The sequence below is a fragment of the Trichosurus vulpecula genome, chromosome 2 (assembly GCF_011100635.1).
Source record: "Trichosurus vulpecula isolate mTriVul1 chromosome 2, mTriVul1.pri, whole genome shotgun sequence".
Taxonomy (NCBI): domain Eukaryota; kingdom Metazoa; phylum Chordata; class Mammalia; order Diprotodontia; family Phalangeridae; genus Trichosurus; species Trichosurus vulpecula.
The window spans coordinates 456,637,046-456,709,134 of record NC_050574.1 but is presented as its reverse complement, the minus strand read 5'-3'; the positions used below and the strand labels follow the sequence as shown (position 1 = coordinate 456,709,134).

General features: G+C 40.8%; 1 protein-coding gene across 1 annotated transcript; it reads right to left on the bottom strand.

Annotated features, from left to right (window-relative positions):
* Positions 1-33,602: 33,602 nt before the first annotated feature.
* EIF1AX (eukaryotic translation initiation factor 1A X-linked) lies at positions 33,603-69,516 on the bottom strand. Its single transcript, XM_036744585.1, has 7 exons — positions 69,074-69,516; positions 47,337-47,420; positions 45,260-45,363; positions 39,636-39,686; positions 38,324-38,405; positions 37,591-37,682; positions 33,603-34,786 (listed from the first exon to the last, which is right to left on the bottom strand). Exons 1-7 carry the CDS (start codon positions 69,087-69,089, stop codon positions 34,781-34,783), a joined length of 435 nt encoding a protein of 144 aa, XP_036600480.1. The 5' UTR covers positions 69,090-69,516; the 3' UTR covers positions 33,603-34,780.
* Positions 69,517-72,089: the final 2,573 nt, after the last annotated feature.

Here is a 72,089-nt window from a genome sequence, read left to right as displayed (position 1 = left end):
TTAAGCTCTTACTGTGTATCAGGCACCTTACTGGCAATACAAATCTCAAAAGACAGCCCCTGACCTTGCTGAGCTTATATTCCAATAGGGGAAAAGAACCCCTATGGGAGGGTGGTGGCCAGGGAAGTAACCAGGATGGTGATCTTATTGACTCCTATTTTCCGAGATTGGTAGGGAAAGGGGGGAGGGACAGAAAGAGCCCTGGCAGAAGAGCTACTACAAAATGGACCTGCTCCAAAGGATGGATGAGAAAGGAAAACAAAGAGAAAAACAGCTTTGTCCAAAGAATAAAAGTAGTAGAAAGAGGGGGCATCAAATTAAATGAATAAAAAAATCCTTTTCCTTTCCCCTTTCCTACTTCAAAAGCCTCATCTCTCACGCTGAAATGCCCAGAATGCTTCAATTCAGCAGTCATAGTGTTTAGCAGAAGGAGAGGGAAAGTAAGACAACCCTCTAGATCTGGTATGCATTACAACCACTTTAACCTTCAGATAGTCAGCCAATTATTTTTAAGTGCCAATTTGGTGCCTAACTATTGTCCAGTTGTGTGTCCAACTCTTCTTGGCCCCCACTTGGGATTTTTGGCAAAGTGACAGGAGTGGTTTGCCACAAACAAGATTAAGTGACTTGCCCTGGGTCACACAGCTAGTGTCTGAGATGAGCTTTGAATTCAGGAAGATGAGTATTCCTGACACCTGGCCCAGCACTTTATCCACTTTGCCACCTAGCTGCTCCCCCAGGCGCCCAAGCACAATGCTAAACGCTAGGGCTACAAAGAAAGGCAAAAGACAGTTCCTACCCTTGAAGAGCTTACAATCTAATGAGGAAACAACATGCAAACAATATTGGCATATATTATATATTATTTATATAGAATATTATATGAGAAAATTAGAGCATATACACGAACATATATATACACATGCATGTGTGTGTTTAAGGTGTATGCATACATACATATATGCGCACGCATACGCAGCACACACACATACATGTATACGTGTAAGTATGGCACAGAGGAACTCCTGCCTCAGACACTTAATTAGCTACATGACCCAGGGTACGTCACTTGACTTGCTCTTAGGCTCAATTTCTTCAGCTGTGAAATGGGGCCATTAATAACACATGCCTCACAAGATTATTGTGATTATAAGAGAATATTTGTAAAGGGTCATATAAATGCCAGCTACTATCATTATCCCGTATGCCCGACTAGCTCTTGGGGGAAAGTCCTGTGTCTTACACTTCTTTGTCAGTGTTCACAATTCAGTAGGAAGACTTCAAGAAGTAATGAAGGAATGAATGACTTGGGAAGGAGATCACAGATCACAAGCTTTAGGACTTTAAAGGAAGGAAACAAGCATTTATTACAAATATTATCTCATTTGATCCTCATGACCAACCTGGAAGGTAGGTGCTGTTATTATCCCTGTTTTACACATGAGGAAACTGAGGCAGACAGTGGTTAAGTGACTTAATTCTCAAGGTTAAATGTCTGACACTAGATTGGAACTCTTCCTGAATCCAGGCCAGGGGAAGTGGTGAACAGAGGGAGCGGCCTTTTTCTGACGTGCCTCTTAGTTGCATTAAAGGTTCACACCTCATCCAAGCCTTCATTTGATACCCTGCCTGGCTAAGATCATTTCACCAACTCTTACCACCATGTTAAGGACCAAGTGAAACAAAACCTCAGATGTCACTGATTTAGAACTGGAAGAAACATTAGAAAAATCAGTGTAAGTTCCCCCATTTGACAGATGAGGGCACTTAAGTCCAGACAGAAGTTATTGGCTTGAGGTCACACCAAATTAACAAACATTTATTAAGCACCTACTGAATGCAGAGCACTGAATCAGAAGTTAAGCTCCAGTCTTCTGAATCAAATCCAGTGTTCTTTTCCCCAAAATCCTCCACAAATTAATTAGACTGCATTTCCATAAAGGCTGATTTTTTTATAAGACTCCAATAAAAAAAAAAGAAAGGATTACTACGCTTGTTACTAGACACTCTGAGGTGAAGCTTCCCACATTATTTCTTGCTTTTCCTACAAGCATCCTGCTCCTGGAATTTAGATTTCTACTTGTCCCTTTGAAAATTCATGACACATCTTCTTTGGAGCTTTATACTTCAAAAGAAGGAAAATAGCTTTGAGCTAATCCCTACGTTACCACAAAACATATTACAATATTTGGCAATAAAATTGACAGTTACACAATTATGGTGAAAGATTAAGATATTCTGTCTCTGACAGGTTATGTTAACAAAACATATCCTGGAAAACTCCATCTTAGCTCCTCAGGAAAAATTTGGAGGTAACTAACTAAATGTCCCAGTGGAAGGAGGAGCCAGGAAGACTTGAGTTCAAACAAAGCCTTGGACACTTACTGACTGTGTGACTCAGTTTCCTCATCTGCAAAGTGATGGTACCTACCTCCTGGGGTGGTTCAAATGCTTGTAAAACACCTGGACTTGTTTGTCCTTCCCTCTCGAAGAGGACTGTGGCCTCAGGGAGGTGATGCCGTGACTCGCCAGCGGACTGGATTTAAGCGAGGGAGCGCCGTGCAAAGTCACCAGCCTCACTCTCTCCTCCGGAGACATCTGGGTCCAGCGACCTATAAGGGCGACTGGAAACGGCCGGCACCTGCACTTAGTAGGTGCTTCACAAAGGATAGGAATGGACATGTGCAGTACAAGGAATTTTTTCGTACTTCATGGTACTGTGATTGTTTTTAATTGCCGCACTTGAAAAATACAGAATTATAAAACAACGAGGAGATGAGGGGATGGGTCCTGGGGCCGGAAAGGGACCTTCGGGCCCATTTAATGACCTCAGTCCACAGAGGAGGAAGACAAGGCGTCAGCAGCGCACATTGTTCCCGAATGGAGCCCCACAGCTGCCTAACGAACATCCCCCTGAGTTGAGTTGCTTTCCTCCCTGCACTTCTATGGCATCGGCCACATAAAAATGCTTAGCTACGTAAACGATCGGTTTTTATACAATTATAACCACCCCAAACAGTATGAAAAGGTTCCCTACCGCTCATCCTCCCGGAAATCGCGCAGCCACTTCGGAGGGCTGCTGGGCCAGCGTCCTTAACCAAAATTCCGCATATTTTCAAGCCGATTCTCTTTCTCCGCCGGCGGCGGGCGGGTGAAGGGCGGAACAAGCGCCCTCCAACTGCGCCTGGGCTGCCAAAGTCTGTGGGTACAGCTTGTGCACAGGAACAGCTGGGGCAGGTCTAAACACCTGGATGCTGCCTCCTGGCCAATGGCCTTGGTCTCATAAACCAGCAGCCTCGCCGATGAGTAACCGAACCCGCAGCACGCAAGTCTAGGCACATTCGCTCGTGTTCGGCTGTCTGCTCCGCAGCCCTCGGTGGGTAACAGAACTGCGCTTTGCGCCCCGGGGAGCTGCGAGGCATTGACGTGTGACCGCCTCTGCCCCGAGGGAGCCCTGATTTCACACATGCAGGGCCACAGAGCGAACACTCCCACCATTCGGGCACGCTGGACTTGTAAACGTGTGTGTGGCAGTGAGCCACGTCTGTGGCCTAGGTGACACACATCGCGCCCAGCCCTGAGCTTGCTTCGGGCCCTCCCGGGGAGCAGAGGCTTCCAATCGGAGGAGGGGGTTCGCTTCCCTTCCCCCCACCACTGTGGACAACCCAGACCTTCTCCCTCCCCCTCCGCCCCCCCCCATAGCTTCCGACCCCTCTTCTATCACCAAGCGCTTATCTGCGCTCCAGGTAAGGCACTGCCCACTCTCCACCCCAAACACACACACAAGGTTGGCTACACCCTACCCTGCCCCGGGATTTTACAGCCGCTTCGGGCGCACACGCACACACACACAGACACACGGGCACCTACACTGGCCCTTCTGCAGCAGGAGGGCGCCTGAGCAGCCGCCCCCTCCACCTGCTCACCCCTGGGGCTGGGAGGAGCGGCGGCGAGGGGGCGGTGGTCTGTGGGTACGCGGAAAGGTGTTCTCGGAGACGAGTGGCAATCCACCATCAGAAATACCCCCGATCCTTCCTCCCCAGCAGCCGTCCCTCTGTTCACGTGCACGATTTGGTACCAGGCCGAGGAGAAAGGGAAAGGGCATCTCGAGGCTCCCCGAGAGAGGTTCTAGGCTCTCTCCATCACCCTCCAGCACGGGCCCAGGAGCTCCCTGACACCTCCCCCCCCATTTACACTGTACGTGGAGAATTGAGGGTGCGGAGGAGATGCATGAAGCGTGCCCGCTAGGAGAGTGAGAGAGAGTGAGTGTGAGTGTGATGTGTGTGTGTGTGTGTGTGTGTGTGTGTGCTCACGCGTGCTCGCGTGTGGGCACACCTCCGGGCCCAGGCGGGCACAACCGAACACAGATGGACCAGGGAGCCCCCTCCCCGCTTCCTTCCCTTTCCTCTATTTCACCCCCTCCTCCAAGCGGCAATCCCGCCGGGCAGCCGGTCACTGCCCGTCCCCCTGAGCCCCCGCTCCAGTTTTGCACGGAGGTGGGCCGGGCCGGCAGGTGGCCGGAGCCGGCAGATGGCCCGCGGCGGGGACCGCGACGCGAGAGCGCGAGCGCACACTGGGCACTAACACGAGCAAGGAACAAGGACGCGTCTTAACCTCCGAGGGCGCGCAGAGGAAGGAGAGAGGGGGGCAGATCCCTAGGATGGCAGCAGCCCCTGCAGACCACCCTTCCCTGCCCCCTCTCCCACCTGGGCGGGGGGCGACTGTGAGAGCGCGCACACGCGCACACACACACACACGCACACACACACACACGCACAAGCACACACACGCGCACACACACTCACGCACACACAAGCACACAGCCTCTCCCTCTCGCTGTCCCCCACTGTAGTGCCCCACCGTAGTGCCCAGCCGCTGGCGGGGCAGAACGTGCGTAGCGCGGGCAGGAGAGAGGGGGCAAACGCCGGCCACGGCCGCCCAGATCTCGGCCGCGCGCCCTTTACCTGCTGCCCGGTGGTGTGACGGAGAGGCCCGCGCCACCCCGGACTCGGCCATCTTCCAGAAGGAGCCAGCGATCCGCGATCACTCCCTTCCGCCCGGAGCTGCGGTCCGGGCTTCGCGCACGCCGCCGTCTTTGCAGCCCGAGCCGTCTCGGCCGCTCCGGCTCCGCTGGGCCCTGCGGGGCCACCGCACAGGCGCATTCACCAGCAACCTCGGCACCTGATCCACATCCACACACCACGCAAACACACAAGGCAAACACATTGTAAACACACGCCGCTGCCGGGGGCGGGGGTGATGGAGGGAGGGTGGCGTGCCCGGGGGAAACAATACGCGGGCTGATGCCACCGGCTACATCAGTGAAAACGGTGACGGGACAATCCGGGGCGGGCGTGTCTGCCAGCTGGGCCGGTGTGGAGGGGGCAGGAATCTGGATAGAGGGCTCTTCTCGAAAGGTGGGAGGAAGGCGGCATCCTTTAGAGAGCATGGCATTTAGGGTTGGAGCACCCGGCTTGGAATCTCAGCTCCGCTACATCCTCCCTGAGGGACATTAAGCTGGAAAATGGGTGGCTTGGATTTAATAACTTCCCCCTTCTTCCCTCCCTCTCCCCCAGTTAAGTTTTGTTAGGTTGCTTCTCTCTGGCTCCATAAATTAGACTTGGGCCAGAAGCATCTCCGGGAGGAAGGCACAACAGCCACTGAGGGTACCGGAGGCTGCGGGAATCCCAGAGGCTTCTTACTACCCGCAGTACGCCCGAGGGAGAGGAACGAGATCCTGCCCAATTTATCACCTATCCCCTGCCACCCGAGAGGGCAAGCGTCTCGTGGGATCTCCTCTGCGCCGAAGTAGCCAAAGTACCAAGGGCTATCGGAGTGGGGAGCTGTGAGCTGGTTTGCAGGCCATCCCATAGCAGGATGAAGGGAAAGAGCATTCGGTTCGGAATCGGTACAATTCGTGCTACTTATTGCTTGCTCCTTACATGCTACTTGCTACTGCTATCTATTTCCTAATTGTGTGACCTTGGGCGAGTCATTTAACCTCTCTGGGCCTCAAGTTTCCTCTGGTGTAAAATGAGACACGAACCGTAATCTCTACGGTCCCTTCCAGCTGGAAATCCTATGATCCCAATGAATTTGCTTTTCCAGCTGACAGGCAGTTCAAGGAAAGCTCGCTTCCCTCTGGGTTGTTTCCAGCAGAAGCCTGGGGGCGGCTCGTGTTTATCCTTGGGCTGGTAAATTTAAAGCTCTTATCCCCACCTCCAGATGTAGAAGATTAAAAAGGTATGTAGAAATCTATAGACATCCACCCAGAGGCCACCATCTAGACTCTTGGCTATAAGCTTGGAAACATCATTTTGAGTTCCAGAAATATCTGATGAGTGAGTTCCTGGCACACCCAGAAAGGTATGGAGGGACAAACTAGGGGTGTGGTGAAAAAAGCTAGAAGGTGGGATTAAGAGAGACACAGATACAGGTACTTTTAAAAGTAGGCAGGTTAGGGCAAGAGTTAGGAATCTGATCCAAAGGAAGCTACCACGAGGCCTATGTTAAAGTTAATAAACAGCTAGCGAGCTGTTTTCTAAAAGGCACAATAACTAACGCCACTTAATAACCTCCTCTGGTCACAGGTCCCTGCCTATTCAGTGTCTGACACTATGAAAATCCAGAAGCTTTCCTTAAAGGATCCCTGCAAGGAATGTTCATTGTGATTCAGTCTTTTCTGAAAACAAAGACAAACTTGGAAGTGGAATCACTGATTATAAATCAGTCCAATTAATGAAAGGACACAGGGCTATAAGCGCATGCAGTTGTGTTGAAATGAGACTACATTAGCTTGCTAAAGTAGTGAAAAGTGAAAAGTCTGTTAGCGAAAAGAACCTTGAAATCAAGGGCTTCTGATCTGGATTTAGGCTTAACCTTTAACCTTAACACATAACCTTTCTAAGTCTCTAAATTTCAGCACCTCTAAAATAGGGGTTTTATCGTGCTCTGGGCCGCCTGTACCTCCACACTGGTTTCCTTTCCCCCATTCCATCTCAAAGAATACTTCACTCCCTTCTCTAACTATGGACAGTAACCTAACACCCTAGGACAACTCTACCCTTGCTCCAAACCGCTTGGGATTATTCATGATGACTATCTGAACAATCCTCAATGATTAACACAGTCCTTTCCCACGCCCCCACACTCCTTGTCCTAGTGATCCTGAACCTTCACCTGTCATTGTCCAAACACAGTTCCCAACTGACTGCTCCTTTATTCTCAGTCTCTTCGAATACCACCTCTCCCTCCTCAGACTCCCACTCTAAAGTCACCTACCCCTTCTTCCACTGTGTTCCCTGAATGTCTGCTCCTTAGATAACTAATTTGCTTTCATCTTGAACCTTTTTCTTTCTCCTTCCTGCCATCTTCTTGAGCAAGTTCCTTCCTGATAACACAACTGCCCTGGGTACTCTTTCCAAGCCTGGATGCATTTTTTTGCTCATGTACCCCCAACTCACCGGTTGTGACTAGGGAGCCGAATTACCCCTTATTCCCCATTGCCACTTCCAGGTTTTCTTTCTGTCACCATCTCTCAGTAATCTCTCTTCCTTTGAGGTTCAATCCATATTTATCACCCAAACAAAATCCTGGTAGCTGTTATCTACTCACCTCTAGGCCACTTCTTCCTTCCTTAATGTATTCAGTAACTCACTCCTAGTCTTCCTATTCCCCCCAATTCTTGTCCTCATACTAGAGGACCTCAACATACGTATTGATACTCCTAGCTCCTCAGTTGACTCATTTCCCATGACCACCTCCTCCAGCCCGTTTCAGCTAAGCCCAGGAGAGGCCTTACCCTTCCAGCTTCACAAACTTTGAAATTTCTTCATCTGATCTAATGTCGTGTTGTCTGTTCCTCAGGGGTGGGAAACCTGCCCTGGGTCTAACCCCTAACTCTGTTCTTTGTTCTCAGTTACTCAGATGTTCAGTTTTTTGACCAGGCTATCACCCCTGCTCTAGCTACACTGTTCTCCCTTTCCCATCTTGACCCCTTGGTAAACCAGTTGGACTTTACGTGCCCTTTTCCCCTTATCTCCCCACCCCATCTTATAATCAGTCTTACCCTGCTAACCCTCAGTTTTAGATTCTGGTACTCCCCATCTGCCGCCTTTGTTCCCACTCACCTGCTACTGAGCAAAGCTGGAGAAAATCACAAAACCCTGCTGACTACTAGTTTATATAACACAATGTCAAGTGGACCCTTCCTGCAGTAAGATAAACCTCCCTAATGGATTCCCTGTCCCCCATACCACAGGAAGTTCTCCAAATCTTTTCATCTCTCTTCAAACTTTCTATCGTTCCCTCTCCCTAGACCTTATCAGCTGAGAATTTCGCCTTGCTTAGACAAGCAATTTTTTCCCTGAAAAAATTTAGGCTATTCTCCAGGAGCTCTCTTTTATTCCCTCTTAATCTCACATCATTCAGATGCCTTCCACCATCATCACCGCCTTCATTCTTATCCCAAGTGAGGAGGTGGCCCTTATCTTTACCAAGGCAAGCCCCTCTACATACACAAATTATTCCCATTCCTCCATCATATCTAGCAAATGGTCCCCTCCATCATGCCTCCTTTCTCATTCATCTTTAATCTTTCCCAATCTACTGGCTGATCCTCTGCTGTTTACCAACACAGCCATCCATCTGTCCCCCATCCCCCCAAATAAAGTGCTAACTTGGTCCATCCATTAATGCTAGCTTGCATCCTTTATCTCTCCTGTCTTTAGTAGCTAAACCTAAGAATGCCATCAGTCGGTGCTTCCATTCTTTTCTTCACTCTCCTTAATTCCCTGCAGTCTGCTTTCCAATCTCTCTGCACTAAAACAACCATCTCCAGCGTTACCAATGATCTCTTAGTTGCCAAATCGACGGCCTTTTCCCAAGCATCCTTCTTGACCTCTCTGTGGTCTTTGATGCTACATCTTCATCTTGATAGTCTTTTCTCTTGTAGGTTTTCATAACACTGTCATCATATTTTACAAGTGGTCGTAGATGACTTTGGAACTACAGCAAGTGGAAAATATAGTCTGGTTAAACACTTTACTGATGGCAGTTAAACCATCATCATCTGGAAAGCCAATGAGAATCGAAAATTATGAAGGATATGACTTCCATTTATCAGAAAGAGAATGTTAAAGTAAAGGATAAAGCCAAGAGAAGAAATCACCTAGATGTTTCTTAGTCACAGTTCTGTGAATAGAATATTTGTTTCTTTTTATTTTTTATTTTATTCAATATTTTTAGTTTTCAATATTGATCTCCACAAGATTTTCTACCCTTCTCCCCACTCCAAGATGGCATAAATTCTGATTGCCCCATTCCCCAGTCTGCCTTGCCTTCTATCACCCCACTCCCCACCCCATCCCCTTTCCCCTTACTTTCTTAAAGTAGGGCAAGATAGATTTCTATACCCCATTGCCTATATATCTTATTTCCCAGTTGCATATAAAAACAACTTTTTTTTGAACATTTGTTCTTAGAACTTTGAGTCCCAAATTCTCTCCCTTCTTCCCTCCCCACCCACCCTCCTGGAGAAGGCAAGCAATCCAACATAGGCCACACATGTGTAGTCATGCAAAACACTTTCATAATAGTCATGTTCTGAAAGACTAACTATATTTCCTACCATCCTATCCTGTCCCCCTTTATTCACTTTTCTCCCTTGACACTGTCCCTTTTCAAAAGTGTTTGATTTTGACTACCTCCTCTCCCAATCTGTCTTCCCTTCTATCATCCCCCCTTCTTATCCCCTTCTCCCCTACTTTCCTGTAGGGTAAGATTCCCAATTGAGTGTGTATATTATTCCCTCCTTAAGCCAAATCTGATGACAGCAAGATTCACTCATTCCCTTTCACCTACCCCCTCTTCCCTTTCATTACAAGAGCTTTCACCACTTTTATGTGAGATAATTTACCCCATTCTCTCTCTCCCTTTCTCCTCCTCCCAATATATTCCTTTCTCACCCCTTAATTTTATTTTTTAGATATCATCCTTTCATATTCAATTCGCCCTGTGCCCTCTGTCTATATACATATACATATATATGGGAATATACATATATATGGGAATATACATACATATATATATATATATATATATATATATATATATATATATATATATATATATATATATGTATATTCCCTTTAACCACCCAAGTTCTCATGAGTTACAAATATCATCTCTCCATGTAGGAATGTAAACAAAACAGTTCAACTTTAGTAAGTCCCTTATGATTTCTCTTTCCTGTTTACCTTTTCATGCTTCTCTTCATTCTTGTATCTGAAAGTCAAATTTTCTATTCAGCTCTGGTCTTATCAAGAATGCTTGAAGGTCTTCTATTTTATTGAAAGCCCATATTTTTTCCTGGAGTATTATACTCAGTTTTGCTGGGTAGGTGATTCTTGGTTTTAATCCTAGATCCTTTGACCTCTGGAATATCATATTCCAATCTCTTAAGGTAGAAGCTACTAGATCTTGTGCAATATTTTGGATTGCAATATTTTCTCCTTGACCTGGGAACTCTGGAATTTGGCCATAACATTCTTAGGAGTTTTCTTTTTGGGATCTTTTTCAAGAGGTGATTGGTGGATTCTTTCAATTTCTATTTTACCCACTGGTTCTAGAATATCAGGGCAGTTTTCCTTGATCATTTCTTGAAAGATGATGTCTAGGGTCTTTTTTTGATCATGGTTTTCAGGTAGTCCAATAATTTTTAAATTATCTCTCCTGGATCTGTTCTCCAGGTCAATGGTTTTTCCAATGAGATATTTCACATTGTCTTCCATTTTTTCATATTTTTGGTTCTGTTTTATAATTTCTTGATTTCTCATAAAGTCACTAGCTTCCACTAGCTCCATTCTAATTTTTAAGGCGGTATTTTCTTCAGTGGTCTTTTGGACCTCCTTTTCCATTTGGCTAATTCTGTCTTTTAAGGCATTCTCCTCCTCATTGGCTTTTTGGAGCTTTTTTGCCATTTGAGTTAGTCTATTTTTTAAGGTGTTATTTTCTTCAGTATTTTTTTGTGTCTCCTTTAGCAAATTGTTGACTTGTTTTTCATGAATTTTCTTGCATCACGCTCATTTTTCTTCCCAATTTTTCCTCTACTTCTCTTACTTGCTTTTCCAAATCCTTTTTGAGCTCTTCCATGGCCTGAGACCAATTCATATTTTTCCTGGAGGTTTTTGATGTAGGCTCTTTGACTTTGTTGACTTCTGGCTGTATGTTTTGATCTTTTTTGTCACCCAAAAATGATTCTATAGTCCGAGTCCTTTTACTGCTTGCTCATTTTCCCAGCCCATTACTTGATTTTGAGCTTTTTGTCAAGGTATGACTGCTTTCAGAGTGGAGTGTGCTTTGTCCCAAGCTTCAGGGGTTTTACCCTGGTGTTTTCAGAGTTGCTTCTATTCTGAGGTGGTATGATGCTCCTCTCCCAGACTGTGCTGTGGTCTGTGAGTGCAGGCACTCCTTTCTGCCATGTAACCACCAGGAGGACTCCCTCTCCACAGCCACCACAAAGCTCTGCCACACCGGCACTCCTCCTCCCCCAAGAACTGCCAACCAGGACCATGACCCAGATCTAAGGAAGGCAAAGCAAGATAACCCTGCCTCTGTGGCAGCAAAGCACTCTATACACTCCTGCTCTGATCAGCCACTTGATTCCCCCTACCATGTGGGCCAGGGGCTCTGGAAGCAGCTGCTGTTGCTACCACCACTGCTGCAGCCACCTCTACCACCCCGGGGTTGCAGCCGACCTAGCACTTCCCTCACCAGATCCCAGCAGTTTTTCCACTGACCTGCTCCGTTGTCTATGGCGTTTGTGGGTTGAAAAGTCGGGTAACTGCCATAGCTTAGTCATTAGGCCTGCTCTGCCTGGTCTACTCTGACCTGGTCTGTCCTGGTGCAGCCCATGTTGGGCTGCCCTCTACTCTCAGCATGATGCGATAGACCTTTCCCAGTGACCATCCAGGCCATCTTGGGCTTGAGACATGCTTCCCTCTGTTATTTTGTGGGTTCTGTAGCTCTAGAATTTGTTTAGATTCATTTTTTATAGGTGTTTGGAGAGATTTGGGGGAGAGGCTAAGGGAGTCCCTGTTTTCAAGCCACCATCTTGTCTCTGCCTTGTAGATAGAATATTTGTAGGTGAAAAGCCACAAAAAATTGCAGAAAGACAGAATAAGTTACAAATTGGTATTCTTTAAATGATGTAAACCGAGACACTACTTGGAATTATCCAGTGATGCTTCACTGTCCCAATTCTCTTCTCCCTCCTTTGCCAGCTCCTTCACTGGCTCTTCCTCCTCATCAAGGGGTTTTTATAGCATCCTCTCCTTGGTCCATACCTCTCTCAAAGTCTTCTTTCTTCCCCAGTGATCTTATTTGTGCCTAGAACTTCAACCATAACAACAATGTAGGTGGCTACGACCACTAAATCTGTCCCTCTGGATTTAACCCATCTCCCAAATTTCTTCTCTTGACCTTTCTATTGGGAGTCTTGACCTGGATGTTCAGCAGGCATCTCAAACTCAACTCATCCGGAACTGAACTCGTCATTTTCTGCCTGAGCTTTCCAGAATAGTTCTCAGGGAGATAGAGATAATGGAGAAGACTAGAATATTGTCTTTGGAGCCAGAGGACCTTGATTCAGACTCTGTCTCTGGTGCTACTTCTGTGATCATCTGTGGTTCTACTCTGGTACCACCTGTGGCAAGTTGTTTAAACTCAATTGGACCTTAATTTCCTCACCTGTAAAATGGGGGAGTTGGACTAGATAACCTCTGAGTTTCCTTCCAACTCTAAAACTATGATCTTCTTATACTTTCTTTTTGTTAATCCCAGGTACCCGACCTCGAATTCTTGAAGTCATCTTTAAAAACCCCTCTTTCTTCCTCACCCCTATTTTCCAGTTGTAGGGGGAGTTACAGTTTTTGTTAGTAGTAATGCAACATCTCTAAGATTTCTCTCCAAATTTACAAGCCAGCTGCAATTTTCTTTAGGGGAAGGAGTTCTTAACATACAATAAATCACAGCTCCTAAGTGTGCTGATGTAGTGTAAGAGGATTCAAGGATCCTAGCTGCTTTTACTGTGAAATAGCACTAGCCAAATGACGGCTACCCAAGTTCTTTAAGCCCTGACTGGTCATTTATGGAAGCCCGTTTCCTTGTTTGTAAGAGGCAGTTAAAAGACATGATCTCCACAGCCCCTTCCAGCTCTGTGATTCTCTGCTATTGTATACGTAACCTTAGACAAATTAAATGAACTTGTAACATGGAGAAAACAGCACTTATACCTCTTTATTTGGAGGCAAACACTTTGTGAAGAAAGTGCTCCAATGTGTGATAGAGCATTCATATATTGCTTTAAAGTTTGTAAAGCACTTTACAAACATTGGCTCATTTTGTCCTCACAAGAAGCCTGGGACATAAGTGCTGTTACTATTATCCCCATTTCACAGATGTAGAAACTGAGGCAGACGGGTTAAATGATTTGTTCTGGAGGTTATACAGCTCGTAAGTGTTTGAAATGGAATATGAACTCAGGCCTTTCTGATTCTAAGTCTGGCAGCCTATCCACTGTTACATTGACCTCTGATATTCAAATCTCTTCATAATTTGGTCTTTTCCTGCCTTTCCAGTCTTCCTAAATTCTAACTGCTCCTCTTAGAACTCTATGAACAAGCTACAATAGCCTCCTTGCGGTTTCTTAGTTTGACGTAACATTTCATCTCCAGAGGCAAGGCCATTTGCAAATAGCTGTCCCCCATGCCTGGAATGCTCTGACCCTTCATCACTGGCTCTTCCCTTCTCTGGCTTCCTCCAAGACAGTTCGAAACTCACCTTTTTCAGGCAGTCTTTGTGAGTCCTATCAGCTGCCAATGACAGCTCTTTCATTTTTTTTTCTGTACATATCATGTTTGTTGCTGTTCAGTCATGTCCAACTGTCCATCACTCATTTGGGGATTTTCGTGGGAAAGATATTGGAATGGTTTGTAATTTTCTTCTCCAGCTCAGATTTCAGATGAGGAAACTGAGGCAAATAAGGTTAAGTGACTTGCCCGGGGTCACACTAGCTAGTAGGTATCTGAGGCCAGATTTGACCTCATGATGATGACTCTTCCTGATTCCAAGCCTAGTGCTCACTCATTTATGTACCTAGTTATATATGTATGGTCTCTCCCGTTAGAATATATTACTCCTTGAGGGCAGGGACTTCTTTGTTTATTTTGCCTTTCTCTGTATCCCCAACACAATATCTGGCACATAGTAAGTGCTAAATATATGCTTGTTGACTGACTGGCTGCCTAAACAGAAACAGGGGAGTTCAGAAGAAGGGTGGGCTTGGGGGAGAGAGAAGAAGTTCTGTTTTGGACCTGTTAAAAAGGAAATAGCCATTTTCATGAAAAGAATACATTCTTAAAATGCAATATTAAAACAAAAAAGGCCACACCAAATGATGCCTAGCCATGGAAAATAGCATAGCACATGTCTAGGCTGATGCTTCAATTGGATACGAATGAACTGGCATTGACAAAACACCAGAGAGCCGTGTGATGGACAGCCCATTTAAAATGAATCAGTGGTTTCAGGGTGGCTTCGCTGAGGCCCCATCGGAGAGCCATCGTGGTGAATACAAGATGAAACATTTGATGAGCCCCAAACATGAAAGCCGAAGAATGTAGCTTTGGCTCACTTTGGGACTTATCCAAAGACTTTCCGTACGCTTATTTGTTGGAGATAATTGTTAAAGACACAACTTTGTTAAGCACAGAAGTGTTTCAGAGGCTGATGTAAACATTGCATTTTCTGGTTCCAATTTTAAGGTTTTATTTTAAGATTTAATCTGTGTTTTCTTTCACTATTTGTGTACTTACTGAAAATGTCATTCAGTATCTTACATGATGAGTAATAAATAATGAAGAATTTTGTGAAAATGTTTGTTGAATGAACATCATTGCAGCTGCCGTTCCTATAGTGCCTACTACGTGCCCAGCGCTGCGGTAAGCACTTTACGAACATTATCTCAGCAACCCTATGAGGGAGGTGCTACCAGGATTCCCATTTTACAGTTGAGGAAACTGAGGCAGACAGAGATTAAGTGAAATGCCCAAGGTCACACAGCTAGTATCTTGGTAAATGTGACCTCAGATCTCCTGGACTCCAGGCCTGGCACTCAGTCTACCGTGCCACCTAGCTGCTGAATTTGTCCTTCCTAACCGTATTTTAGTGTTATGGCTGCCTTAGGTGGCATGGTGCGGCGAAGAGAGGTCTAGATCTGGAGCCAAAGGACCTGGGTTCTTATCCTAGCCGTTGTACTGGTTAGCTGTGAGACCTCGGGCCAATTGTTTAACCCCCTCTTTATTATTCTTATTGTTTTAATCCAGAGAGCTGGTTGTTAAACACACGCATCAGCGCATCACTGGGTGGACGTAATGATTTACAGTGAAACCCACCAAAGGACAAAGTTGCTGGGTGCCAGCTCCAACTGTCTTCCTTAATGAGATAGTTAATAACATTTTAATCACCTCCTGTGTATCATAAGGACTTACTATGTGTTCAAGACATTACTGCTAGGCAACTAGGTAGCAAAGTGGATAGCGCCCCAGGCCTGGAGACAGGAAGACTGATCTTGCTGAGGTTAAATCTAGACTCAGACACTTACTAGCTAGTGTGACCCTGGGCGAGCCACTTAACTCGGTTTCCTCATCTGTAAAAAGAGAAGGCAATGGCGAACCACTCCAGTATCTTTGCCAAGAAAACCCCAAATGGGGTCACACTGAACAACAAACATAACCTCTTTCTCCCTCAGTTTCTTCCTATGTTCAGTGGGAATTACAATAGCGCCTAACCCCCAGAGTTGTGAGGATGCACTTAAAATAATGCCTAGAAAGTTCTTTGTAAAACTTTGACAGAGAAATGGTGGCTATTCCTATTGCCACTACCACTTCTCCTTCCCAAGCAGCTGGCGTAGAATGGATCCAAATGCTTCAAGTGGATTCATGGACTTTTAGCACGTCAGGTTTTCCTCTCACAATTTATTTGAACTCTTAAGAACATTTTTGTGTTTTTTTTTAAATTTTGTTCGTTACGTCGTGATTTACAGTATTTATTCATACGACCATTGAGAGCTTTGATGTTGTTTTCTTCTGAAAACTGCCTGTTCATATCTTTTGACCATTTATTAATCGGGGAATGGCTCTTATTTTTATAAATTTGGCTCAGTTCCTGATATATCTCAGCAATGAAGTCTTTACCAGGGAAACTTGCTACAAAAATTTCCCCCCGTTTCCTCTTTCCCTCTAACTTTGGCTTCGTTGGTTTTGATTGTGGAGATCCTTCTTAATTTCATGTAATCAAAATTATCCATTCTACCTCCTGCGGTCCTCTCCAATTCTTGTTTGATCATAAAAGCTCCCCCTATCCAGAGATCTGACTGTTAATTTATTCCACGTTTCCCCAATTTGCTTATGAGATCACCTTTTATGTTAAAGTAATGTATCCATTTTTACTTTATCTTGGTATATGATGTGAGATGTTGATCTATATACCTCATTTCTGCCAGACTGCTTTCTAGTTTTCCTATGAGCTCTTGCCCCAAAAGCTTGGATCTTTGGGTTTATCAAACACTATGTTACTGTGGTCCATTTACCTCTGTATATTGTGTACCTAATTTGTTCCACTAATCAACTACTCTACCTTTTAGCCAGTCCAGATTGTTTTGATGAATACTGCTTTGTAATATGATCTGAAATCTGATAGTGCTAAACTGCCTTCTTTCACAATTTTTTCATTGATCCCTTGATAATCTTGACTTTTTGTTCTTCCAGATGAATTATTGTTTCTAGTTCTAGAAAACAATTCTTTGGTAGTTTGACTGGTATGGCACTGAATTAGTAAATTAATTTAGGTAGTATTGTCATTTTTCTTATATTGGCCCAGCCTAACCATGAACAATTAACATTTCTCCAACTGTGTTGTCCTTATTTGTGTAACAAGTGTTTTATAATTGTGTTCATATAATTCCTGGAAGTGTCTTTGCCGGTAGACTCCCAGTATCTTATATTGTCTGCTGTTATTTAAAGGGAATTTCTTTTTCTATCTCTTCCTGCTTGATTGTGTTGGTAATATATAGAAATGCTGATAATTTATGTGGGTTTATTTTATATCCTGAAACTATGCCAAAATTGTTAGTTTCATGTAGTTTTTTAGTTGTTTCTCTAGGGTTCTCCAAGTATATCATGATTTCATCTGCAGAGAGTAACAGTTTTGTTTCCTGATTGCCTCTTCTTATTCCTTCAATTTATTTTTCTTGTCTTATTGCTATAGCTAGCACTTCTTGTACCATATTGAGTACTAGTGGTGATAATGGGCATCCTTGCTTCACCCTTCGGCAGAGATAATGGACTCAAGGTGCAGAAGGGGACATACTTTTTCAGACAGGGCCAATGTAAGAATTTGTTTTGTTTGACTTTGCATTTGTTACAAGGGAAAGAGAGGGAGGCTGGAAAGGGGTTTCCCCCCAAATAATAAGAGAACAGAAGGAAGGCCTGAATGAATTACAGATGGGCAGAACAGCTTGGAAAGTTACGTGGCTAATTTATTATATACTTCAAAAGGAAAACAACATCTACATAAGCGAGATTTGCAGTTTCATATATCATATCCTTTTGTTCTACAATTTATGTGGAAATGCCCATTTGTGTTTTTTAAGTTTGGAATTTTTAAAATAATAGCTTAAATGAGAAAAAAAATTAAGGGCAGAGTTATATTCAGTCCTGTTATCCCTCCATGAGGTATGAAGATGTTTCCTTGATGAAGTTGTAAGGGCAATATGTAGTTGGCCGACTGAAAGATTAACCGTGTCACTGGTGACCTTGGAAAACTGCTGGCCAGACCTGCAAAGTCGAGACACATTCAAGGCAGGAAACAATGAATGGAACGTGACCCCTGCCCTTCTGGCAGAGGGCAGCAGAAAAGAAGGGATTTCTCTCTGCTTCGCTCTTCATTCTCATGGACCATGCAGTCTTGTGGCGGAGTTATACAAGAATCAAATACACACGTATGTATGTGCACGTTTGTGTATATGTGTAGTATGTATACACATGTATGTATTCGTGCACATACGTTTATGCGTGTATACATAATTTGTATAATGACAACAATGTAAAGAAAAACGACTTTGAGAGGCTTAAGATTTCTGATCAGTGATGGAATGAGCTTCTGCGCTTCCAGGCACTGATGATAAAGCACACTGCCCACAACCTGCCAGAGAGATGATGGAGATGTGTGTGTATGTGTGTCTATCTGCACACACACACACAGAAAGTGCTTCGCAAACCTTAAATGGCCACACAAATTATTAACATTTATTATTATACGTCTAATAGAGAATACCCCATTCAGCAGGAAGCACCTTCAAGGAGTATGACCCATGGCAGCAGAGGAGAGACCTTGAGAACTGGGGGTCACCTTGAAGACAGGAGCCCTCCTGGCAGTCTGCTCAGAGAGGCTGTGCCCAGTGGGGAGGACACCACACAAAGACAAAGGACATCGGGACCCTGAAGTGCCTCAGTCACCGTTCTCCTACATGAGCGTCTCCCTACCGGTGCATTGGAAGGTTTTGCCTTCTCTTCTCCCTGGCGGTGCATTTGTGGACAGAGGCCCCAGGTTTGTGGGAGGGACAGATCTCATACCTTTCTTACAACGCCAGCCTTGCAAATAAATACTTGCTTGGAGCTGATTATGGTCACTGGCTGACTAGGGCAGGGATTGTGAACTATCGTTTTCAGACTGTGGACCCACAAGAAATCTTTTGAATCCAGGGTACTAGGAGTCGTAGTGGTAGTAGTAGTAATAGTAGGTAGTAGTAGTAGTAGTGGTAGTGGTGGTGGTAGTAGTAGTGGTGGTAGTGGTAGTAGGTAGTAGTAGTGGTAGTAGTGGTGGTAGGTAGTAGTAGTAGTGGTGGTGGTAGTGGTGGTAGTAGTAGTAGGTAGTAGTAGTAGTGGTGGTAGTGGTAGTAGTAGGTAGTAGTAGTAGTGGTAGTAGTGGTAGTAGGTAGTAGTAGTGGTGGTAGTGGTAGTAGGTAGTAGTAGTAGTGGTGTTAGTGGTAGTAGGTAGTAGTAGTAGTGACCATGGCTACGTTTGGGGGATCCATCCTACAACCTTCAGGTGCTCAGGGACTCACTACCAGGGTCCCACGCTTCCCTTCACACCCAAAGGTTAGGGTTACTCGTCTTGTTCGAGTTCCATGCTCAGGTGGTGCCAGCTTTGTATTCATCCAAATCTGAGAAAGACCAAACCCCTCCGAAGCGAGAAGAGCGCTGCACTTAATCAGAGATCAATCAGACGTACCGCCTTACAGGTATTAATAAGAAATAAAGGCTAATACCCAATGTTGGCTTCTCTAAAATTCATCATGTCCCGGAAGGCAGAAAGTGAAGGGGGAGAAGCAGAACAGCAACACTGTAACAAGGACCAACTGTGATAATCAAGACAATGACCCAAGACGATCCCAAAGGACTCATGGTGAGAAATGCCATCCACCTCCAGAGAGAGAAGTGATCAACTCTGAGTGCAAATCGAAACATACTTCTTTACACTTTCTTTTTCTTGTTTTTTGTTTTATTTTTTGCAACATGGCTAATACGGAAATGTTTTGCGTTATTTCACATGTATAACTGACATACTGCTTGCCTTCTCAAGGGGTAGGGGAATGATGGGAGAATTTGGAACTGAAAATTTTTTAAAATTAGTGCTAAAAATAAAGAGAGAAAAGAGCAAAACAAATAAAATTAACATATCTTTTGGCCAAATTGGGATCCTGGTAAATCCTCTAGCGGACTGAACTGTTCATGTGGCTGGCATGAGAGCCTTGAGGGATAGTCGGACAAGAGCTTCATCCACATTGACTCCTTGGAGGTGGCCGTGGGTCTGGATAAGCGGTCTAGAGCCTGGAGAAAAACGGGCTGGACGATGATAGGTTCTTCCCCTCGGGGTCAACGCCAATGGAAGAATGTTGCTAATGCCTGCCGCTATAATCTTTGGGACACGTCAGCATCCATCAGATAACGTACTCCAAGCTCGCTGCTGAACAACTGAGTGGAAGCTATTATGAGGATGGCAAATGTTGGAACCTGGGTATATGAATGATAGGTGTCGTATCGCTTTGTGCTAGGTGAGGGACCGTGGAAGGATCCAAGGATGAGGCAGCTAGTGTCTAGCTAAGCCACACGGACCTCAGCCTGTTCCCAAATGGCACTTGGATTTCTTACCCATCTTAGGGCCAAAGGTCTGTCCGTGCTAAGGAGCCACTTCATCTTCATCCCCCTGACTGCCAAAGCTGCTGTCCCTGTCCCTCCTCCCAGAAGCCACGTCCATCAGTGTCAACGTAGGAAGATAAAGGGCTCTCTTTTCTGATGGTTTCTTGGATCTAGTCTCCAGGACAGTTTACCCAAGTGAGGACAGACTGGAGTTTTTTTGTTTGTTTTTAATAGGCAGCTAAGTGGTGTAGTGAATAGAGCACTGGGCCTGGAGTCAGGAAGACCTTTCAAATTCAGCTGTGTGACCCTGGGCAAATGACTTAAGCTTTGTTTGCCTCATCTGTAGTTAAGATGGGGCTAATCATGGCACCTGCCTCTCAGGGTTGTTGTGAGGCTCTAACCAGATAGTACAGTCATCGCTTGACATTTGTAGGCTTTACTGTGAGGTTCTAGTCATCCACAATTAATTGGGAATTTTTGGAGCTTGGCTGTGGATTGTGGGAAACTGCAGATAATACGTGTAATATAAAGAAAACAAACAAAAAAAAAGAATTTAGTAAACCACAAATGCAGAAATACTACATATTATCATTCTATCATTTACTACCATAAGTATAAATGCATAAATTTATTAAAAACACTTAAATTTTGTTAAACGTTTCAGTGCACTAAAGAACTATGGGCTATGCATTCCCTTTGGGAATGCCTCTTCTTTGTCCCTCAGTTATGTGACTTCTCCTGTAGGGATTGTTTCATCTTGCTTTTTCTTTCCACAGAAGGAAATCCATGAAGCAGCTGCTACAGCTCCACCTGTGGCTGTGAAGACGGCCTTGTGTGTGTTACATAGCATCACATGGAGAAACGTGTTTCAGCAATCCGGCTAGCAGCTGTTGTGCGGGTGAAAGACCAACACAAGCCCAACAACAAGAACGCTTGCTACCAGCATGCTGCCAAAGCCCAGGTTCTTTTGATCTGCTTTAGTAAGGAAAGCAACGTTAAGGGGTTGACAAGCTTACTTCAATTCAGCATACAAATATCATTCACTTAGTTCAGGGGAAAAAGCCAGCACCCTGAACTTCAGAGCAAATACAAACAAATTACAAACATCGACAGACAGACCTTGTCTGATTCAAATCCCAATGCATAGTTACCAGAGTTTAACAGAGTCCCAGGATCTGGGTTACAAGCTGGAGGGCCCTTAGCTACAGCTGCCCGGAGTCTCCGCATCAGCACCACCGGGAGCAAATGGCTCCATCTTCTCTTCTTACAGGATTTCAGACATCATCAAACATCTGAATGACCAGAACTTAGGCTCCTATGATTGGCTCTGGAGTTAGCACCTCCCCTTAGTTAGCCCCACCTTCGTTACCAATCCACACCCACATAGGTTTTACACCTAATAGGGGTTTGGGCCTGAGGCTTAGCACCTAGTAAGACTCAATGAAATACACTGAATCACTCGAAGGAAACCAAAGCCGAACTCTTCAAGGGCACTTGGTGGAACTGAGTGCCAAGAGCCCATTTTGCTTACTGACACACAACTGCTGCATTTTTATGGGTGCAGTGCATTGTTGCACGTGCATGAGCTCCATAATGGCATATCAGAGTCAAAGGGCGTGGAAATTTTAGTCGCTTTATTTGCCTAATTCCAAATTGTTCTCCAAAAGCGTACCAATCACAGCTTCATCGACGTAGGCACCAGCGTACCCATGTTCCCACATCTCTTCCATCATTGACTTTTGCCAGCGTTTGTCATCTTTGCAGGGTGGTGGGGTGCAAAACCTGAGTTGTTTCGATATGCATTTCTCTTACTGTTAGTAATGTGGAGTATTCTTTCATGTGGTTATGAGTACTTTGTAATTCTTTTGAGAACTGTTTGTCTATATGCTTTGATCACTTATCTCTTAGAGAATAGCTATCTCTTAACTGTTCCGATTCATTTTTAATCCTTTATTCAGTAGCTCTTTACTAAATATAATTTTTGCTACATTTTGTCCAGTAAAGGATGTTTAATATTTCTGCTTTCCTGCATTTTTGGTGAGGCTTTTTTGCCCTAGTATGTGGTCAATCTTTGTAATGGTGTCTTGCTTAGGTGACAAGTATGTAAAATCCTTTTTGGTCCCATTCAATTAATGCCTTCTCCGGTGGATTAAGGCAAATAGAGGTTAAGTGACTTGGCCAGGGTCACATAGCTAGTGTCTGAGGCTAGATTGGAACTCAGGTCTTCCTTACTTCAGGCCCAGCACTTTATCCACTGAGCCACCTAGCTGCTTGTCACAAGGTCTTTTCAAATCAAACATGTGTGTGTGAACCTTCCTATGAATCTCTTGCCCTGTTTTCATTTCAAAAGGTTTACTCAGTTGTAGCCTTTTCATCAGGAATGCTTGGAAATTGTCTGTTTTATGGATTTATAGGATTTACTCAGTTTGTCCTTTGTTGTCTTTATCTTTTGCCTCTTGAAATATTAAAGTTCTCCTCCCTTTTAAAAGTGGTAGTTGCTAAGTTTTGTGTGATGCTGACTGTGGCTTAGTTTGGGGACTTTTTTGGACCTGGAAAGTGGGTATTGACTATGACTGGTTTTTATTTGGGGTTTCTTTCAGGAGGTGACCAGTGGATTCTGTTTTCACTCTGTCCTCTGATTATAAGATAGCCAGGGGTTTTTCATTTATAATTTTTTAAAATTTTTATTTTTTTTGGAGGGAAGGCAGGGCAATTGGGGTTATGTGACTTGCCCAAGGTCATACAGCTAGTAAAAGTGTGTCAGATGTCTTTGAACTCAGGTCCTCCTGATTTCAGGGCTGGGTGCTCTACACACTGCGCCACCTAGCTGCCCCTTCGTTTATGACTTTATGTTTTTTTATCATGATTTTCAGACAACCTGATGATTCTTAGATGATCTCTTCTTGACTTGTTTCCCAGATCAGTTATTTCCTATTTAATATTCCTTAACCTTTTTTTGTTTTCCCCCCAGGCTTTTGATTTTAATATTTCTGTTTGACCTATTCTAGTTTTCTGAGACTTCAGTCTTGGGCAAAGTTTATCACTACATGTTCAAAGGTATGACTTTTTCTTGCCATTCATTCCTTCTTAGATATTCTATTTCTATCTTGTTTTATTTCTTCCGTGTACCCTTTAGTGTCTTTGTGGGCAGGAAATTTTTTTTCTCTTAAGCTCTACTTTGGTTTGTGGCAACTCCAAATAGAGTTTCAGCAGGATTCTGAGTTTTTTGGTGCAGTCGTGGATGGAATATAGGTAATTATAGATTTTCTTTGATCACTGTTCCTTCGGATACTTTCAGAGATTTACTGGAATGTTTGTGGTGGAACTGGATGGTAATATGCCACCATCTGCCCACTGTCTTTGTGCTGTATCCTCGAGGATCCTTTCTACACTATGGTTAAATATTTTGTTGTTAATGGTTGATTGGACAAGTCTCATATTTCGTTCCAATATCAGACCTAAACTACAGGGCACTGGTTTAAATTATGTCCAGTTCACTACAACACTGATAATCAGGGGTATTATATAGAAGCTGTTGTTTTAAGGGTCCATTCCAGTTTTTGACAAGGCCTGAGGGTGGTATGAATAGTGAAAAGCCCTGCAAATGTGGCAGTGTTGGGCCCAACTCTGTTCTTCCTTTGCAGTGTTCTAAAATAGCTCTGATGATGGCTGCATGGACACGTAATGCAGGACACGACATGTCCTGAGGTTTAAACAGCATGCAGTGAGGGCAAACTTCTTGATGAGAAGGGGGAAGAGGGGCAGTTTAATCAATCTGTCAGTTGGAAGGTCCAGAACAATGTGGGATCACATTCATACTGATCTTAAGGTGGATGGATTCGTTGATACAAGAAGGAATGGAAATCGTTGACTTACCATTAAAAGCACCATGGTTATCATGTCCAGACTGATGGATCAAGTACCTAAACTGCCATTTTTGTAAAGACACCAACCTTCTTATTCAGCTCAGTAAATGGCATCCGATAGGTACTATTACACCACACAAAAAGGAGATAGATAAAATTCTTCCACTGGTTCTGGCACCAAAACAGAAAACCTTTGATTGTCCAGTTGTGTTGTCTCCAAGCCCTAGACAACCACTTGGAATCAGTATATACGATGATCGATCAAGCTTTCCTAAAATTGCTAGGCAAGAATGAAGCAAAACTAACTTTTATAATGCTTTGAGTCTCCCGGTCAAGCTTCTTCAGACATGTCAGTCTAACCCTAACCAGTGAGGACCTATACTCCTTATCTCCTGATATTTGACTAGAGGGGCTACAGAGGATACTATGTCTGGTCACCCAACCACTGAGACTCCCTTTAGTGATGAAATCACTAAATCATTCCAATCTAGTTCTAAAGATTAATAACCAAATTTGCTGGGCCAGGACTAGGCTAGGCCAGTCTAGAAATTTAGCTTGTGGATGATAAAATTCAATAAAGTATTTACTCACAAGAAAAGGATATGATTTCCTAGGAATAGAGGAAGGGGAATTCTACCAAACACCAAATGTTCCTCATACAGCTTGATTGTCTTCTTGGTTTAAAAGACCCAAGCAGTGAAATTCAAATTGAAGAAATGCCTGGATGAAAGCCTAACTAAATGTACAGAGTGAATTCAATTAAGCCTATCACCAAAGCTCTTGCTTTCTAATTTACCCTAAGGATCTTTTTTTTTCTAATTCCCATTCAAAGTTAAGCATAAGCCAGGGTTTATTCAGTATTTATACTTAATATGGCTATTAATACATGTAGACATCAACTTGCTTACCCAAAGGGCCTCATTCTTCAGCCGCTGAAGATTAAACACATCGATATGTCATTGTTCAAAAAGTATTTAAATCAGACTTGACTGAAGTCACGTACTTTCATGGAGAAAGTGTATACCAAAGAACGGTACTGTTTTTCTTCTTTATGCCAAGTATTCGGGACCTCAAAACTTGTGAGTTGGGGTAAGAAAAAGTGGAATAGGTGTTGATTTTTTTTAGGACTTAATGGCAAAGCTAATTTAAAATAGTATATAAATTGCCTCATGGTAAGAATGAGATTAACCATGGCAGAGTCCAATTGCTGAGGTTAATACATCTTTTGAGATAGGAAAAAATGATTTCACTCTCATTTACATATCTTATCAGCTTCTATTTTTACACAGCTGACATCTATTTAAGCAACTTAGGCATTGAGCGAAAACAAAACACCAAACCCTAGCAGACATCTCTGGCTTTCCCTTTTTAAACTATCATTCTTCAGTTTAATATTCACAAGTTCATACTTAATAAAAGGTTAACAATAAATTAAGGTGGACAGGCAGTATGGTGGAGCAGATTGAAAATGGGCCTTGTAAATCAGGAAGATTCCAAGAATGGAGTGCTGGCTGTGACTGGGTTAGATTCCTTAACTTCTCAATGACCTGGGCAATTCTCTGTAAGTTGCAAAGCAGCAGCAAATTTGCAAAAGTATTAAGATCCCTAAACTGATGAAATAAAAAAAAAATTAACATTTCTTTGCCCACTCAAACTGACAGCATATTTAGAAAACCTCATTTTAAGTAACATAATTTATATGCAGATTTTAGGGACTTTCGGATGTCAGAAATAAAACAAAATTCCAGAACTACTGAACAGTGTATTTATTATTAACTTTGTGAAAGGAAACAAAGACTATACTGCTAGGCTGGAGTCTTAAAAATTCAAAACGTAGCATTCAACAATGCAATTTAATTCCATCAACCTTTATTAAGCAGCTACTACGTGCCATAGGCACTGTGCAAGGCACTGGGGATACACAGATGAAAAATGACAGTTCTGCTGTCAAGGAGCTTACAATCTCAATACACAAAATCTGGATTTGCTATTTTTGGGAAAAGACAGAACTAGTCTATTCAAAAATCCCTTCAGGTAATTCTACATGAACTAGCTTCTCTACTAGTTGCTGACTAAATTAGGGATAAGGTAAAGTCCAGAACGAATTGTTATTTCCTCTATTCAAATTTATGTCCATATGGTACATGTGTATATATGAATTAAGCAAACCCTAATTTCTTGCAGCTCCCATATTATGAGGTTCCATTCTATATTATATTTATAAAAATGCAATCATTTTTCCAACTAGATTTAAGCTCCATGCCTGTTTCTGCCCCAGCACCTAGTAACCCTATTTTATAGTTAGGTGTTGAATGTTTGCTGAATTTGAATTTATAACTTTTCCCCATTGTATGCGAACCACACACAACATTCAAATGCACACTGAACTACAAATGAAGACTATAGAAACTTGATAACAGGTATAATGAATAGAGGTGGTCTGAATTAAGACCACCTGGGTTCAAGTCTGGCCTAAGACACATTCCAGCTATATGACCATGTTCAGTCACCTGATTTCTTAGTGCCTCTAGACAATTCTTTGTAGATCATACTGCAGGTGCTGATCTGTTTGTAAGAATTTGTTCAGTTTTCTACACCAAAGAAACTCTTATGTCTGGACAAAAACGTCTGCATTAACATCTGATACTTATTCTATTATTGGAAGAAAAATCTTCTAAAGGCATTCTTTTATTATCTGAATAAAACTTATTTACCTTGAGCATACTACCTGGCACAGAGTAGGTGATTAAGACATCTGCTCAACTAGTTGTCAGGAGAAATGAGTTCTCCCGATTCTGTCCCCATCTAGTCTTGGAAGTAGCCTTGGACTTTGGTTTCCTCATTTGTAAAAAGGGGGAATAAGTTTATATGATCTCTAAGGTCTCATCATATACTATCATTCAACACAATCAGTATTCATTATCTTGCTCTTCCAGCCCCCCAAATACCTTCTGTGCTTAATACTTCATTTACTTTAAAAACCAGTGTCCACAAGAGAGTTCTTACATGCTTAGTCCAGCATTAGTATACAATATTAGCTGAATTAGATGAATTGTGTCAAATTTTGCTATTAGTCACAAGGATAAAAAGTATAAATTAGATAGCATTTGCTTACGTTTTTTGAGGTTAAAATGCTTATAGGGTTATATTGGTACATTGTCTGGAGTTTATAGTGGTCTGGTTTTTTCATTTTGTATCTTCAGAACACCAGGAAAAAAGATTCCATTAAGTTCCAAAAGGGACAGCAACAATATCTGATTTATATTAATCATATCCAATCCTTAGCACAATTCATTAACAGTGCCTATATACTCAATACTACTATATTACTATTACTTAATATAATTATAGCAAGTCCATCAAGATGCTGAGATGAAAAAGGCTGAAAAACCTCTGCCTTAGATAATATTTCCCTCCTCAGTCATTTAAATTATTTTTTTTCAGGATTGATAGTGGGCCTTTTAGTGTTTAAGCATGAGTACCACCACCTTAAATTTCCACTTTCAAAACACCAGCACATTTCTGTAGGAATCGAAGCACTGATTTATCTCTAGGAGACCTCTGTCAAATTTAATAGAAGGCTGTGCAGTTTGTCGGCTAGGCATGAGTTAAAAAACGGTTATTCCAACAGAAAAAGATCTTAAGACACTCTGGGAGATCCTTTAACTCAAGAGACTAGGTAAGAATTAGAAAATCTTAGTGCAGTGTATATACTACTAACTTTAAGAGGCTGATAAACGATTTAGGTTTGATCCAGAGATGTTTTTCTTTGAAAGCATTCTTGTCCTCAGGGTGCTAACGCTCTAGGGAAGGGGGGGTTAAGACTTTATACAGGTAGCTGTAGGACGTAACAATTGAACCCAAACAAGTTTGATGTCTAGAAAGACAAAATGCTGAGATATAGAGATGGGGGTGGAGTGGGAGGAAACTTATTTCTATCGTCAGGGAGCTTAAAAATTGAATAAATAGGATACACGCATACTGAGATAAAATGCGATCAAGTGAAATAGGAGTTCCAGACAAAATGCTCCAAGAAAATTTGAGAAAGATAACTCAGCCGGAAGTGGGGAGGGTTTTGAATCTAAACTTTGTTTTCAACAGATTTCTAGAGAGAGCAACCGGGTGAGTAGGGGACCTGCATGAATGTGTAAATAGCTGGGTAGAACATAACGTTTAATGGAGTTTTAGGAGGGCTACAAAGAACCGACTGTTGAAGGCATACCCTTGGCAGTCACTGAGTTTTTTGAATTATGAGTGGTCAGGAATATTAAGAGGTGTAGGTGGCAGATGCACAAAAGGGAGAATGGAGGTCAGCAGTGGGTTAGCATTTTACTGATAAGAGGTAACAAGGCTGCTCACCAGCATGGCAAGTTTGAGGAGGGAATGTCAGTATTAAGCGCCTACTATGTGCCAGCTTCTGCGCTAAGTGCTTTGCAGTCACTATTGCACTGGACCCTCACAACAAAGCTGGGGGGTCAGGGCTATTTTACGATCTCCATTTTATGGTTGAGGAAACCGTGGCAAAGTGCAGTTGGTCATTTGCCTAGGGTAACACAGATTAGTGTCCGAGGCCAGATTCAAACTCAGGTCTTCCTGACCACCTGATTTTCATCTCAATCGATAAATGGTCAATGAAGAGGCAGTTTTCAAAAGAAAAAAGTGATTGGTAGCCATATGACAAACGCTCTAAATCCCTAATAGAGAAATGAAAATTCAAACAGCTCCAAGGTACCACCACATACTCGTCAGGTGGGGAAAATGTGTACATTAGCGCACAGCTGGTAGAACCATGCACTGGTTCAGACACTCTGGAAAGCACTTTGGAAGTAGGCCCCAAAACCTACTAAATGTGCACACTCTTTGATCTAATGATGTTGCTCCTAACGTCTATACCCCAAAGGGAGGATTAAAGGATCCACATAGACAAAAATATAATAATTCTTTTCATGGTGACAAAGAACTGGAAACTGAGGGGTGTCCATCAGTTGGAGAACGGCTGAACGAGTTACTACAATAAAGGTGATGAGAAAGGAAGATGATAATAAGCACTTATATAGTGCCTGCTATGTGCTACAACTGTGCTAAGCACTTGTTACAAATATTACCTTATCTGATCCTCACAACACCCCGGCACGTAATGCTATTACTTATCCCCATTTTACAGTTGAGAAAACTGCTTGCAGAGGTCAAGTGACGCGGTCAGGATCACACAGCTAGCCCAGCACTCTATCAGTCACCAGCTGCCTTGTTCTATTCTAACAAATGATGAAGGGGAAAACTACGAACTGAAGCAGAGTGAAGTGAAGAGAACCAGGACAACTTACACTGAACAGTATTACAGTGACACCAACTGTGAATAATACAATGAACCACAATGCCAGAGGACTCATGATGAAATGTGCTACCCACCTTTAGAGGGGTGATGGACTGAGTGCAGACTGAGGTATATGTACACACACATATGTATTTTTATGTGGGATGATAACAGATTCTTTTTCTTGCTTTCTCAATAAAGGGAGGGAAGGAATCTGGAGATGAAAACTGAATCAAAAAAACGAACACAAACAAACCTTGGTGTCGATAGTTAAAAGGGAACACTGTAAAAATGGGTCAAGGACTGAGAGGCTGTTAGATTTAACAAAGCAGTCAAGTGATGAGGACAGAAACTAAGATGAGCAAGGTCAAAGGCTCTTCCACTTTTTGTTTTTAAAGGATAGGGGAGACTTGACTGTGTCTGTAGGCATAGAGGAAGGTGTTAGTAAAGAGGGAAAGGTTGGAGACAAGTGGCAAAGTGTTTGAAGGTGAACCAGGAACAACTGAATCAACTTCCTGGAAGAACCAGGAAGAAATGGGCTAAGTGGCGTGGTGAGCCTTGGTAAATAAAGTTACATTTTGAGTTTTTAAATGAATGGCAGAGGTGGGGGAGCTCAACCCTAAAAGTCTCAGTCACTGAAGCATTTTAAAACATGCACAGAACAGAAAGTTCAGAAGGAAACAGAAGCAGAACAGGTCTGAAATCAACATACTGAATATGTACTTTAAAATATTGACTAGCTACAGTTTTATATATAAGCTTTTCAAATTCTACTTGGTATGGGCAAATGGTCATTTGGAAGGTATTTGTGAAGCTCAGAATAAAGAACCATTTTAACGAAACTAATAATGATCTCAGCTTTCACAGTAAAGCAAGTCAAGATCACCTGGTAAGAAAAGGATAGGAGAGAGGTGGTTATAGGAGTCAATCACAGAATAAAAGAAAAGATCTCTATGAAATGGAGAAGGATTCACTGAACTTATACATAACAAAGAAAAAAACAAAGGAAAGCTCTGAGAGAAGGCAAGTCACCAACTCCCTGAGCCTCAGTTCCTCAACTATAAAATGAAAGGGAAAGGGTCCACGAAATGATGTGTCAAAGTCCCTTCCAAATCTGAAATTGTATGAGGTAGCACGTGACTTGGATCTTGGCTGATGGAAATGCCATTTAAATTTTTTCTATGTTTACACTTGGAAAAGTAATAATTAAAACAGCGTGTTTAAAATAAACAGTTTAGACGAAATAAGGGCAGCTCCGTGTAGAGTGCTTTGGACTAGGAGTCTCACTCTCTACTTGAACTTGTACAACTGTGACTTTTCAATTACAAACTAGGTGCTGAACTAAATAATCTCTTATGTGGTAACTGCTGACATATCTGGATGCACAATTTATTTCTTCAAATAACTAAACTGAGCAAGATAAAACAGAGTGAGTAGTTTAAGGTAATCTGTTAATTTGAAATTTAAAGGACTCCAACAAGTATAAATTAAACATAAACTTACCTTTACTAAACAGGTTAAAAATAAAATAGTATTTTTTTTTAGCATAACTGAAGTTTCTTTCAATCTCTATGGCAATCACATAATGTAAGAAATATATAAAACTTTAATAATCTTCAATACATTTTGCTCAATAATCAATATTGAAGGCTATAAACTACTTTAAAAATTTGATGGCCTCCCTTGTAGTATACCATAGTACTAATCAGGATGGCTCTCTTTAAAGCTTACATGATAAAGAAACAGTTCTTCTGAGTAGTTCAACCCTAGAAAATAAGTATTTCATTTTTCAAAATTAATTAGATGCTATTTGAAACTTCTCTACTACACGAAAAAGAACTAATTAACTGTACATCATTTGTCTACATAAAAAAAAATCTAGGTGTTTTATTCAAAGCTTGGAATTATCACTCTAATAGGGTTGCTGTAAATCAGCACCTCCAGCTTATATTTATTTGATATTACTCAACATCAGATAATGTAATATTTTTGTGCAATGCAGTGATATTAAGTTAAACTACCAATCACAAATTATTATTTTACAAGCAAGTATATTTATAGCCATAATGGCAGAGATTTGGTGGTAGGTGAACCAAAGGCAATTCATTACTAAAGTACAAGTATTTCTAAACATGCAGTGTTTACAGGTTCCATAAATGAGCTGATCTCTTTAGAAAGAGTCATTAAGATTTCATAGCATTAACAGTCAAAAAAGTAAATGTTGGCACAGTCTTTACATATTAATTTTTCAAATTTGGCCATCCAGTCACTTTAGTGATATAGTATATCTACACTCTTAATGGGAGGTAAGGTAGAGATCAATAGTGCAAAAAAAGTGCACTTAAAGATGCACTCTAATCAAATGCATTATCATAACAAAGACAATCTGACCATCTCTCAAATTCATCAGCACCATACATAGTGCCAAAAATGTTCTTAGATTTTTAAATTTTTTGTGCATACCATAATATTCTTGTATATACTGTTGAAGGAATCAATGTGATAATGAATTCTTCTGAACACTCCCATTTCTTATAAAAAAGTTCATCAGAAAAACACCCCTTATGAAAATCCCATAACCAATCCAGTTTTCTAATTTGAGATGCTTATCAACCAAACCCTAAACCCAATTACTTCGATCCTAGATCAAACAGATCCAAACCTAGACCCAGGATATCTCACTGCGCATTGACGGCATTAACACTAAATGCCCACAGTTATGGACGTTAGTCTGGGCATAGCAGATAGCTTTAGATATTCCTAAGTCAGAGTCTCATTTAGAGTCCATTCATCTTTTGTAGAATCTATGCCTTTCCTTAGAGGAACTGGCAGAAAAACGTATTAATAAATGTGTAAAATACCTGATGAAACTCATAGGCATTATGTCATTCACATAAAGGTGCTTCTGGAAGCTCTAAGGTAAACAATGATTAAATTTGGACCCTAATGAACAAGTCTGCTATTTATACTTCCCTATCAGGAGGATATATCTGTCTACATCTATACAGATAGATAGATTTTCAGCAAGGCATCAATGTTACACCTGATACACTAATCTCAGAACTAGCAGTATGTCTACCACAGGAAAGTCCTATCACACAAGTTAAATGATCGTCACAAAAAGAGTCTTTAGCACCATTTCCCACAAGCATTAGTAAGCGATTCAAAAGTCCCTTCCCCATACACCCAACCAATTACCTGTCCCAGGTTCACTCACCTATTAACTAGAGATTAAAGGAAAAACTAAGCTGTGCCTATGCTCTCGTCCCCTTTCCCTAGATGCCAGAAAACTACGTTTTATTGTCTTACTTCCCCTCAGATTTCTTATTACCAAGATTTGATGTTTAACAGAGGAAATAACAGTGAAGTCATTGTGGAGTATTTTGGCCTGTTTAAAGGAAGGATAAAGCTTTCCCTTCATTTTCATTGTATTTCTCATTTATAAGATCACGGGGGACCAAAATAGATGTAAGTTTCTCAAATTACAGATTTGATTTTCTTCCTTTGAATTGCATAGGATAAGAATGTGGCTTATTGTATCCTTATATAGTCCAGCCCTTGACATGACTTCATGACTATCAGTTGAGAGGCAGCATGGTGTGGAAAGAACACCAGACGTGGAGTAAAGAGACCCAAGTTCAAATCCTGACTCTAACACTTAACTAGCTTTATGACCTTGGCAAAACTGCTAACTCTGAGCCTTAATTACCTTACTTACAAAGTGTGGATAATAGCTGCACTACCCACACCTCACAGAATGGTAGTGAGGAAAGCACTTTGTAAACCTTAAAGTACTACATAAATATGACTTATCATTGACAATGATTAAATAAAAAAAGCATGTTGGGGGAAATAAAGATCTATGAATTTTGAGCCAGAGGCAGAGGGGTACACTGGATAGAATGCCAGTCTTGACAGTAGGAAGACTTGGATTCAAATTCTGCCTCTAACACAGGTCAAGTCACTTAACTTCTCAGTGTCCCAGATAACCCTCCAAGACTGTAAACTGTGTAACAGCTGCCCATCTGTAATGGGAAAGGAAGTTTCATACACCAAATGAATCACAGGTGCAGACCAAAAAATAAAAATAAAATAAATTCCAGTAAAATACAAAAATATGTATGCAAAACACAACACATCCTAAAACACAAGGTAAGGCTAAAATATGTTAATCTCCACAAAATGATTTAGTCTTTATTAGACTTCTTAGGAGTGGCTCTTCCATCCAGAAACTGGAGACTGGCTTTCCATTGTTTTCTCCACCCCTTCAGGTTAATTTTGGACAAAAACTTAATTTTTGTAAGTTGACATCAAATTTTCATTTATACATCGTAATTTAAGTGTACATAAACTATCCAAAATTTTATCTTGCAAGGTACACGACTTTTGAAGGTTAAGATAAAATGACAATTTAAAACACAACCCTTCTGTACTGTAAAAATATTCTACCTTCAAAAGATAATTAATCATTTATTTTTCTGTTTGGGAAACTTTCTTGGCATGTTTAACAAAAAACAAACAAACAAAAAAAAACCCAAAAAAACCCAAAACAAACAAACAAACAAAACAACCAAACCCACAAATAACGTATGACTACATTTGATGTTTTAGGTAATTGGGTGCCACCCAGCGTTCAATTTCTGTAACTATTAATCTTACAAATTCAAATCAGTTTTAAAACACCTGCATTTCTGAAAAGCTTCTTTTTAGATCTGACTTCTTTACGGTGGCAGATGAGATTACTGAATGTGTGTAATATCAAAATCAGTATAAAAATAGCCACAAGCTATTAAAATATGAAAAACAGACCCATGCATTATGACTTTAAATGCAGATTTCTGCCTCCCTTAAATTTTATCAAAAACTCAAGTGAAGTTACAGGCAACTGGAACATACAGAAAGACTCTGTACAGTGAAAAGACACAAATTCAAACTAGGGATTTAATTATAATCCATGATAGTCATAGGGCAAACAATTTATTCAAAACATCAATTTACTGGAAGTAAGGTGGTCAAAATAGGAAAGGCAGTAATGCATTTAAAAAAAAATCCGGCCAAATAGATGTTTTGGTTCTTTACCCAAACACTGAAGATCTAATTCACCAAAGAGACAAAATGGGCTTAACATTTCACTTAAGGTAATTCAGCATTATCAGTTTTTAAAGAAATATAAATATTTTAAAAACAAACATTGAAAATAAATCAGTCTGGTTTAACAAGCTGCACTCATGCTAATGAAGTTTCATTCTTCTTAACAGGATGGGACTTGGCCAAAAATCCAAATGAAAATATCAAAGCAGAACAATCCTCTGAAAAATCGGAATGTAAATGTCGAGTTCAATTTAGATCTGTAAATAAAAAGAGAATCAAAACAAGAAGATTCCATTTTTAACAAAACCACGATCATTATTTTATCTTCTAACATAAAATATATTATTTGATGGTTAACAATTCACACTAACATTTATTTATACAACCAATTTTGTGGGAATGCAAAAACATGTCTAACAAATACTTCCACAAGTCCCTCATGTTTTAGAAGTAAACATTATTATAATATCTATGTATAGATATTAGAACCAGACCCCTAAATATTTATTTACACATTTGAAATTCTTAATAAATCTGGCATCTGCTATTTCGAAAATTATATGCCGGCAGAAAAAACTAGGGTTATATAAACTGTTATCATTAGTTTGGCTGCTTCTCTCAGCTCTAATAGTTCTCCTCAGATCCAATCCTGGGGCCAACTAACGACAAAGATTAGATCAGACTTTGGGGAAGACGTGCAACTCTTCAAATGGCAAGAGTTTCCATTTTTTTTAATGTATCTCTAATGTTTTTAACTATATCTCTTCCTGCTAAATTATAAGTTTCATCTTTTATTACGCGCCAGCAGCTGCCCTGCTGGGATATTTAACAACGTATTTGTTGAAGGAACTTCCAAGGTTATGGGGGTGTTAAAGGAAAGGGGCCTATGCATTTTCTCCAACACCCAAAATCCTTAACCATTTCTTCATTGTTTGCCCCCCCTTACCATCTACCTACTGTTTCTAAAAGAACTGATGAAACAACATCTTTAAGTACCCTTGACCCGCTTTGCAGAGTTTGCTATTTAAGACTAAGTACAGTGTTTGGCATATAATAAGTAATTAATAAATGTTTGGTGATGTGTAGATATGAAAATAGTCTTATCTATTGAGTTTCTCTAAAGCGCCAGCCTCTGGTTAGAAAAGGAACTTGAGAAACAAGGCGTGGGTGTTGATGAAAAGGCAGAAATGTACAGCTTCCTTTATTCCATCCACCAGTTGCAATCGAGCTGCTTTCTGGCCAAAGAAGGGGGAAAAAATCCAAGACTACAGAGAAGTCCTTGGCTCTTTGGTTTCTTTCTCTATACTTTGTATCAGCAAAGTCATTCATTCTCATGGCATCAACAAATCATTATTTTGACAATTTACAAATGTTGGACCTGTGCAACCTGTCCTGGACCTGTACCTGTCCTCTTCGCGTGTACCTCAAACCCAATATAACCCAAATCATCTTAACCCTGCAAACCAGCCCCTTCTCCTAACACTCTTGTGTTGCTACAGGCATTATAATTGTTCCAGGCTTAATTTGGGAAATCATCTGTAACTCGATTTCCCTAAATATGATTACCAAGTCTTTTCCATTTTCTTATTCCTTTTCTTATTCCAATCTAGCTAACCTCAAAAAACTTATCACTAGGTTAGCGGCACGGGGATAAACTTCTCAGCCACAGCCACTCTCAGAGATCCCTTACTAAAATGTTAGCATGTTTATGATCTATGACGGTATAGGGAGAGCCCTCATTGATGAACTCACAGACTCAAATACTGAACGTTTCCTGAAACCATCTTCTCCCGTCCATTTCATTTGCTACCACCCAAAATCCAGGCTAGGACTACTCCAATTATCTGGGCTTCTTGACCATAGCTTTTCCCAATTCACCCTAAAATTGATGCCACATTTAATTTTCCTAATATACTGATCTGTATGCCACTTCCTGCTCAAGAATCTTTAATGACTTACTTCCTTTTTAGCCTGACCTAGAGGGCCACATGTGGCCTCAAGGCTGAAGGTTCACCACCCTTGGGCTTATTACAATCAATCCTCTACTTATCTTTCCAAAACTGCCTCCCAACACCAATCTTTCAACCTAGTCAAATCAGTCTCCCCACTCAAACACAGAAAGGCTATTCTTGCCTTCATATTTTGGCTCATGCTTGGAGTAAAAATATACTCTGTCCCTACTCAGAAGTTGCTTCCTAATTCCTTTTCAATCTAAAAGCTTTCCTCCAACACTCCAACCCCCCAGTTCACACAGTAAGCAAATGCTTATCAGTTCTTCCTAAACACACAAAAAAGGACTTTTTAACATTACCAAATTTAGACTTTTTTGGAAAAACAAAACAAAACAAAACCCAAAGACACACCTAAATCTTATCAAGAAAATCTTAAGATTTCATTCAAACACAGCAAAAGAAGGTAATGAAATATCTTTTGCTCAGGTACTATGGAATTGATTCGAATGAGAAAAATCATTCTCTTTTATACCACCACCACCTCATCTCCAAAGTATTAATCTATTAGTTTTGCAAATATAGCATACATCTTTTAAACTTAAAAAGACTTATTTGGTTTAGTATTTGTAGCAACATTCTTCCATTTTACCAAGTTTTGTGTCCACTTTCTCTTACACACACACACACACACACAGAGATATATGAGAGGACAAGGGAGAAATCTGTTCAAAACAAAATCAACTAGTTATTAGCGTTAGCTATTAGCATATTCTATGAAACAGAATATACAAACACATAATAGAATATTAGTTAAGCATTTATGTGAAATATATTTGTATTAAAATTATCTAGTAAATAAATATTAAATGTTTATGTTTAAGAGCATGGAATTGTTACTAATTGTACTGTACCTGAACTGTCAAAAAGAAAACCGAATTTTCCAGATTAAATGTTTGATGGACTTTAAAAAACCCTCCACTGAAATTGTACTTCAGTAAGCTGATGTTTGAATTCCTCTGCCAGTATTTTAAATAATATTATGGTTGTACTATTGTAAATCTTGGAGCATATTTAGAGAGTTTCTTTTTAGAGACTGTCTGAATACATACATCATCAATGTCTTCATCATCATCCCCGATATCATCAAACTGGATTTCATCATCATCTCCAGGACCAAATGTGTCTGTTTCATTGATTTTGGCTATTAAAAAAAATCAAATTCATATCACATATTAAAAATGAATTCCCATCAAAAGCAATGTCTCTTATAAACCATTTAATAAATATGTAGTATATTTACAAGACAAATAACTCCAATTCAATCAAAACATTAACATCTCTAGCCAGCTTTATTTATCACTGCCATACAACAATAGTCATTTCCCTTGAAGTTTATGGCAATGGTACCCATATGTAATACAGCATTACAAAGGAACAACAATTTTTCTTAGTTTGAAAAAAAATTGTATTAAAAAACTACAACAAAAATCCTACTGGATTTCACTATATTAGGATAATGCAGGGACTAAAAACACTGATTATCCTATAAAGATTCAATGCCAACATTAAATTCCCTCATGTTCTTGCTTAGCTTAGATACGCACTAAATCTCTGTCATTTCCCCAAATTAATTAATTTTAGCAACACTGTCCTGAAGGTCAGAGACAGCATATGGGTATAGAAGTCCCACAAGTAATTACTACAAGTAGTACCTAGGAACAATTGCTTCTGTTTTACAATACCTGTCAGTATGCAGAGTTAAATTCTTTTGATTTATTTTTGACCTAAATGACAGCAAAAACAAGCAGCTAGAGGAAAGATTTACAAATATTGTTTTCTTACCATGCTCTGGAAGTTCCCCATATGCCTTTAAACTTCTTGCTTCATCTGCATTGTATTTTAGTATAACATCGGCTTTGTTATCCTTAAAATATACACAAAACACGCTCAAAATCGGCTAAACCAAAATACCACTAATAGTTTTATAAAAGTCCTTCAAACTGAACACTGAAAGACTAATGGTAAATACATTTCCTTCATTCTGGAGTGCCACCTCTCCCGTTTTAAAGCCTCCATCTTATCCCTTTACCTCCTTTTTAGCTTCTTTCTACATATTTCCAAATGTGTTTATCAAACAGCAGGAAGGTATCTAAATGTACACAGCTGAGAAATATTATTACCCCAATAAACAATCTTGGTTCTAGACCACAGAAAAAATATTTCATAGAGGTAAGGGACTATGGCTACAGAATGTTCCACAGACTGTCAACTGGAGTGGACTATATTGGAAATGACATATACTTTAAAAAAAAAAAAAGCTATCGAAAGAATCTGAAAAATACCAACTGCATGAAAATGTGTTTAGGGTCTACTTCAATAAAGTATAACTGTGCTTTAGATGCCTTGAAACTACTGAAAAAAGGAATTTTTTGGTCTATCATTCCTGATTCTAATTCCGAGTACCTTCCAACGTATCTGACTGGATTTATTCTCTTTGTATGTATACTGCACAAATTTATATATGCATTTATTTCCTTGTAAGAAGTTTACTGAGAATAGCGATTGTTTCATTCTTTGTATTTGAATCCTCAGAGCCTAGCTGAATGCCTGGCAAACAGGAGGTACTTAAACGCTTACTGATAAATATACTACTACCTTTTAAAGAAAATTATGTCTTCACTTGAAAAATAAAATAGGATCAATGAATAAATTTTTTTTACATAATTGTAGCTAATTATCTGTTTACAAAGAGCAATTAACCTACAGACTGATCAAAGTGATGAAGTGAGTTCCATAAGGATAGACAAAAAGTATGAAGATCCTTGAGACTGGAAAGATAAAAGCTGAAGGGCAACATGACAAAATCATACCATAATAGGAAAGGTGTAGCTAAGATGAACACATGTTTCTTCATACTATTCAGAGACGTTAGGAGAGTGAGTTAGAGGAGTTTTATGATAAAGAAATAACAGCACTGCGTTAGAGTGTAGTCAAAACACTGAGAAAAATGTATCGCAAGGTCACTGTCATAGAGAATCCAGGGCTTTCTAGACTATTTCTTGTGATCAAGAAGGTGTCTCTTAAATTCTTGGTTTTTCCAAAAAGTTCTTAACAAGGATGTTAGCAAACAAATGAAATAACAGTAAATATTCACCTGGTAGTCTCGGAGACCAACCAATATGATGTCCGATGTATTTATCCAAACCTATGAAAGGTAAACAAAGAGTTTATTGAATTCACAAACTCTAAACTCAAAACAATTAAAGGACCAAAATGAGGTTTAAACACAGAATGTTCCATCAAATCATAAGTCTATCCCACAGTTAAGTACAACACTCTGAAAAGAAACACAAAAGATCAGTATTATCTACTCAACTCAAATTTTCTTACTGTCCTGTTAGAGATACAGGCTGGAGTAAAGCTACTACAGCTTCTTAAGATAAAACTTATCAACATTTGACGAATGGATTGGAGAAATTGGTAAAAATTTTATAATGATCATCAGTTTTGTTTTTAAGGGTGACACACTGCGATTACATTGAGCTATGGCCAAGTATAAGGTAATAATAATATATCCCTCCTCCAATAGTGTAAAAAATGTGTTGTTTCCTATGGCAGGAAAACTGGGATGAAGACTTCAGAATACGTGAAAATATTCTTTGTATTCCTAACCACAGACTATTCCCATACATAGGTAGAAATCTATTTTTTCTATGTAAGAGAAAAAAAGCCAGGAATACAAAACAAGGACTTTCTTCTGATACTGTATTTAATTTTTACCATACACCAAAGGTATTCATTTTTTTTGGAGCCATCATAGATAGGAAAGACAGTTAGAAAAGGCAAAGTCACTAGTTATGACTATTTAACAGAAGAGTTTTAAGAATAAAGGAACTATGTAAGTGAAGAAAACCAATATTGGGTTATTATATTTTCCAGTAATAAGAAAAAAATCCATACTTTAAAAAGTGTTACAAGATACTAGGCCAAGATGGCGGCTGGTAAGCATGGACTAGAGTGAGCTCCATACCCGAGTCCCTCCAAAAACCTATAAAAATGGCTCTGAACCAATTCCAGAACGGCAGAACCCACAGAACAGCAGAGGGAAGCAGGGCTCCAGCCCAGGACAGCCTGGATGGTCTCTGGGTGAGGTCTATTCCACACGGAGCTGGGAGCTGGGAACGGAGTGGAGCAGAGCCCAGCCTGAGTGGCGTGGACGATCCAGACCAGAAGCTGGGCGGAGGGGCCCCTAGCGCCCTGAATATGTGAGCTGCGGCAATTACCAGACCCCTCGACCCACAAACACCAAAGACTGCGGAGAAGGTTAGTGGGAAAAGCTGCGGGAGTGGAAGGAGTTCCAGCCCTGGGGGCAGCGGAGGTGGGGCATCTACAGCTGTTGTTACTTCTGGCTCCAGGCCCACCTGGTGGGAGGAATTAAGTGGCGAATCAGAGCAGGAGTGCAACAGCCTGCTGAAGATCTAAGCCCAGTCTGGACTGGGGGTCCTTGGAGAAGGAGGAGTGCGGCTCTGACAGAGCTGGCACCTCCCCCCCAAACGTAGAACATAGAACTCGTTAGTCTACAAGCAGTCATACCCCACTGAAAAACTCAAGGGTCAAGTTAGTTGGTTGGGAATATGGCCAGGCAGCGAAAACGCGCCCAGATTCAGTCTCAGACTTTGGATTCTTTCTTCGGTGACAAAGAAGACCAAAACATACAGCCTAAAGAAGACAACAAAGTCATAGAGCCTACAACCAAAGCCTCCAAGAAAAACATGAACTGGCCCCAGGCCATAGAAGAACTCAAAAAGGATTTGGAAAAGCAAGTTAGAGAAGTAGAGGAAAAATTGGGAAGAGAAATGAGAAGGATGCGAGAAAACCATGAAAAACAAGTCAATGACTTGCTAAAGGAGACCCAAAAAAATACTGAAAAATACACTGAAGAAAACAACACCTTAAAAAACAGACTAACTCAAATGGCAAAAGAGCTCCAAAAAGCCAATGAGGAGAAGAATGCCTTGAAAGGCAGAATTAGTCAAATGGAAAAGGAGGTCCAAAAGACCACTGAAGAAAATACTACTTTAAAAATTAGATTGGAGCAAGTAGAAGCTAGTGACTTTATGAGAAATCAGGATATTATAAAACAGAACCAAAGGAATGAAAAAATGGAAGACAATGTGAAATATCTCCTTGGAAAAACCACTGACCTGGAAAATAGATCCAGGAGAGATAATTTAAAAATTATTGGACTACTTGAAAGCCATGATCAAAAAAAGAGCCTAGATACCATCTTTCAGGAAATTATCAAGGAGAACTGCCCTGATATTCTAGAGCCACAGGGCAAAATAGAAATTGAAAGAATCCATTGATCGCCTCCTCAAATAGATCCAAAAAAGAAATCTCCTAGGAATATTGTTGCCAAATTCCAGAGCTCCCAGATCAAGGAGAAAATATTGCAAGCAGCCAGAAAGAAACAATTTGAGTATTGTGGAAACCCAATCAGAATAACCCAAGATCTGGCAGCTTCTACATTAAGAGATCGAAGGGCTTGGAATGCGATATTCCAGAGGTCAATGGAGCTAGGATTAAAACCTAGAATCACCTACTCAGCAAAACTGAGTATCATGTTCCAAGGCAAAATATGGAGTTTCAATAAAATAGAGGACTTTCAAGCTTTCTCAGTGAAAAGACCAGAACTGAATAGAAAATTTGACTTTCAAACACAAGAATCAAGAGAAGCATGAAAAGGTAATCAAGAAACGGAAATTGCAAGGGACTTACTAAAGTTGAACTGTTTTGTTTACATTCCTACATGGAAAGATGATGAGTAGGATTCATGAGACCTCAGTATTAGGGTAGCTGAAGGGAATATGCATATATATATATATATATATATATATATGTATATATATATATACACATATATATATATGTAAAAGAGAGAGAGCAGACACAAGGTGAGTTGAGGATGAAGGGAAGATAGCTAAAAGAAATAAAATTAAATTAAGGGATGAGAGAGTAACATACTGAGAGAGGGAGATAGGGAGAGATAGAATGGGGTGGATTATCTAGCATAAAGGTGGCAAGAGGAAGCAGTTCTATGGGAGGAGGGGAGAGGGCAGGTGAGGGGGGAATGAGTGAACCTTGCTCTCATCAGATTTGGCCTGAGGGGGAATACCATACATACTCAGTTGGGTATCTTACCCCACAGGAAAGAAGAGGGAAGAAGATAAAAAAGGGGGGGATGATGGAGGGGAGGGCAGATGGGGGTGGAGGTAATCAAAAACAAACACTTTCAAAAGGGGACAGGGTCAAGGGATAAAATTCAATAAAGGGGGATGGGTTGGGAAGGAGCAAAATATAGTCAGTGTTTCACAATATGAGTATTGTGGAAGGGTTATACATAATGATACACATGTGGCCTAGGTTGAATTGCTCAACTTCTTAGGGAGGGTGGGTGGGAAGGGAAGAGGGAAGGGAATTTGGAACTCAAAGTTTTAAAATCAGATGTTCAAAAACAAAAAAAGTTTTTGTATGCAACTAAAAAATAAGATACACAGGCAATGGGGTGTAGAAATTTATCTTGCCCTACAAGAAAGGAAGGGAAAAGGGGATGAGAGGGGAGGGGGGTGATAGAGGGGAGGGCTGACTGGGGAACAGGGCAACCAGAATATAAGCCATCTTGGAGTGGGGGGGGGAGGGTAGAAATGGGGAGAAAATTTGTAATTCAAACTGTTGTGAAAATCAATGCTGAAAACCAAATATGTTAAATAAATAAATTGCATTTAAAAAAAAAAGTGTTACAAAACTTTAAAATTTGTTTTAAAAAATAGTTCTAATGCGGCTCTCAGCTACATCATCTTCTTTTCTAGGTTCCATACCGACCACAGGTCTTACCAACACTTGGTGGCAGCATACCCTAGTTTTAGGTGGAGGTCTTTTGAGTGCTATGCCTCTTGATTCTAAACATACTGAATTATTAAACACTCTATGTTCCTACTGCAACTCTGGCTGCAGAGTATAATTACAGCTGTAAGGTAATCTGGGGGAAGTCTTCTCACTTAGAATGAGAAAAAGTAACAGATCTACAAGACTTTTACATTTTCTATAACATACAACCTGCATATTGATGTTTCAAACATCTAAGGATCCCACAGCAATCACAGTAATGTTTGTAGGGTCACAATACTTGCAATTAGACAAGGCTTTAAGAGGTCACCTCATTCAATACTTTCATTTTACGAATGACTCCCAGAGACCACAATGATTTATGCAAGGTACCAGAGATGGTGAACTAGCAGAACTGAAAGCTGAATGTGGGTCCCTACTCAAAGTCAATGCTTTTTTACAACTTGGCTACCTCAAAGTTAACAGCCTTTTTACCTTCTAAACACCTATAAGGTATGTTCAAATATCTAACATCCAACTAGAATTTTAAAAACCTGATTATTCCTATGTCGATAACTTTGGCCTGATATTTGCTTAATTGATTACTGCTACTTTGGGACATAAAACATTAAAATTGTGCTTTCTGAGTCTGAGCAAAGTGGTCCGTCATACTTATATTTAAATTTCTTTTGTTCTCAAGACCACTTAAAATAAAAACACATTACAAATGACAGTCTGTTTTATTTTTAAAAATATCAACATCTGAGCCATGATGATTGCTAAACCTTATCCTAGTGGAGAGGGTTTAACCTGGGATCTGTGAATTTGATAACTGTACTTGAATATAATTGACTTCTTTCGTAAGACCTATGTATCTTATGCATTTAAAAAAATTATTTTGGGAAAGGTTCTTCACCAGGCCATTTGGCCAAGTGACTTGCTAAAAATCATACTAGTTCGACTATTCTGGGCAATACGAAAGGGCAACATTGTGCATACCCTTTGACTCAGTAATGGCACTATTACGTCTGTATCCTAAAGAGATCTAAGAAAAAGAAAAATGACTCATATTTATAGCAGCCCTTTTTCTGAAGGCAAAGAATTGAAAATTGAGGAGTATGCATATCAGTTGGGCAATGGCTGAAAAAATTGTGGCACATGACTCTGATGGAATATTATTATGTTGCAAGAAACATATAAGCATATATATGTATATAGTGTACACATGTACACACATATACACACACGCACACACACAAAGTAGATATAAGAAGTAAGTGGGGAGAAGGGAGGGGAGGATTCAGAAAGAGCTGGAAGATTTATACAAATTGATGCGAAGTGAACAGAACTAGGAGCACACTGCACACAGTAATAGCAATATTGTAATATCGATCAACTGTGAAAGACCCAGCTACTCTGATCAATATAATGATCAGCAATAATTCCAAAGGACCCATGATGAAAAACGCTCTCCACCTCCAGAGAGAGGCCTGATGAACTGTGAACACAGAAAGAAGCACATTTTTTTCTTTACTTTTCTTACCTTTCCCCTCAACAATGTGGCTAATATGGAAATGCTTTGCATGATTTCACACTGTAAAGACTGTATTTCTTGCCTTTTCAATGAAGGGAGAGAATTTATTTTTGTAATGGAGAGAAAAAAAAAAGAAAAGAAAAGATCATACTGGCCAGGATTTGAACCTTGGTTCTCTAACTCACAATCCAGTTATTAGTCCACCCTACCATTCTTCAGGGTCTTAAGGAAATCTGGAAGCTTTCAGCAACAACTATCCCTACAGGATATCCAGTGGAGAACTACTTTTCCCTGCAGTTAAAACTATAATTAGTCATATTATAAAACAAATACCCATGCATTCCTTTTCCCACATATACCTTTTTTCTTAATTTCCCTCTGATGTGACATAACCTCTTCACACCATCAAAACACATGGCTTCTAATCGTCCATTTCCCAACATTTTGATCACCTGGGCATATTCTGAAAACAAAGAGTGGAAGAGAAAAAAAAAAACAAACAAACATAAAAGAAAGCTCTCCAAAGATCTCTTATTAAAAGTATATTCCTGTTGGGGCAGCTAGGTGGCACACTGAGTAGAGCACCTGCCCTACAGTCAGGAGGACCTGAGATCAAATCCAGCCTCTGACACTCGACACACTTAATAGCTGTGTGACCTTGGGCAAATCACTTAGCCCCAATTACCCTGCCTTCCCCCCTCCAAAAAAAAAGTATATTCCTGTTCCTAAGGTTTACATCCAAAAGATTTCTGCTGCTGAATGATTATAGTCACACAATGCAGAAGGTACTACTTGAATGGCAAGGAAGTGCATTTATAACATTTTACCCAGGACTTTAATCTGTTTGATAGAAGCTTCAATACATACTACAATTTTCTTCCTTCCTTCCTGTCCCTGTCTCACCCAGGCTGGAAGTACAAGAGCTACTCACAGGCCTGAACACACTACCTATCTGTAGGGCTGCTTTGACCTGCTCTATTTCCAACCTGGTGGCCTGCCATACTGATGATGGGTTTAAGGTGCACATCCAATTGCCTTAGGCCACCGTAGCTCATGTCTCTTGAGCTCAAGTATCTGCCAGTCTCGGCCTCCCTGGGACAAGGATTACAGCCATATGCCATCATTATTTTTACATATTCACATTATTTTTTAAGTAACGCAAGCATTAAAAGATTCCATTTTGAAATTTTATATGAAAAATGACATGGTAATTTAAAAATTCTTTTAATTTATATATTAAATCATGTTTACAAAATAACTGTTTGAACATTTCTACTTTGTTAAGTCTTACTTGATTTGTTATGTGTACCTGAAATTATAAAACTGGAATCTCGTAAAAAATTCTATTATTCAGGTTTTTCGTGAAATTGGGCTTCTCTCTCAATTAGCCCCCCAAAAATAAGGTTTTATTACATTTCATGTCATAAAGGAGAATATCAAGTTACTTTTCAAATACATAACATCTATTAGTCTAATTATTATGTTGCTTTTCCTTTAATAAAGAGTGACCCCTCTAACCACAGAAAACCTTGAGAAGTTGTGTGTGTTTGCATAACTGTATATATGGGTGTGTCTATGTTTATGCATTCATATATAAAAAAGATTTTATAAGTGGAGGAAATTTTAGGAATTATGTAGTGCAGTGGTGTCAGACATGCAGCTTGTAGGCACTCAGCCAAACCAAATTTAAATGTAATTGGGAAATATTTAACAATGAAACAAAAAACAATAAAAAATGTTACTTTGTGGTTTTCTAAGTCAAAATGGGGCCCGGGGATCCTTATATATGTTTAGTGTCCTCATTTCTATTTGAGTTTGACACTGCTGATAGAGCCTACACCCCTTATTTCAGAAGTGAGGAAGGTGAAACCTGAGGCTAAATGACTTGCCTGTCTAAGGTGCTACAGTTATACTTGCTAATAATTGTATTTTCTAATGTAGTAACTCAGTCAAAATTTCATTCAACTCTTAACTCTCTGGCTACCTAATAATTCTTGGCTTTTACCTAGCTAGAAATTTTAAAAATGTTTCTATATTTCCACACAACTTTCTACTTTTTTCATTTGTTACTTTAATTAAGATTTCTGTGATCAACATTATGGCTTTCTAGACAGTGTTATGGCCAGCTGGCAAAGGAAAGGGGAGAAGTGAAAACTAAGCCAGGAACAACATAACTGATTATATATGTAACTATCAGTGGAAGAAATCATTATCTGACATTGAGTATAGACTACCAAAGTCAAGATAATCTTTCTCTTTGCCTTCTATAGTTAAGATTCTTTTCCCTGTAAGAAAAATCCAACAGAATTTTAACCATACATTTTCCACCTTCTAAGGCAAAAGAAGTTAGAGGAAACCTGTTAAATTGTAATGACTCCTAAACACAATCTATTTGTTAGAAAGTTGGTAAGTTGGTTAGAAAAGTAGCCCACTTACCCTGTCCGTCCTCCTTGAAGACCAATTCTCTTTTTTCAGATTCATTTTCGTTCTTTCCTCTGCGCCTATTTTTACCTCCCTTACCTAAGGATCAAAAAGTAAGAAACTATAAACACTTGTACGCAACAAAGTAACCATAGCTAAAATAAGGGTAATAAATCTTAAAAAAAAAAAAAAAAACAACATTATTTCAGACACATCTTTGATCTTCTTCATGTCCTACAGAGAAAGTATGAATAGAGGTGCTCCTAGAAACAGGCAACAGGACTTCTGGTTAATATGGAGGGGTAAAAAGTTGTAGAGCAATTCAGTTCTCCAACATATACTTCAGTAAAAATCTAGCAAAGGAAGCCCTTAGTCTTCAAACTGGCAAACATAAGGGTAGAGGGAAGGTCTGGCATATTCCAACCTCAGACAATCTACGGGGGCTTGAAACCGGCCAGCCAGCAAAAGTGCTCTAAGTTTATACTTAACACATTAGGGGAGGTAAAAGCAAGTAGAAGGAACCCAGGAAATGAGGTTAAAACCAAAGAGATCTTAAATCTCTCATTCAAGAATGCAGGAGTGAGTAAAGCCTGGTCTTGTTACAAAGTTCCAAATCAGGAACTTAGATTGGAGATATGAGTAAAGAGAAAACACTGAGCACTATGAATAAATATTATGGGCTGAGAAATGCTCATGAGGATAATTCAGGACACACTAATTGTAAGCAAAGCCTCAAGAGAAAAAAAAATGGCCTGGTCACAGTGACAAGAATACTAGAAGAGATGAAGCAAGAAATAAAAAAACAAAATGTTATTACGAGTGAAACAAGAGCTTCTGAAAGAAAGAACTGGAAGAATAACTTAGAACAAAAGGTAGGGAAAAAAAAAACCAAAACCAATCTTCACCAAGTAAAGAAGTCCTTAAAAATGAAAAAAGAGCAAAATGATTACATGAGACAAAAATATCAGAAGAGTGAACCTCTTCAATATCATATTCAAGAAACCATTAAGGAAAATGACCAGAACCTGATGACAAAGTGAAAACAAAAAAGAACTTACAAATCATCTCCTGAAAAGAAATCTACAAAATGAAAACTACCAGGAATGTCAGAGCAAAAATTCCAGAGCTTCCAGGTCCAAGAAAAAAAAAAAGGGAAAGTAGCCAGATAGAGTTCAAATACCAAGAAATCACAGTCAGGAACATAAAGAAAGGAAAATCCTGGAATATGGTATTTCAAGAGGAAAAAGATAAAGGCTTACAAACTTATCTTGAAAGACTGAATATAATCCTATAGAAAAAACCTATGGATCACTAGATCTTGAATGGAATAGGTAACTTCTAAACATTCCTGATGAAAAAAATTAAAGCTGATTTCTTCTACTACTACTACTACGACTACTACTGGCTCACATTTATATACAGTGATTGGAGGTTTGCGGAAGGCCTGTTTTTTTTTTGGCAGGGGAAAGGCAGGGCAGTTGGAGTTGCTAGTAAATGTGTCAAGTGTCTGAGACCAAATTTGAATGCAGGTCCTCCTGACTCCAGGGCCGGTGTTCTCCTCACCGTGCCACCTAGCTGCCCCCAGAATGCTTTTTGAATGCGCTCATTTCATCTTCACAACAATCTTGTGAAGTACGTAGGTTATTCTCATTTTACAGATGAAGAAAACTGAGGCAGATAAGAGTTAAGTGCTTTATTCACAATTACACAGCAAGTTAAACATCTGAATGGGTTAATTTGGCTCTCCCTGACTCCAGGTCAGGCTCTATCCATTGTACTACCTAACTGCCCACACACTCTGAAATTAAAAGTAAAAGTTAACACATCTGAGTAACTGAAAGGGACTTAAACCAGGATAATGTGCCAATGTCTTTTCAGAACCTGCATGTCTTTCAGGGTGGCTTGGGAGTTGTTTGTACTAATAAGATGAAGTAAGAAAGAAAAGGGAGGTGAAAAATATAATATAGTAGGGAAGAAATGAACAAGAGGGTGGGCCTCACTTATTTTCAATAGTGAGCACATGAGAATGTAAAAAACATGGAGGAAGAGATAAGAGAAACATGTATCTCATGAACCTCACTTTCATCTGAACCAGAAAATGTACACATGAATGCTTGTGTACGCGTAAAAGTTTGGTGTAACAATACATTAAACCCATCAATGTAGCAATTGGGTATAGGGAGAGGGAGAAAGGTCAAAGTCAAGGTAAAACAAATTTCAACTTCAAAAGGCAGATATTATAGAAAAGGTGTTTTTAATCTCTCTCTTTTTTTAATGTCACAGACCCCTTTGGCAATCTCGGCGAAGCCTACTGCCCCCTTTCTCAGGAGAATGTTTTCAAATAACTGAAGAATATACAAAATTTCAGTAAGAGGTTGGTGAAAATGCCTATTTTTTTTTCCTATCCAAGTTCACAGACTCTATGAAGTCCACCCATGTCCCTTGAAGGTCTTTGATATGCTGCACTGTAAAAAAAGAACAACTTTGATGAAAGACAAAAACTTGATCCATCTAATGTTCAACCATAATTCCAGACAAACGAATGCCACCTGCCTCCTGATAGGTTATGGACGAATATGAAAAACGAGATACTCATTTTTGGATACAGCCAATGTGGAAATTTGTTTTGCTTCACTATATTTATTACGAAGATTTTTTTTCCTTCCTTTTTTCCATTATAGCTGGGGCCGGGGGGGTGGGGGTGGGGGAGGTGGAGGAGAAATATGTGTAGGTGATAAAAGAAATGCTTGGTAAGTGAAAATTAAAAAAAAAAACTGACATAAAAAGGGTAAGAACCAGTGATCTGGGAATGGATGCTATTCTGCAGCACTTAGATCCACATAATGTTGAAGCTCTAATCTCCACAATGAAACACAGAGGAGAGAACAGGGGAGCCTGCTGATTCTGATCATACACAACATCTTCATTCAACAGTGAACAACTGGGAGAAAAGTGACTCATCACAGGATGTCATATTTCCATTTGTTGTTATTTAGCGTCTAAACAGTTATTAAGACTCGAACTAGCCTTCTATATGATTTCAAAATAACATTATTCAGCTTTTTCAAATGAAATCAAGACAGGATTAACTGAGATTTGGAATATTAACAGAATGGTAAGAGGAAATTGGGGATAGAAGTATAGGTCAATATAATGGCAATACAGTACACTGTTACATCAGGGAGGGGAAGGAGAGAGAAGTATCTCAAAATTAGAACACTGTAGCAAAAGAACTCTCTTAAGCCTCCATATACTGAACTAAGTAAGGATGAGGAAACCACCATTCATTCTTGCAATATCTGTTAAGTATCTACTTGTGTACAGCAGAGCACTGTGTTAGGCACTGGAGAAGACTCAGAAGGGGGTCTAAGAGAAAGATAAGAAAAATAGATAATACACAATACTATAAGATAAATGCATCAGAGTTGTTCCTATTAAGTCCTATATGATGCCTGAGAGGGGGAGGCTAGTAGAGAGAACGGGAATGAAAGAAGGCTTCGTGTAGAAGGTGGCATCCGGGCTGTTTTTCCATGATATTCTTGCATCACTCTCATTTTTCTTCCCAATTTTCCCTCTACTTCTCTTATTTGATTTTCAAAATCCTTTTTGAGCTCTTCCATGGCTTGAGACCAAATAATATTTTTCTTGGAGGCTTTGGATATAGGAGCTTTGATTTTGTTTTTCTTCTGAGTCTATGTTTTGATTTTCCTTGTCGCCAAAATAAGATTCTATAGTCTGAGTTTTTTCCTGTTGTTTGCTCATTTTCCCAGGCTATTTCTTGACTTTTTACCTCTTTGTTAAGGTAGGGCTCTGCTACCAGGACAGAGGGCATACTGTCCCGAGCGTCAGAGGTTTTATGCAGCTGTATTCAGATACTTCTAGGGACCTGTAAGTTTTCAGTTCTTACAAGGCGGTATGATCTAAGGAGAGGTGTTTACTACTCTCTTGGCCTGTGATCTGGTCTGTGAGCCACCACAAGCACTCTTTTCTGCCCTGGAAAGGTGAGGAGAGTTCCCTCTCTACTGCTGCCACAAGCTCTGCAATGCTAGTGCTCCTCCCTCCTCACCCCAGGACTGCCACCCAGATCCAAGTATGGACAAAGCAACAGACTCCTGCCTCAATGCCAGCAAAGAGACCCCTGTAATCTCCTTCTGACCAGTTGTTCGATCCCCTTACCGTCTGTGGACTGAGAGCTCTGGAAATAGCTGCTGCCTGCCGCCGCTGATTCAGTCACTCCCAAGGCCTGTTCTGTGTTCCTCTGTCATTCAGGTCCAACAGCCCTTTTCTACTGACCTTCCAAGTTATCTTTGGCATTTGTGGGTTGAGAAGTCTGGAAACTGCCACAGCTGCTAGTGATTCAGTTTCCTGAGACCTGCTTCAGGTTTGCTGGGGCCTGGTCTTTGCTGGTGAAGCCTGTGCTAGACTATGCTCCTCTCTCAGTCTGGTGCAACGGACCTTTAACGTGGACCTTTAACGTGGACCTCCTGGGTTGTCTCGGGCTGGATATTTGGTTTCACTCCGTTTGTGGGTTCTGGTGCTCTAGAATTTGTTTAGAGTCATTTTTTACAGGTATTTGGAGGGGTTTGGAAAAGAGCTCTGGTTAAGTCCCTGCTCTTGCTCCACCACCTTGGTTTCCGACCTCCCTCTGAGTTTTTAAAGGATAGTTAGGAACTCAGCAAACAAAGTGAGGGATTTCACATCATATATCTTCAGATTTTGTGGAGAATCAGTTACTATATCATGCTATTCCATATCTACTGCCAGCAAATATATCTAATTGAGTTAATAAGTCTCAGATGAGAAACCGGACTTTTCTTAAAGTCAACTAGTCTTTTTTCTAAGTATGAGCTTTCCGTAAATATAAAGATTATTTCCAATACACTGATTGAATCCACAAGTACCAGGGGCTCACAACTTGACAGGTCAGATTTAGTTCTTGAACATCAGTTTCTTTTAGTTGCTTGATGGATGCCAATTCTTCCTACCTCCAAACAGCTACATTAAAAATAGGGGTAATCAAATTAAGTTTCTTTTTACCTTCTATTATCAATTCTAAGGATTTGTAGTAGAATAATTATCATTGAAAGTGACTACCTTTGGTATCTATAGCCAAAGCATGGCATCTTAAATTAACCTAACAAAGGAGTAACAGTTGACAAATCTGATATGGTTATTTCTTGATGCTCCATAAGATGCATTAAAAAAAAAAAACCAGAACAAAAAAACCTTCTAACATGGGTTCAACTACCTTGTTTTCTATTCTAGTACATTTACTCTGTTCTTTCAAATGTTGAGGTTGCTATACTGTAATGAATGTTTACTTTAAGGTTTATCCATTAAGGAAAATCAGCTCTCCAAAGAGGAGAAAAGGTATTCATAAACTATTTAAACTAAAGATTTAGGACTCAACAGAAATTTAATCCAACTATCATTTCATGATTAAACTAGTATTAGAGCTATCACCCCTATGTATGTCACGGCAAAACGGTCTTACAAACATCTGAAAATCTACCTGTCACCTGCCCTTCATTCTTCAGTCCTCCTCAAGCCATCTCTTAATTTCAAAATCAAAACTCAATTCAAATCACTAGAGAGTCAGAGCTTCTTTAACAGCAACTAATCCCATACTTCCATCTTAAATAGCTCTTCCATGGGGCTCTATACACATGCTGCATGCCTTCCCCATGAAGGACATCCTATCCAGCACTCCTACGTGCAACCTGAGTCTGCTACAAAACATTCAGATGCATCGGGGAAAATTTAGCTGATCACAAGTTTTTGCTGCTCACTTTCCCTTTTCTTTCCAATACACTGAGCCTAAATGTGTTTCTCTTCAACTTCTACCTACTGATCCCAGTTCAAAGGTTCAAAGGACCATAGATTTATTAAAGGTAAAAGGAAAGTTAGAGGCCATTTGGTCCAACCCTTTCTTTTTGAAGATGAGAAAACAGGTACAGGGACAGCTAGGTGATGCAGTGAGTAGAGCGCCCGGCCCTGAGTTCAAATCTGGCCTCAGACACTTGACATGTACTAGCTGTGTGACCTTGGGCAAGTCACTTAACTCCAATTGTCCTGCCTTCCCCTCTCCAAAAAAAACAACAAAAAACAAAAAACAAAAAAACACCCCAGGTACAAAGACGGTGACTTGCCCTGAGTGACCCAGATACTATGTGCTGGAGGTAGAACGTGAGCCCAGCTCTTCTGGCCTTTATGTCTAACACCCTAGTATGTCATGCTGATTCTCAAGCAGAGCAAAACACAAAGGAGCCATCAAAAGGTTTCAAATACAGAGATGACACGGTCAGATCTAAACCTAAGGAAAATTATCCTGCCAGTATGGTGGACTAGATGAAACCCAGCTTCTGAAAGATTAAAAGCGGGGAGTAATGAAAGAAAAATATGTTAAGGGTGGTGCTGAGAAATGGTGTACTAAGGTGGTGCAAGAGGCATAGAGATGAAGTCTTGGACTGAGAAATACTTCAGGCAGCCTTAAGTTTAAACCTGTTTTCTCTTGTCTTATTTTCATGCAGCTGGTGGCACAGTGGATGGAGTGTTGGGCCTGGAATCAGGAAGTTCAAAATCTGGCCTCAGACACTAGTGTTTAACCTCTGTTTGCCCTCAGTTTCCTTAACTATAAAATGGAGATAATGGTACTTAACTCACAGGCTTGTTGTAAGGGTCAAATGAATTAATATTTGTAAAAAAGCACTTAGCACAGTGCCTGGCACAGAGTAGGTCTAATACTACTTGATAAAGGCTTACTTTCTCCCTCCCTCCCAAAATATTGTGGTATAACAGCTGCTCATCATCATATGTATAATGTCTCTTTAAGATCTATACCTTTCAAATTTCTTCTAAGTTAAGAAGTCACTCGTAGATGAGCAACGGTTCCAATAATCTGGCAAATCAACTTCAAACTTTGAGGGAATCTCATTTAATTTGAAATGTACTTACTAATCATGTCATACAAAGTGGAGACGGAGCGACCAGGGTCCCAGCTTCAACATCGTACAGTAGTCAAGTTCCACAGCGCCCTAATCTGTGACATGGGATTACATCTCACTACCCACAGGGCTGCTGTAAGGAAATGAGTTCATCCACAACGGCAGCAGCACGACCCAAACACGTCCACAAGGCATACAAACTGACAACCCTTGGTGGCCTCATCTTTAATTTTTAAAAATTATTTTTTTTTAAATTATGAACTTAAATATCAACCGACACGAACCTATCAATATACAAAGAAAAGAAGATTGTCCGGGTTATTTCCTGTTACAAAAGATTTAAAATTAAGTTTAGTACAATGGTAACAAAACTCTCGTTAGTGCAACAATACCCTAACAAACTCATACACCATGACCTGGTTCAGCCATTTCACAACTCTCACAGGCCCCCAACAAAAAGCGCTCCTATAAATATTTTTGTACGCAAGTCCTTTTACTTCGTCTCGGACCTCTTTGGAGTATACTTCTAATAGTCTATTGGTCAAAGGTTATGTACCGTTTAGTGACTTTCTGGACAAAGTTTCATGGCTTTCCGGAACAGATGGACCACTTTACAGCTTCACCAGATAATGAGTTAGTGCAGGCGCCTGAGAAAAATGTAGAGGACACAAGAAATAAAGATGTAAGAGCGCTTTGTCCATTAACCTGCCTTCCACTTGTCAACTACTGTGCCTGTTGTGTAACTTGGCAGGTTGGTTGCCACTGCGCATTCTCTCCTGTTTGTCACATGACCCAGGGCAACCAACCATCATCAGTCCGTCTCTAGTCTGGGAGAAGGGAGAGTAGTATCTTTTCACTGTGTTTTCTGTCCTTACTGGAGTTGAACAGGGACAAGGTGAGTGCAGCCACACACCAGCGCTATGAGATGAGCAGCAACAACTTGGGCTTCTTCCCCTCCTCTATGGTGCAGGGCCACCCCCCAAGTTACTTGAGTGTTGGGCGCTCTCTCCAAAGTTAGACACTCAGTTCCACATTTCTTTGTGTGTGAGCTGATGCTGTGGAAATTTTGTGGTTCTAACAATCAAGTTTTGGGGGTGACTTTGTAAACGGTGATAAAAAGAAATGGAAGACTGAATCAGAACATAAAGTGTTTAATCCGAAATGGACAAATAGATACTTGCTTATTTACATGAGAGATAAATGTTCTGCCTTGTTTCCTGAGAAGTAATAGCTGTTCCAAAGGAATACAATCTTCATCGCCATTTAGAATCAAAATATCCTGACTTAAGCAAGTTGGACACCAATGAAAAACAAACTAAAGCGTTCAAATTGCTGAAAAATCCCAGTGGGGAACAACAGTTTTCCAAGAAAATAAACTCAGAAAATGAGGCAACTACTAAGGATAGTTTTCGGATTTCTAAAGAAATTGATTTCAAACATGATTCCAGAGTATGATAAACTGATTGCTGACAAGAAGTGTAGTATGTCCCATTAACGAAATGTAAACAGTAGGAAAATCTGAAAAATGTACTAAAAACTGTACCACTTAGCAAAGTAATTTAACATCAATGCTATTTCCTGATAAATAAAAATCTTAAGTAATAAGTGTAATTAATCATAATTTCCTTTTAAAAAATGTTTTATTTGCAAAGTAGTTTAATCATCAATCATATCATTACTTGGGAAGTGAGCCACCAAAAACCTATCTGCGGCCTGAAGAAGTTTAGCCTACTTTAATTTTGGCCCCTACCTACTGCCAAGTTGTGCAGGTCTGGATTAGTGTATCTATCCTCTAACAATCCCTAATTCCCTTTTTTGACATCCTATTCAGAGCTGTTTTAATTTGTATTTCTTTTAATATTAGTGACCAGAGCATTTTTCATATGGTTGATAGTATGCATCTCTCCTTTAGACAACTGCCTGTTCATATCCTTTTAATTTGTCTGTTGAAGAATGGTTCTTATTCTTATACATGTGAATCAGTGCACTATCTATCTTGGCTATCAGACCTTTATTTGATATTTGTAACCAAGATTTTCCTCCAGTTAACTGTTTCACTTATAACCCTATCAATCAATTATGCGGCAACAAGCACCTGCTATTTCTAGGTTCTATGCTAGGCATTAGGGATACAAAAATAAAAACAAAAGCCTCTCCCCTTAAGCTTAACCCCTATGGAAAGAAGAATGCATACACACAAGTACTATAAAATATATACAAAATAAATATTTGGCAATGGGAGAGATCTGAAGAGGCATTAGCAGCTATCACTCCCTTGCTACATAGGACTTTCAAACTTTAGAAAGGGGTCAGTAATTTCAATGCTGCCTATTCCAGCAGCTCACACTTTTAATTCCGAGCCCACACACCACAATTTAACTACAAACTATAAATGTAAATGTACTTCATTCTTCCAGTCCCTCAGGTTTGCAACCTAGGAGTCATTCTCAGCTCCTCACCATCTCCACCGCTCCCCCCCCCCTTCAATCTGTAGCCAAGGTCTGTCAGGTTCACCTCAATAAAATCTCTTATACAGTGCCTTCCCCGCTGACACGGCCACCAGTCTAGTGCAGCCCTCATCACCTCAGGCCTGGATTATTGCAATAGCCTCAGGGGCAGGGGGGCCAGCTAGTCTCAAATCTCTCCTTTCTCCATTCCGCTGCTAAAGTGATTTCTCCAAAAAGAGAAGGCCAGATTATGCTGCCCTTCCCTGACATGCTCCCCCCCCTTACTCAATAATCTCAACAACTCAATAACTTGCTATTGCCTCCAAGACCAAATACGAATTGCTGTTTGGCATTCAAAGTCCTCCATAACCTAGTCCCCTCCTACCTTTCCAGTATTCTTGCACTTTACTTCCCAAGACACACTCTGACCCAGTAACACTGGTCTTCCGGTTGTTCCCTGAACAAGACACTTCACCTCTCAGGCTCCAGGCATTCTCTTCAGCTGTATCCTGTATCTGGAAGGCTCTACTTACCAACCTCACTAGCTTCCTTTAAGTCCTAACTAAAATCTCATGTTTTACCGGAAGCCTTTCCCAACTCCTCTTAATTCTAGTATCTACCCTCTGTAAAATTATTTTCTATTTACCCTGTAGATGGCTTGTTTTGTAAATATTTGTTTGCATGTTGTCTCCCCCATTTGATTTTGCCTCTTTCTGTATCCCTAGCAATTAGCAGTCTCTGGCACATAGTAGGAACTTAATAAATGTTTATTGATTGATTTCTGCTTCAGAACATTCTTGAATCATAGAATCATTCTTGAAACAAGAATGTTTTATTCTCTGGATAACCTGAAAAACCTCACTTCATATCAGCCTCAGAGATTTGGTTTTGAACTCTGTTCCCTTCAAGCATAACTAAACATTCTACATCTACCTTGTACATGGCCCGGATACCCTGGCCAAGGATGACCAACTACTCAAAGCTCTTTCAGGGAATCCTTTGCAATGTCCTTTGTATAGCCCCTCTGGGCTCTGTGGGAACCAATGCTCCATGTTGTTTTTTTTTCTCTTTTTGTTTCACTGAGAAAGGGAAAAAAAAATCATTGATACAAACAAATTTATACACCACTGCCCCAATGTTATCAGACACCTTTTAACCCCTACCATAGATTCTCCTGTGTGAAAGTTTTGGTTTTTGTCCCCCCTAAACTGAGTCTAAGAGAATGGGAAAGTTAAAGTTAATGATATTCTTGAGCCACCTGATCTATTAAGCCTCCCTTTCAACTTCCTCTCCTGTCCTTCCACCTCTCCCATTCTTTGCCTTATTTCTTACCTAGCCTTAATCACTGAATGAGCATGCCTCAGTCAAACTGAGACCTGGGAAAGACCTCAGCTTAAAAAGGCCAAGCCTCCCACGGCATCTGCGGCCATCTCTAGTCATCCTTGACACTGGGCCCAGATGGCTCTGGAGGAGGAAGTAAGGCTGGTGACTTTGCACAGCCCTCCCTCATTTAAATCCAATTCACTTGCAAGTCATGGCATCAGTTTCCTGATGTTATGGTTCTCTTCTAGAAAGAAGGACAAACAACAAGCACCTTTCAATTTATAAACATTTACATCCCATCCTTACAGTCTTTTTTTTTTTTAATCTCTGACCTCCAAAGAATTTCTCCTTTACTAAAGTTGAATTCTTCATCTGTTGTTTTTTATTCCTTTTTCCCTAACCTTGTGGGGCTCGGACCAAAAGTTACTTTCATAAATCAATCCCCTATTTATTTCTTCTCTAAAACAAGTTATTTAGCGTCCATTATACACAGGGCACCTAGGAAACTGTAGTGAGGAAAGACACTGTAAAAGTATAAGGTACATGCATAACCTCAAGGACTTCAGTTAATTAGCTGAGGAAGATTAAAATATACAAGAAAAAAAAATCAGAGACAGCAAGTAAGTGAGAAATTAATGACTCCACTTTAGGAATGTAAAGGAGAGAGATCACTAAAAGCTTCACAAAGAAAATGGAATTCAAGCTGAGGGTTGGGATAAAGATTTGGCTAAAAGAAGAAGACATTCTAGGTGGCAGAAATGGTCTGAGCAAGGATTGAGGGGGAAAAGTGGGAGAATACCTCATAAGGCTGTAAATATAGACTTGGGGTCCTGTAGGCAAAGCAGAATCACTGAAGATTTTTAAGGCAGGAAACACTAGAGATCAAGGGGACCTTGAGGAAGATTAATCTGGCCGGATAGATTTTGGGAGTGTTAAGAGACTTCCTTTCTGCTGACTCCTTTACTCTTGATTTCAAACATGAACAGTGAGGCCCAATTAAAAATACAGCATAAACTTCATTTATTCTGATGTTCCTTTTAGCTGAAAGAGATCTATACCTGCTGCCTCCATTTTATTATCACTTACCACATTTCCTCCTTAAGACCCTCATAATCTAGCTTCTGCCCACTGTAACAATTACCTCAAAGGTAGTCAACAGATTTCCATTTAAACTATCCCAACCCCGCCCCTCCCCAGCCTCTTCTCAGTCTTTAATTTCCTTGATTTCACTAAGAGAGTGACAACGATGGCTGGCAGTTCCCTCCATCTTGAAATGATCCTTACTAATAACTTCTGAGACACAGTACAATCCCGGTTCTTTTTTGCCTGCTTTTTTTTTCTGTGCCCCACCGGCTCTACTAATCATACTCCCTTACTGTGGATAATCCTCTACTCACCTCTTGGCCTTTTTAGTTGTCATTCAAACTTCCAGTTTACAGCCCCTCACAGGTCATTCCAATTTAGGTCCTCCATTATTATTACTTTGAACTCAGTATCTCAGCTTTCCTCACAAAATTTGGCTTCCCCGTTCCCCAATTTCTTCATTTGTATCAATAGTCTGCATTGATCTCCCCTTCTCTGAACTTTTATTGCACCATACTGTGAGTCAGGAGATCTGAGTTTTTGTCCTTGTTCTGCCACCTCAAGTGTGACCTTGAGACCTAAGTTTGGCTAAAGTTTCCCCATCTTTAAAATGAGGACGAGATGATGACCTCTATAGTCCCTTCCATTTCTGATTCTACAATGTTTGATAGTAGTAAAGACAGACCTTTCATTCAAGGTGATTACAAACTATTTGAGAAAATACCAATCATATGCAAATGTCTCCCTCCTGTCCTTCCCCTCCCTCCACAATTCTGTAGCTGTTCATGTCCATCAAACTGTATGTCATAATCTGGGTAACCAGAATCTTATAATTGAGATCTGTTATAACCCTCGAGAGCTCGGCCTCATCTGCTCAGGTTGATCCTGAATCTATAACCTTGAATGATTTTTTTAACTTTACTGATTCGAAGAATTATAGAATGAATGAATTATACAAACTGGATGAACAGAATGACTCTATAACCTTATAGATTTCTTCTAGAAAGCTCTGAATATAAACACAAAAAATGGATATCACAAAATGTAACGGAGAGAGGCATGGTAGGGGTAAGCTACAGCAAATAAGGAATCTCCGAGAAAAACAAGAATAAAGAATGTCCATCAGGGAAATATATGAAGAAAAAGAAATTAGGCCAGTCGTATGGAAAAGGTGAGGGTTAAGAGACAGACAGCCAAGTGGCTCTTGGTGTCAGAGGAAAATAAGAAAAGTGTTCAGAAAGGTGGCTAAGGCCCCTGTAGTGAATTTGCAGGAGGATAAAGATGAACAAAAAGGGATAGTTGCAATCTACATTATTGGAGGGAATATACTGATAAATGAGTCATCAATGAGTTGAAAATAAATGACAATAAAAAGAACGCAGAGCTGCTCAATATACTTATTTTGTTTGTTTTCTTTGCAGGGGAAAATTAACTTTACACTAGAAATGCTGGAACAAAAAAAAGATTTACAGGCAGTTGATAATGCTCTTGAAGACTAGTCCCCTGGATCATATGTACTACTTCTTTGATCTTGAAAGGACTGGCAGTTGTGATTGCAGACCCACTACTGGTAATATCTGAAAGATCATAGAAAAATGAGAGAGGTACTACTAAATTGGGTAAGGGCAAATGTTTTCCTAATTTCCAAAAAAAGAAGAGAGAACAGAGTTTGCAAACCACAGGCCAGTGAGCTTGGCTATGATTCCTGACAAAAATTCCAGAAGGGATTATTACAAAGATAATTTGGTGAATCAGAAAGGAAATTGCTGACTATTACAAAGCATGATGATTTTATAATAAAGAGCCAGCATAGTTTCATCAAGAACAGAAACTACTAGATGAAAAGAGTGATATAAATATAATTTACTTGGGCTTCATCAAAGTTTCTGATTAAAACATCTCTTACTATCCTTACTGAGAAGACTGACTTGATGCTAATACAATCTGCATCGGTCAGAAGGACATACTCAAAGAGGAGAAGTTATTCATAGTTCGATGCTGATATGGCAAAAGTCTCCAGGAGAGTGCCCCTGAGATATGTGCTTGACTCCATGCTACTTAACATTATTAATAACTTGGATAAAGGCAAAGATTGTAGATTATACCAAACTGGGCAGGACAGCTAACACATATATAATAATAGAGTTAGGATCCCAAATGACCTGAGACAGGCTAGAATATTGGGCTGAATCTAATTAAAATGAAATTTAGTAGAAATAAATGTAAAGTCTTGCACTTGGGGCACCCACACAAAATCAACTTCACTATCACAAATAAGATAGGGGAGGCATGGATATACTACTGAAAAATCTAGGTGTTGTAATGGACTCTAAGCTTAGTGAGTGAGCAATGTAGTAACAGCTGCCAAAAATGCTCTTTCAATTTTGTGTCACACTAATAGACACATGACCTTCAGGAACAGGAGAAGTGATTGTCTTACTGCCCTTATCATATGTTAGTTCTTTTCACTGTGATTTAAGAAGGGCTTTGATGAGCTGGAGGGTATCCTGGTGAGAGCAACCTGAATGAAGGGTCTTAAATCTATGACATATGTAAGTTCATTTAAAGGAATTAAGCATGTTTAACTTGAAAAAGAGTTGACTTGGGGGAAGAGGACAGCTTTTTCAAGCATTTGAAAGGCCATGATTTAGAGGAAAGATCAGAGTTGTCTGGACTCAAGAGGGCAGAACTAGGAGCACTAGTTCTGAATGGAATGGAAGCTACAAAAAAGGACAATTTAGGTATGAGTTAAAACTCTTCAAAAATGGAATGGGCTGTGTTGGACTCTCCTTTCTTAAAAGTCTTAGAATAATCGGATGTGTTACAGTGGGTAATGCTTTTGTATATGTGCACACTCAATTATTTCATCTCAGTTCCGTACTCTAAGTGAAACTTTTATTAATTACCTACTATGTGGAGAGCAGTGCATAGGGAAAGACACAAAACTTGGCTAAGACAATGCTCCTATCCTCACAGAGCTTAATCTAGTACAGTGAATGACACATACACAGATAACTATAATGCAATACAATGCCTAAATTTATTCTAAATTATTGGACCTATTTCCAACTGCCTTCTGGACATCTCCCCCTGGATGTCCCATAACCATCTCTAAATCAACACACCCAAAACAGAACTCATATTTCCCCAATCCCATTCCTCCTCCAAGTCTCCTTAGATTCAGGGTATAATCCTCTACCAAAACCCTCAAACATTCATCTTTAGAATCCCCAAGGAATTGGTATGGTATAGTGGAAAGAATACTTGCTCGAAAGGCAGAGGACCTAGTTACAAATCCCTCCCAACCCTAAATCTATCATCTAGAGTCATCCCTGACTTCCTCATTGGCCTATCTGGCCAGTTGCCAGATCTTTTTGATTCTCTCTCCACAACTGCTCTTCCACTGGCACCTTTTCTTCTCATGGACATAGCTTCTATCCTAGTCTAGTTCTGTATTAAGCACTCACCTAGACTTCTGTAATAGCTGCCTCCAGTCTCTTCCTTAGAAATGTAAACAGCTATGACCACACTAACAAATCTTCAGAGGCTCCTGATTGCCTGAGCATAGCATTTAACTACAGTTGCAACCTGGCCCCCACATACCTTTCCTGCCTTACCACCTTTCTATGACTTCCACATTCCAATCAAGCCATTCTTTATATACACCATTCCATGTCTTTTCCTGGGCAGCCTTCATATGCACTCCTTCAGGTGCTATGAACCCTTCCTACTCTCTGTGACCCCATATCTAATCTGTTGTCAAGTCCTGCTGCTTTATCTTTTAACATCTCTTGCATATGCTTCTTTTTCTCCTGAAGCTGCACCACCCTGGTGTAGGCCCTTGCTATCTGACATACACATTACTGCAGTGGTCTGCTGAGTGGTCTATTTGCCATGAGTCTCTCCCCACAGAAGTCCATCCTCTACTCAACTGTCAGTGGTCTTCCTCAAACACAGGTCTGACCACGTCGCTCTCCTAACTCAACAAACTTCAGTGTCCCAAATACTGAAAGGTCCTATCTTCTCCCACTGTCACCTCTCCAGTCGTCTGACACCTCACTCACCCCTGCGTACTCTGCAATCCACAGACACTAGCCTTCTCGATGTTCCTTCAATCTCCATCTCCTGACTTGACATTTTCATTGGCTGTACCACATGTCTGGAATGCTTTTTCCTATACCCCTTCCTTCAAGTCGCAGGAAAAATCCTACTTTCTAAGCTTTCCCTGATCCCCACCCTCCTTTAATGCTAGTATCTTCCCTCTAAGATTCTCTTCAGTATACCCATGTTTGTCCATCAGTGCTTGCATGTGGTCTCCCACGTTAGACTGTGAGCTCCTTGAGAGCAGGGGCTGTTTTTTGCCTTTGTATCTCCAGAGCTCAGCATATTACCTGGCAAAAAGTAGACACCTAATAAAAGACTGACTGGCTGGAATTTACTTCTGTGTTCATGTTTTATCTATTTGCTTCCCTCCTCCCCCAATATAAGCTCCTTGAAAAGCTTTGTACCCATAGCACCTAGCACATAGCAAGCACTTAAAAGTAAAAGAGGAAAGAGGTTACTAGCAGTAGTTCCCAACCAAAGCTCTTCATTAGTATCCAATTTGTTTATATGGTAGTAAAATAACGAGAGGATGTGCCGGGGATGGTAAATTCTTCATTAGGGTCCCTTCCTCAGTGGTTTGCTGGTTTATTTTATTCCAAGGTGCCTTTAAAAATGTTATTCCAGACTTATGTTTTTGAGGAGAGATCCCCTTATGGAGAGGATGCTTTATCTTTCTTTAATTTTAAAGTCCAAAAGCTTTGTGGGTAGAGTTTTGTTGATACTGACCATGGAGAATATGAATCTGGGGTCTACGAACCTTGTCTATATAACCCTTAAGAAGCCACAGTCATAATATTCTCCGACAAGAGAATACAGTTGGTTACATAGTCAGTTGAGTCAGAATCAATAAACATTTATTAAACACTTCTCTGTCAGGCTCTGTGCTGAGCCTTGGGGACACAGAGGCTTAAGATGCTTTCTGCCCTCTAGGAGCTCACCATCTCATCAACATGTCAACAGAAAGCGATTCTGAATTCAGTTATTTTAAATGAATTTGTATTTTATCCATCACAATAGTCTAACCATTTAAAACTAATGATACACGTCCAGAAAATCTATCTTTATCATACTGCATCACACTAAATATTTTGTTTGGGCTAAATAAAGATCAAAATGACAATTCTTAATATGGATCTTGTACTCCATGCTGTGTGTGGGAAGGGAGAAGGGAGAAGAGTCCTTGATGGACATATTGGGAACAACCAGGATAAGTGCATAAGGGGAGACTTCATGGAAAAAGTAGCACTTGAACTGGGCCTTAAGGGATGCAAAGCAACATGAAAGAACAGTATGAAGACAGAGGCAGAAAAGACATAGGGATTGTGCAAGAGACAAAGTTCAGTTTGTCTGAGCATAGAGGAGATCAGTAGCAGAGAGGGCTGGAGATGTAGGGTGATGACAGTATAGCTAAGACTGTGCTGATCAGGAAGGCCTCCTTCAAGTACCACCTCTGACACATGCCAGCTTTATTGCCTTGGGCAAATTACTGAACATCTCAGTGTCCCAGGCAATTCTTCTGAGACTACAAATTGCAAAGAGTCATCCATCTGAGTCAGTGGAGGGAGTTTCCTCACCAGCAGTTAGCCACAGAGATGAAATTACAAATCTGGTGGGCGGGTGGAAGGAAGGAAAGGTGACACTAAATTATGGAAGATCTAGAATGCCAGGCAAAGGAGTATGAACTTTACTTGGTGAACCACTGAAGATTTCTGTGTAGGGGTAATATAATCTATCTATAAGAATAGAGAGCTAGCATTAGGGCATAAGGAGTGTAATGGCAAGCAGGGTGGGACTTTTTGCTGTTTGTTTTGGAGTGCTTCTCGGCACTAAGGCAGCCAAGTGTCTTTGATTCTTGCCTTTGTTTCAATCAAGAATTTTTGATTGAATCAGGAGTCTCTGATGACCTGCTTAAGTCACAGGAAGGCCTAGGTCACATGGGTTTAAGTCACGAGGCAGTGATGCCCTCTGACCCTGCAGAAGTGGATATATACTCTGAGGTTAGCATTTTGCTTGGGGCTCACTCACTGGAAGAATGTCATGTGATTTGACCAGACAAGACTCTGGGCAGCTATTGAAGAGCCCCCTGGCTTTGAAAAACCCAGATGTTGGCACTTCTTTCTCTGGTTAATTATGTATATAATGTCTTGGTCAGATGGCTAGAAGCCTGTCTGTTGATTTGTGTTATTTTGCTCTGTTTGTATAATTTCTGCTTGTAATTTGTTTGCATTTGCTCTGAAGTTCAGGGTGCTGACTTTTCCTCCTGAACTAAGTGAATGATATATGTATGTTTAATTAAAGTAAGATTGTTAGCCCCTTGAAGGTGTTTCCTCAGAAAAGCAGATTAAAGAATCTGTGCTAGTAGCCCTCCTGTGTGCTGGTGTTATTGGCCTTACACAGCCACAGTAGTGAAAAGTAGCAGTGTTGTTACCAGAGGAGGTGGGAAGACCTAATGATCATTATTGCTATTATCAACAACAGTTAGCATTTATATAGCCTTTAAGGTATGTTAAATATTATTAAAATGTTATCTTATTTTATCCTCACAAAATCCTGGGAGGTAGGTGCTATTATCTCAATTTTACAGATAAGTAGATTGAGGCAAACAGGTTAAGTAACCTGCCCAAAGTCATACAGCTAGTGACTGAGGCTGAATTTGAACTGTTCTTCCTTACCATATGTCTAACACACTACCAGCTTCTCCATGTTAGTTGCTCTTAGAAGGTTATTAGAATAACAACAGGTGGATGATACCAGGATGATGGAAATGAAGACTGAGGGGATGTTGAACAGCCTGTAAGCTATTAAAGAGAAAAATGATTAAAGCAAGATATGAGTGAGAAGAGTAAAGTATTGTGCTAAATTTTCATGGGAGTATGCTTGTGCCATTGGTGGCTAAAGTGAAGCCAGCAGAGGCATTTTTAAGGAACAAGAAAACAAACTTAGTTTTAGACATGTTGAGCTTGAGGTACCACCACAATATAGTTAATGTCTGGAGAAACAAATTTGGAAATCAGCTACATAAAGGTAGTAGTTGAAAGTAAAGGGAGTAAATGAGACTGCCCAAAGAAACATTGTTGAGAGAAAAGAGAGTCATATATAGAAGCCTTCATTGACATAAGAAGAGACAACAGAGAAGGATATGGGTTAGAGAGGTATATTTGAATTTAGATAAGACAAAATTCCTGGAACTTTCTGTACAAATTTCAAGTTGCAAAATACAGGCTTGATCTAGACTCACTTCCAAGCCTTCAAGGGTAAAAGTTATTTTAAAATAGCACTGGGAACTTGGGAACAAGGTAGATCTGGAGACAGCAAATGAGGGCAGAGGGGGATCACCAAGAGACAAACAATGAAGCTAGTCAAAGAATGGTTTTAAAGTTGCTAAGCAGTTCCTTTCCTCAAATCCTTTCCAAACATCTATACAATCAGAACTGCTTTGGGAACTTGGCTAGTGTAGTATTAATTCACTGTAACCAATTTTCTACTGATTGTCATCACGAATAGGGCAAACCTATTTCTGGAAGCAGGAAGCTATGCTGGCACCCTAGAACCAGGGAACAAAGTGGGTTAAGGCAACTGAACGAAAGCTCTAGATTCCTGAAGGAAAGCTCTAGATTCCATTTGGTTGGAAAACATTAGGTAGGCCAGGTGTTCTTAACCTGCGCTCCATGAACTTGGATGGGAAAAATGAATTAGTTCTTTATTTTTACTAACCTCCACCTAAAATTTATCATTTCCCTCAATTATTTAAGAACACATTTTGAGGAGGTCCAAAGGCTTCACCAGACTTCCAAAGAGATCCATGGGGAAAAAAATGTTTTAAGAACTCTTCTAGGCCCATCATCCACAAGTTTAGTGAACAAGTTTAGTTACAATGTAAAAACTAAAACTGAGAGTTTCAGGAAGGAACTAAGGATGGTCTATAAAGTTCATGGCCTTGAAGTTTTAAAATATTCAAGATGAGTACAATGCCAAACTTCAAAATTCTTCCCTGACATGAGACTAGCAAGCAACAGACTTGCACAGGTGGGTAAGAAAGTTATCAAGGGAAGTTTCAGCGTCTTTAGTACCCATCTCAAAATCCAGGGGCAGCTATAACCAAAAGGGAGGAATAGCACATGTGTCGACAAGCAAGGTTGCTCCCTCAGTCTAACTGGAAGGGGTGGACAGTAAACATTAAAAAGATCCTCTTGGATCATCCACAATTTAAAAGGGAGCCCAGGGAATTCACCCCTTCATTTCCCACCTGGCTGCACTTCTTGACCTCACAATCTCTAGAAACTCATTATTCTGTATGATGAAGTCAATGCTAAAACTCACACCATAGAATCATTTCCCACCAAGCTGAGAGTTTTCAGCATTACCTCCTCCACCCCACAGCTTCTGTATGTGTAGTCTTTTTCTAGGAGATGGTGAGCTTCTAGAGGGCAGAAAGCATCTTAAGCCTCTGTGTCCCCAAGGCTCAGCACAGAGCCTGACAGAGAAGTGTTTAATAAATGTTTATTGATTCTGACTCAACTGACTATGTAACCAACTGTATTCTCTTGTCTGAGAATATTATGACTGTGGCTTCTTAAGGGTTATAGACAAGGTTCGTAGACCCCAGATTCATATTCTCCATGGTCAGTATCAACAAAACTCTACCCACAAAGCTTTTGGACTTTAAAATTAAAGAAAGATAAAGCATCCTCTCCATAAGGGGATCTCTCCTCATACCATCCCCGGCACATCCTCTCGTTATTTTACTACCACATAAACAAATTGTACACATGCCCCCAAAATGACTAGATTAGACGAACACAACAGTAGTGAGAACGTGAGGCGATCGTCCAAAGGTAACACAGGGAGGAGAATGTGGACAAGAACCACACAAGAGGAGAAGGACGGAAGTCCACGTGGATGAACTGACAGATCTTTCAGACGATGAGAGCTAAAGTGAAGGAGAACTTTGACTTCAGTCTGAAAGGACGCCTAGAACCGGCAAGGAGACGAGGCTCGATGGAAGAGCCTTTCCATCCACTGGATCCATAAAGGACCTCTCCACTCACTACGCGAGGCGTGGGGCAGGGTCCTGTCTTCCTCTCATTTTGTACCTATACGGGGGTCTGCGGGTTGTTTCCCCCATTAAACTGCGCGCCCCTCGGAAGCCCCCTTTTGCTTTCCCTTGTATCCCCGGGCCCCAAGAATCGCTCGGCTGACCCGACATCACTCCCGGCACCGGGAACGCGCATCCCTAGGGAGTGTCCTCTGGCATTTGAGGGGAAATGCTTGTGTTTCGTCCCCAAAGACACCGATCAACGGCACGCACTGTAAAGAGGGGCGGGAAGAGGATGGGTCTTTCGGGGGAGATGGTAGGACGGGGCTGCAGGATCCGCGTGCGGCGCGCTCATAAACCCATACAGCGCGTTCCTGCGGGGCACACAGGGTCGGGGGTCTTCACGGGGACCCTTCCAAGCTGCGGAGCCGATGGCCCCGCGCAGGCTCCGGGTTGGCGCGGTTAGACGCGGGGTCGGAGGGCCTCGCCCTTTTAAAGCCCCGGCGCCCCGGACGGAGTCCCCCCGGGTCCTGCGGGCCGGGCACCGCTACGAGCCTAGGCTCCATCTGCGGGCGGGGAGGGGCCGGCGAGACCCCACGTTGGTTCCCCCGCAGGCCCTACCAACATGGCGTCGGTACTGTTCCCGTCCGCGAGCGAACTCGGAGGTGGGATCCTAACTTCCTCTCTCCCTCTCCCCGGGACACCCGCGGCCTGCAGGTAGGCCCCGAACTAGGGCCGGGGGAAGGTCGCCGTGGACGCGGCGTCCGTGAGCGGCCTAGGCCGCGGCCCGAGCAGGCCGCGGTCGGGAGGCGTTACCTTTATTCTTGGGCATGGCTGCGGCGGCCTCGGCGGGGTCTCCGTCTCCCTCTCGGGCGGTGGCTCTTCCGAAGGACGCGCGGGCGGGCTTCGCCTCTCCGGGCGCGGTAGAGGGGGGCCGGCGGACAAGGGGAGGGGAGGTCGAGCGCGAGGTCGCGAGCTGGGAGCTCCGGATGGCACCTAGTATGAGGGGAGGCGAGAAGGCGGGGGGCCGGGCCGGGGAGGTGTCGCGTGCGCAGGAAAGCCCTCGGTGCCCAGGAGGTGTGCGAGTCCCTCTCGCGCGACTTCTCTCATCCCACGCTCCGGAACCAGCCAATGGCGTCGCAGGGAGCGTGCGTCGCTTCCCTCCGCCCCCGCCGCCAGCTCTCCTCCCCGCCTCAGGCGCGCAGGCGCGGCCAACGGAAACGACTCCACCGAACGCACGCACGGGGACCAGAATCCTTTGCGTCGCGGCGCGTGGAATGTGACGTGTTGGAGGGGGCGGGGCCGGAGAGGCTGCCCGGCTCCTAAAGCGTCTCCCCTTTTCGCGGTCCCGCTCCAGCCCTGGCGCCTGCAGCGTCTTACCTCTGTTGTGTCACAGCCTGTGTCTCTGACCTAACGCTGTGACTCTGAGTCTCTTGGGTCTATTTAGGACTTGGGGGGGTGGGGTGGGGGGGGGGGCCGGGGAATTCTCAGTTAAAAACCCACAGCACTCCGAATAACGACGGACTCCACGACCCGCCCGCGCCTTGTGCACTATCCGCTGACCGTTCCCACCCCGATCCCACCGTCGCCGTGGCCGACCGTCGTCTGCTTCCTTACTCCCCACGAGTCCCCCCAGTGTCTTCAAAGTCCTCACTACGTGGCCAGCATAGACGGCACGGTCAAACAGAACATGTTTAGGGGGTCCTCCCCCAGTGAGCGTGATCGTCGGACATTTTGGGCTGGGGGGGCGCGTGAAAACTACTAGGAAGGGAGGAGATTCTGTAGCTCAAAGAAAAAAATTAGTCATTTTTAAAGTGAAAGATACGGCTACAGTTTTTTAAAATATCCGTGGAAAATCGTGTTTATTTTTTTTTTAGTGGTAAAGACAAATATAGCCTCCCCTCCCCTCCCCCCAGTCAATTACATGCCTTGAAAAGTTAGGATATTTACATAAAAGTCTGAGTTCAGAAAGGGGTTTGGAAATAATCTGATACTATATTGCTCGTCCATAGTTTGGAGAGGAAGATCGAAATGCTTCTAGCAGTTATGAAACAAACCCCACTACATGAAGTGGAAATTTAATATAAAAATATATCAATATACATTTACATGTATTACATATTTATATATATATATATATATATATATATATATATATATAAAATGTATACACATGTAAATTGAAGTGGAAATTTAAAAAAATTTAGTTGATGTTTTGAGTGTTAGAAACACCTAATACATCTTGTTTGAGTTATAGTAAGCACAACAAATATCTGTATAAAAACAATGTAAGTTTAATGATTATTTTTGCTCAAAACATTCAGTTTAACAGATTATCTCATTTATTTCTATGTACATTTCATTCAGATATTTAGTAAAATGCCGGCTATTGGGCAAGTCACTGGGCTAAGGCATTGAGGCAAAGATAAAATGAGACAGTCCTTGCCCAATGGGAATTTATAATATAGTAAGGAATTGCAGACAAATACAAATAAATACATAGTATACAAGATCTAGGTGCATCACAAATACCAAGGCCTTGAATATCTTCCTCCACTAATTAATGTCTTTGGACATATGGCTTTACCTCTTGGGAATCTCCATTTGCACTTTTATAACCTTACCGTATTCCTAATAAAGTGCTAGGGGAAATTCCAAGGACTAAGAGAGTAGTCTTCTTTGGGGACGTGTGTAGAGGGGTTAGAGATGAGGACTGTGATTCTTTAGCACTTTGTAATTCAATGCAAAAGATTGTTGATGGAGTCAACTGCCTACCTGAATGCTGCTGCTTTGACAACATCTGTTTAATAAACTCTGTTAGGATTCTGGGGTGGCATACAAGCAGTAAAGGATTTCTGAAAGATTATAATACATGAATGTGTGTATACACACATACATGTATTATATAAAAATATATATATGTATATATATGCACTAATAGGCGATACTTCTTGTAGAATTGCAGAATCTGATTTGAAAGGGAGCAGAAAGCCCATCTCATCCAACCAATATCTGAAGAAGATTATGTATCATACCAAGTAGTCATCCAACCTTTTCTTAAAGGCTTTCATTAGAGGGGCGGGGCAGAGACCAGCTACCTCCTTGGGAATTCCATTCCACTCTTGGACAGCTTTTATTAAGAAGATTTGTTTTTCTTAATTCAACAAAAATTTGTTTCTTTGCAGTGTTCACGCATTGCTCCTAGTTTTACCCTTTGAGGTCATATAGAACAAGTTGAACTTTCATATGAGAGGTGTTCAAATCCTTTTTTTTTTTTTTTTGCTTTTGAGAATAATCAAATTTTTATTTAATTATTTAATTTTTTTCCACAAGATTTTGAGTTACAAATTTTCTCCCCATTTCTGCCCTCCAGCCCACTCCAAGATGGTATGTATTCTGATTACTGTGTTCCCCAGTCAGCCCTCCTTTCTGTCACCCAACTCCCCTCCCCCATCCTCTTTCCCCTTACTTTATTGTAGGGCAAGATAGATTTCTATACCCCATTGCCCATATATCTTATTTCCCAGTTGCGTGCAAAAAAAAAAATTTTTTGAGCATCCACTTTTAGAACTTTGAATTCCAAATTCTCTCCCTTCTTCCCTCCCCACAAACCCTCCCTAAGAAGGCAAGCAATTCAACATAGGCCACACAGGTATCGATATGCAAAACACTTCCACAATAGTCATGTTGTATAAGACTAACTATATTTCCCTCCATCCTATCCTGTCCCCCTTTATTCAATTTTCTCCCTTGACCCTGTCCCTTTTCAAAAGTGTTTACTTTTGATTACCTCCTCCCCCATCTGCCCTCCCTTCTATCATCCCCCCTTTCT

Coding starts and splice junctions, on each gene's coding strand:
- EIF1AX (XM_036744585.1), bottom strand. Junction 45,364..47,336: donor CTTCAAGGAGGACGGACAGG/GTAAGTGGGCTA, acceptor CTTTGTTTTCAG/AATATGCCCAGGTGATCAAA. Junction 39,687..45,259: donor GAGGGAAATTAAGAAAAAAG/GTATATGTGGGA, acceptor TACCTTTCATAG/GTTTGGATAAATACATCGGA.